General features: G+C 38.4%; 1 protein-coding gene and 1 non-coding gene across 3 annotated transcripts; one reads left to right on the top strand and one right to left on the bottom strand.

Annotated features, from left to right (window-relative positions):
- The first annotated feature begins 24,862 nt into the window (after window positions 1-24,862).
- On the top strand, window positions 24,863-30,370 carry LOC122051638 (putative disease resistance RPP13-like protein 1). 2 transcript variants are annotated; one of them, XM_042612856.1, is made up of 3 exons: window positions 24,863-25,022; window positions 26,823-29,873; window positions 29,971-30,370. In XM_042612856.1, the coding sequence occupies exons 2-3, from the start codon at window positions 26,844-26,846 to the stop codon at window positions 29,974-29,976; spliced, it is 3,036 nt and encodes a 1,011-aa protein (XP_042468790.1). In that variant the 5' UTR covers window positions 24,863-25,022; window positions 26,823-26,843; the 3' UTR covers window positions 29,977-30,370. The 2 variants fall into 2 exon arrangements, with proteins under 2 accessions (XP_042468790.1, XP_042468791.1); XM_042612857.1 differs by lacking the exon at window positions 24,863-25,022 and having other exon boundaries at window positions 26,712-29,873.
- Window positions 30,371-40,713: 10,343 nt separating this feature from the next.
- On the bottom strand, window positions 40,714-40,819 carry LOC122054430. The gene has a single exon (XR_006132742.1). It is a non-coding gene; the product is annotated as a small nucleolar RNA R71 (small nucleolar RNA).
- Between the last annotated feature and the right edge of the window lie 31,270 nt (window positions 40,820-72,089).

The raw sequence follows: 72,089 nt of genomic DNA, 5'->3' as shown, positions 1-72,089 counted from the left end.
TCTTAAGGATTAAACATTTAGACTTAAGATTTAGATTTGCTCTTAGTTCCTTAAGAACATACTAAGTGTTGGTGCAGCGGAGACCGGCAAGAGGGGGGTGAATTGTTGAAAACAAAAATAAAAACTACCCTCCTCAGATTTCAACTCAGAAATTAAATCAGCAAAATAATAGTAACTAAATTAATGAAACAGAAAAAGAAACAAGAACAGAAAAGACTCAGAGATTTAACCTGGTTACAACCAAGGAGGTTGTTAATCCAGGATAGTAGAAAAGCGCAGTAAGAAAAATCTCCTTCTCTGAAGGCGGAGAAGCCTTTTACACTTTGGAAGCTCACTTAGTTGCTTAGGAATTGCTTACAGATTGATTGCTTGAGTTGTTGTTGAATTCCTAGCTCCAGGGGCCTTTTTATAGCTCTTGGAAAGTCTATCCAGAGGGTCCAAGGCGCCTCCAACAAGGTTCAAGGCGCCTCCAGCTCGGTCAGCGGATAAAACTTTATCCGCACGCAAACGGTCAAAACTGACCTGTTGAAGGCGCCTTCAATAGGCTTGAAGGCGCCTTCAAGGGCGCCCTCCAGGGCGCCTTCAAGGGCGCCTCCAAGCTGGTAGCCTAATTTCCAGCTTGGTTTCTTTAGCTTCCGACGCTCCATTCTTTTGGGTGATTGCGGGCAACCGGAATAGTGCTCACCCGAAACCAATTCCCGGCCTTCTCCTCGAGCAGCCTTCCATCCCGGCTTAATGTCCCTCGAACGCCGCGTACGCTCTTCACACCCACCGGAGTACTCTTCCGCAGCTTTCTCGTCCTTCGGACGCACTAAGCCCGTCGGTTCCCTTTCCGTGTCGTCCTTCTCGCTAGCTGCGTCTTTCGCTCGACTTCCTGTGTTCCTAAGCTCTTGCACACTCAGACACAGGGATCAAATACAGCAGGACCTAACCAACTTGGCTGATCACATCAAAACTACCACAGGGTCCAACAATCTCCCCCTTTTTGATGTGCATCAACCCAAATTCAAGTTAGGGTTAAAATAGACATAAAAAGTAATTTAAAGAGAAATTACTAAACTAACAAGTTAAGCATAATTTTTATAATTAGTAAAATTGCAACAATTTTTTTAAAAAATTTAACTTTTAAATTTTTCTTAACTCCCCCTAAACTTGTATTTTTCTCTCCCCCTTTGATCACAGTAAAAATGGGGTCTTAAGTAAAAAATTTTCAAGTAAGCTTGAAGTTTTGAAAAGTTTTCTAAGTAAAAATGAATTTTTTTAAAAAAAATTTTCTAAGTCAATTAAAAAAATCCTAAGTAAACTTTTTAAATGTTCCAAAAAAAACAGTCTAAGTCAAATGAAGTTTTCCAGAAAAAATTTCTAACAAAAAAAATTAAGTTAGAATTATTTAAAAAAATTTCTAAGGAATTTTTTTTTATTTTAACAAATATTTGATAAACTTTCAAAGCATTATTTAATTATTGTTTAATGCTTTTTCAGAAAGTTAATTAAACATTTTCTTTCAATATTTTAGCTTCCAGGTCGTGGCGAGACACTAGGCCTTCTTGGTTATTGGAGCAACAACTACTTCCTTAGGCAAAGCTTCCATAAAGAATTTCAATGTTTAATTTTCTCACTGTAAGCTTTTAATTAAAAGAGAAATTTAAACCAGCAAAGTTTTTGGAACCCAATAAAGGTTCCTTCTTACAGGATTAGTCAAAAACTTAGGGGGTATATAATCCTTAGGAATTTTCCTAAGTTATCCTTGATGCTTCCATATATACCAATTTAATTTACCATAAATTCTAATTTTTGACTTTGGAAATTTCTTTAAGCATGCATCATTTTTCAATTATTTAATTTTTCAATTTCTAATTTTAAATTTTCGTTTTCTGATTTCAAATTTTCATTTTCTTTTTCTAATTTATCTAATTCTCTAGAAAGAGCTTTAATAAATCTAAAAGTTTGATTCGGGGTTAGGTTGCGTACCTTACTTACCTGATCTGGTGACGCTCCCCCTTTATTACAGCTTTCTTCTGACGTTCCTCCCCCTTCGTCGATGCTCATCTCTGAGTTGGACGTTTCTTCTTACTGATGGTTGGCCATCAGTGCTAGTCCCGAGAATTCTTCGACTTCCGATTCGGAGGATGACGAATCATCCCACGTAGCCTTTAGGTTCTTATGTTTGGAGGGTTCTGGCTTCTTGTATTTTGGCTTTTCCCTTTCTTTCTCCTTTCTCTTTAGCTTTGGGCAGTCATCTTTGATGTGCTCCTCTTCGTTGCAATTGTAGCAGCGAACCGTCCTCTTCTTTCAATGATGCCTCTGCGATTTAAATTTATTACTACTGAAAAACTTATTGAAGCGCCTTACCAGTAGTGCCGCTTCGAATTTGTCGACTGAGGCTTCGGAGTCAGAACTGTTCATCTTTGCCTTTAAGACAATGTTCTGACTTGTCTTCTCTGCTTCATTGGGTTCTGAAACTTGAGATTCGTGAAGTTCAAAAGTGGAAAATAATTGTTCTAAAGTACTTACCTCGAGGTCCTTAGAGATATAATACGCATCTACTAAGGAGGCCTACTTTGGAGTTCTCGGGAAGGCATTGAGCGCGTATTGGATGGAATCCCGGTTGGTTACCTCTTCTCCAAGGTTCGTTAGTTGCGTTATCAGCTCCTTGATTCTCGCTTGGAGTTGCGCTACCTTCTCGCCTTGGTTCATCCAGAGGTTCGTTAACTGGTTCCGGAGGATGTCGCGCTTCGCTAGCTTTGCTTCTGAAGTACCTTCGTGAAGCTCCAGGAATTTTTCCCAGAGATTTTTCGCGGAATCATAGCTTCCGATCCGATTTACCTCCTGCGGCGGTAGAACGCTGAGTAGGCGGAACTCAGCCTTTCCGTTGGCAACGAAATCTGCTTGTTCCTTTTTCGTCCAGGTATTTTCCTCCTTATCTTTCGGAACTGCATAGTCATATTTCATTATTAACAGAATGTCAAATTTGGTTTTTAAAAATACCTCCATTTTGTGCTTCCACGTCACGAAGTCTCCGTCGAACTTCGGGGGATGGATGTTCGCTCCGGCCATCGTCTTGATCGTAGTGCTTCAGTTGGCGGTTAGTCCTTCTGAGGCGATCAAGCTCTGATACCACTTGTTGGTGCAGCGGAGACCGGCAAGAGGGGGGTGAATTGCTGAAAACAAAAATAAAAACTACCCTCCTCGGATTTCAACTCAGAAATTAAATCAGCAAAATAATAGCAACTAAATTAATGAAACAGAAAAAGAAACAAAAATAGAAAAGACTCAGAGATTTAACCTGGTTACAACCAAGGAGGTTGTTAATTCAGGACAGTAGAAAAGCGTAGTAAGAAAAATCTCCTTCTCTGAAGGCGGAGAAGCCTTTTACACTTTGGAAGCTCACTTAGTTGCTTAGGAATTACTTACAGATTAATTGCTTGAGTTGTTGTTGAATTTCTAGCTCCAGGGGCCTTTTTATAGGTCCTGGAAAGTCTATCCCGAGGGTCCAAGACGCCTCCAACAAGGTTCAAGGTGCCTCCAGCTCGGTCAGCGGATAAAATTTTATCCGCACGTAAACGGTCAAAACTGACCTGTTGAAGGCGCCCTCAACAGGCTTGAAGGCGCCTTCAAGGGTGTTAGGACCGAAAGTAGCTAGAGGGGGGGAGGGGTGAATAGCTCGTCGCGTGCTCGGTGATCGGCATTGCTTGTTTCTTAAAAGATGCGCAGCGGAAAATACAGAAACAAATCACACAACGCTAACAAGGTTGGTTTACTTGGTATCCACCTCACAAGAGGTGACTAGTCCAAGGATCCACACCTACCCACACGCCCTCCACTAATAAAACTCTCCTTTATGGTAACTACCAAGGGTGGAGAAGCCCTACAAGACTCAATACAAGAAGAAAGGGAAACGTAATGAAATACAAGCTTACAAGCTTACAATGAGTGCAAAAACCCTAACCCTAGTTTCTTCTTCTTGCTTTGATCCGCCTCTTGACTTGGAAGAACCTCCAAGAACCTTCAAGAACTGGCGATCTCGAGCTTGAGAAGAGCTGTGGAGGAGCTAGTGAAGATCTGAAATGAATCGGTGAAGAGATGCCGAAGACAACGCTCGTCTGCGGCTCAAATACGACGCAACGGTCGGATCCCGATCGATTCGATTATTCCCAATCGATCGGGGAGGCTTTGGATCGATCCATGGATCGATCCAGAGTGCCTCTGTGCTCTGGTAAAACGCCTGGATCGATCCACGGATCGATCCAGCGCTTATCGCGCGAACCAGCAGCGTCCCAATCGATCCACTGATCGATTGGGACCTCTGGATCGATCCAGAGGCTCTTTGTTCGCTGAGAAAAGCCTGGATCGATCCACTGATCGATCTAGCTCCTGGATCGATCCACTGATCGATCCAACTCTTGGTTTTTGCCCAAAACTAAGTCACAAGCCTCTCAAACTAACATCCGGTCAACCTTGACCTGATGGTACATCATGCCTAGCATCTGGTCACTCCCTTGACCTGCCAGGACTCCCCACCAAGTGTCCGGTCAATCCCTTTGACCCATTTGGACTTTTCTCTTCGTGCCAAGTATCCGGTCACTCCCTTGACCTACTTGGACTTCCCAACACCAGATGTCCGATCATCCTTGATCCATCTGGATTTTCCCTTGCCTGGCTTCACTCACCAGGACTTTCACCTACCATCTGCCTAGCTTCACTCACTAGGACTTTTACCTGGCTTCACTTACCAGGATTTCCTTCTGCCTAGCTTCACTCACTAGGACTTTCACCTGGCTTCACTCACCAGGATTTCCTTCTGCCTAGCTTCACTCACTAGGACTTTCACCTGGCTTCACTCACCATGATTTCCTTCTGCCTAGCTTTACTCACTAGGACTTTCCATCTGCCTAACCTTCCAGTTAGGACTTCCCAGTCAGGTATCCGGTCACTCTTGACCTACTTGACTTTTCTTCATTCACACTGATCAGTCCCTGATCAGAATCTCCTCACATGAACAACTGCACCTGTATTGTCCATTGTGTCTACATGTATTGTCAAACATCGAAACTATGACCAAGACTCAAGCTTGGTCAACTCAGTCAACCTTGACCTAAGGGATATTGCACCAACAATCTCCCCCTTTTTGATGTTTGACAATACCTTTAAGTTTGGACCATTCTGAGTTAAGCTAATCCCATAGCCTTAACTCCATTCATGTCAAAGTATGAATGTTGGTTCCCTTCATTCTCCCCCTATGACCTCCCCCATAGGTAATGAAGACCTAACTTGAACCACACATTCTCTCCCTATTGGCACACATCAACCCATCTTTGAGCACACATCAACCCATGCCCCAATTTTGGGCACATATCAACAAATCCACTTGTTGAAAACTCTCCCCCTGAAGAGTTACTCATCATTGGTTACAACTTCACTCGTTGAACCTTTCCATTTGAAACTCTCCCCCTGAAGAGTTGCGCATCATTGTTCACAACTTCACTCGTTGTGATCAACACGATAATGAATGTCTCATTCCCTTCATTTTCAACCAATGTTCGCCCTGGAGCATTAACAAGGTCTAATGACCCAAATGAAGGCCTCATACCCTTCATTTATCCTTAACCCTACATTCTCCCTCAATGTAGGCAAATGCCCATCCTTGAGCATTATCCACTTGAAACCAGTGGAACGGTGAGGATATCCACTCCCCATTAAAATTCAAATGCTCAACATTGAGCATTTTCTTAACGGAAGGTTAACCACCTTCCAAGGTTCATGAAAAATAATTTTCATGCATTTAAAGAGTCCCTCCCCCTAAAGACATGGTGGTAACTTCTGTCATTGCACCAACAATGACTTGAAATCCCTAATCCTTTAGGAAACCCAAATTTAGAAGCTTTGAGGTTCAAATATTCAAAATTTGAAACAAGCCTCAACCTAAACTTCAATATAGTCTTCCTTAACCAATCCATCCTTGTTTTCAACATGAAAACTCCCTTTTTATTTATACACATGTATTTTGAGGGGTTTGGAATGATTACATTGACTAAACAAGGTTCAAAATGCTGAAATCAGGCTTTCTCAGCCAAAATCAGCATCCTGGATCGATTGGAGTTGGGTTCCAATCGATTGAACCTATCTGAATCGATCCACTGATCGATTCAGGATGTGTAGATCGATCGGCTGATCGATCCAGCGAGCTTCTGCTCGCGAGAATTGCCTTCTGAATCGATCCACTGATCTATTCAGGCACTCCAATCGATCCATGGATCGATCGGAGCTCTGATAGTTGCTGAATTTCAAATTCAGCCAACTTCAGAAACCCCTAGAAAATTCTACAAAAATCCAAAAATCATGAAATTTCGTGTAGACATTATTTAGGGCATACTTTATCATGGAAAAATAGTTTTCTATGAAAATACATAATATTTTCAAAGATTGACACAAACTTGAAAACTTACAAAAACTTTAGTGTTTTCTTCAAGTTTGTGTCTAACTATTCAATGATGATTACTATCAAAAGATAGCCTTCACCAAGGTTTTCCAAAAGCATTTTTAAAAACATTTTCCAAAACCAATATCCCACCATGTTCCTTGGGCATAATGCACATGACTTGTACATTAGCTTTCCCAATGATGGGAAAACACATAACTATGTGTTTTGATGAACTTAAAACTCAAAAGAATGCACTAAATCAACATCTTGAGTTTTGTTCATCATCCTAACATCTCACTTGTATCTAATGTGCACTAAAACATATACAAGTCATCTTATAGGCCTTTGTGAGATGTAAATTTTGATTTTGCCCTAATCTAGGGATCATGCATATCTATCTAGGCATTTTGAGTGATGAACATCCACCAAGGATGTTACTTGTTGATTCCACTTGTGTATAAATACCACTTGTTGGTATACCACTTGTTGATATACCACTTGTTGGTATAACTTGTATATAAATGCCATTTGTTTATACCACTTGTTGGTAAAAACATTTGTCCTTAATTTTAAGGAAATCAAACTAATGCATGATAATGTTATGACATACATCAAAATAAAATAGCTTTCAAAAGAAGGATCCCTATAGCTACATGATGTATGTATGACATGACATGGTATTTTTGTATTTTTCATAATAAAGGAATGAATGCAAAATACAAAACTAAATATGATGTCATGGCATATAATGGGCAAACAATCATGGCAAAGTTTAGCATAAATAAAATATACCTAGATTACCTATCTAAGTATCCTTAACCACTTAGCTAACTCAAAATATACCACTTGTTTTTAACTTAAAACGTTAAACCTAGATTGCCCTAAATGCTTCAAGAAAATGTCAAAACCTAAATTGACATTTCTAAATCCCTTGATTAATTTATGCCAATTGAAATTAAACATTTTTCTCAAATGTTGGCATATTTCATTTTTCCATAAGATTAGCACTTCAAATTAAGGCTTAAATTGCCTTTAATTTCTAAGAAAATATCAAAATTCCAACTTGGTATTTCTTATATTTTCCCAAATTTGTGCCATTTAAAATAAAATCAAGACTTCTCAAATTTGGGCACATTTTACTCTTTCCAAAGAGTAAACCATAATTCCATTTCATTTTCAAAGGTTAACAAAAACCTTCAAAATGCTCCTTGAGTGTCAATTTCCTCAAAGTTGGGTTAACTACCTTTCTAATCGGAGTTGACACTCTCTAACACATCTATGGGGTAGAGAAGATGCTCCTAGAAACCCAACACCTATTGGTGCTCCTTGGATGCTCTAGGTACTCACTAGGGATAACTTCCCTAGATACCTTCCTAGTGACCTTATTGGGCTTCTTAGAAGCCTTGGTCATATTTTCTATGTCAACTCTAGGAATAGCCTCCCTGGTGACCTTGTTAGTGACTTTCTTAGACTTCTTAGAAGTTTTAGTCACATTTATTGTAAAAATACTCTTAGGGATGACTTCCCTAGTATTCTTGACTTGACCACTAGACCTAGGATTAATTCCATAACTATATGGAACCCTATGGTAAGAGGGCACATCCTTCTTAGCCTTTGGTTTGTATCCCAAACCTCTATGGCCATTGGATGACCTTTGTGCTCCTAGACCTAGGCTATGCTCATTTTGCCCTTTTAGGATATTTTCCATCCTTTTTAGGGTCTTTTTCATTTTATCAAGCCTTGACCTCAAGACTTGATTTTCTACCATTAAATCCTTAGATTTTGATTTTCCATTAAGTGCATAAGCATTTTTGCTTCTAGGCTTGTAGCTAAAATCCTTAGAGTTCTTGCCTAGACTTTTACCTACATTCCTAGCCTTAGGTGTAGTACTTTTAGCATGAAAAGCTATATGTTTTTCCTTAACGCTATCATGCCTCCTATTTTATGGTAAATAGCATTAAAATGATATAAGTTTGACCTAGCATGTTTTTTACCATTTTGCAAGGGAACAGGCTCAATAAAAGATACATTCTTTTTTACCTTGGAGGCTCCCCCTTGAGTTGAGCTTCCTCCTTGAGCCTTGACCGTCTTCTTCTCTTTAGGGCATTGACTCCGGTAATGCCCCTTTTGATTGCAAGAGAAGCATATGATATGCTCCTTGCTCTTCTTCGTTCCGGGAATGGTCTCCTTGGGCTTCACCTTGCCCTTTTGTGCCACTTGGCCGTTCTTCTTGGCCAATTTAGGGCACTTGCTCTTGTAGTGCCCTTTTTCCCTACACTCAAAACAAATAATGTGATCTTTATTATTTATTGAAATGTTTATACCTTTATGTGTAGGGATGGCACTTGATCCTCCTTTTGATCCGGAGGTAGAAGCTTCCTCTTGATCAGACCTTGATTCTCCTCCATTTGATTTTTCTTGACTTGTGGAGGTAGAAGCTTCTTCCTCCTCTTCTTCTCTTGACCCGGATGTAGAAGGTTCTCCTTCTTCTTGATCCGGCGTCACCAAGGATTGCTCCCCCTCAATCCTAGAGGTGGAGGCTTCATCATCTTGAATATGAAATAAGGAGTATGCTCCCTCCTTGTTCCCTTCGTTGCATTCCCTTGAGGATGAAGCTTCTTAGATTTCTTCTTCGGAGGTTGAGCATCTCTCAACCTCGGAGTCCTCCTCTTGGTCTTGCTCCAAAGAGTCACCCTCTCTGGATTCTTCATGCTCTTGTACAGTGGAGGGGATCTCTTCATGAAGCTTGGCCAATTTACTCCATAATTCCTTTGCATCTTCAAATTCTCTAATTTTGCAAAGGATGGTGCTTGGCAATAAATTGACCAAAAGCTTGGTCACTTTGTCATTGGCCTCGTACCTTTGGACTTGCTCTTGGCTCCACTTGCTCCTCTTGAGAACATTGCCCTTTGAGTTTATTGGAGTCTTGAAGCCTTCCATAAGAGCAAACCATTGCTCTATCTCCATCATAAGAAAATTTTTTATTCTTGATTTCTAAGAATCGAAGCTCGTGGAAGTGTATGGTGGAGCCACCCTCGTGTCGAATCCGAGCCCATCTCGGAATTCCATTGTAGAAGTTGAGCTTTTGACTTTCTTTGACTTTGACAATTTTGCTTCAACTTCTTCACCCTCTAGCTCTTCTTATTATGCTTGACCCTTCCGGCGATGATTCCAGTGAAGAGCGACCTCGCTCTGATACCACTTGTTAGGACCGAAAGTAGCTAGAGGGGGGGGTGAATAGCTCGTCGCGTGCTCGGTGCTCGGCGTTGCTTGTTTCTTCAAAGATGCGCAGCGGAAAATACAGAAACAAATCACACAACGCTAACAATGTTGGTTTACTTGGTATCCACCTCACAAGAGGTGACTAGTCCAAGGATCCACACCTACACACACACCCTCCACTAATAAAACTCTCCTTTATGGTAACTACCAAGGGTGGAGAATGTTGGTTGCTACACGGAAAACCTAGAGGTTCCACTGTACAAAAATTTTGTACAAAGATCTGAACCTTTTCCTAGCTACCATGTGTTCTTTTAAATTAAATTTTGAATCGCCTGCGGAACTTAACACGTTTGATCCAAAACTTAATCTATTTGTTCTTTTAGGTTTTGACTTGGATCTCCTGCGGAACTTAACACGTTCGACTCAAATCACCTTAAGTTATTAATTCCATTAAATATTAATTTCCATAATTGGTTCCCAGTATTGACGTGGCGAGGCACACGACCTTCTTGGATATGGGAGCAACCACCACCGACTAGACAAAACCTTTTATAGAAATCTAATATTTAATTTCCTAAAATAACTTTAGGTTAACCGAAAAGAACAATCAAATCACAAGGAAAAGAAAAACCTAAAGAACACAATATCGAAAAACATATTCGAAATTCTAGAATGTAAGCCTCTTGTATTTGGTATTATTTCCATAAATAACTAGTATGATGCGGAAAGAAAAATTACTACTTATACCTTGTAAAAAAACCTCTTGATCTTCTATCGTATTCCTCTTCTAACCTCGGACGTTGTGTGGGCAACGATCTTCCGAGATGAGAAACCACCAACCACCTTCTCCTCCTAGCTAGGTTCGGCCACAAAGGAAAAGCTTCACCAAGGAAGAAAATCAAAACACTAACCAAGCTCCAAGAGATGCTAGCTTTCTCTCCTTCTTCTTCTTCTTCTCCGAGTAGTATCCGGCCACCACAAGAGCTCCAATGGAAGAGGGAGATTCGGCCACCACAAGAGGAAGAGAGGGAGAGGATGGCCGGCCACACCAAGGAACAAAAGAGGGAGAGAAATAATAGATGTTGTCTCTAATGAAGGCACCCTCACCCCTTCTTTTATATTCCTTGGCCTAGGCAAATTAGGAAATTTAATTACAATAAAATTTCCTCAATTTCCTTAACATGATTTAATTGAGAAAAATAAAATAAAATTTCCCCAATTAAATTCAAGTGGCCGGCCACATCAATGAAGAAAAAATTAGACAAGTTTTAATCAACAAATTAAAACTTCCTAATTTGTTTCCAGAAATTTTAAAAATAAAATTTCTCTCTAAAAATCTCTTCATGGTTGATAAAAGAAAATTTCTATAATTTTAATTTTATCAACATGTGGATAATTTTAAAGAGAAAATAAAATATTTCATCAATCTACAAATAAGGAAAGAGATCTAATCTCTTCCTTTAATCTTTTGTAAATTTTACAAGAGAGATAATTTAATTTTAATTCTCTTTAATAAATTATTTCTTCCATATAATAAAAATTAAAATTAAAATTCTTTTTAATTTATTTTGGCCGGCCCCACTAGCTTGGGTTCAAGCTAGGGCCGGCCACCCAATCTTATACCTAGGCCGGCCCTAGCTTGTTTCCCAAGCTAGCTTGGCCGGCCCCTATTGGGTGGGTATAGAAGGTGGGTATAGGTGGGTATAGAACTCTACAAATAAGAGGCTACGATAGGGCCCGAGAGGAGGAATTGGTTTTGGTCTCCCGATAAAATTAAGCATCCCGTGTTCGCCCCGAACACACAACTTAATTTTATCAATGATAATTCATTCCACTAGAGAACTATCATTGAACTATCGCACCAATCCCAAATTACATTTTTGGGCTCCTTCTTATTATGAGTGTGTTAGTCTCCCTGTGTTTAAGATATCGAATGTCCATTAATTAAGTGAGTTACTGACAACTCATTTAATTAATATCTAAGTCCAAGAGTAGTACCACTCAACCTTATTATCATGTCGGACTAAGTCCACCTGCAGGGTTTAACATGACAATCTTTATGAGCTCCTCTTGAGGACATTATCAACCTAGTATCTCTAGGACACAGTTTCCTTCTATAATCAACAACACACACTATAAGTAATATCATTTCCCAACTTATCGGGCTTATTGATTCATCGAACTAAATCTCACCCATTGATAAATTAAAGAAATAAATATCAAATATATGTGCTTGTTATTATATTAGGATTAAGAGCACACACTTCCATAATAACAGAGGTCTTTGCTCCTTTATAAAGTCAGTATAAAAGAAACGACCTCAAATGGTCCTACTCAATACACTCTAAGTGTACTAGTGTAATTATATAGTCAAGATAAACTAATACCTAATTACACTACGACCTTCTAATGGTTTGTTCCTTTCCATTTTGGTCGTGAGCTACTGTTTATAATTTATAAGGTACTGATAACATCATCTTCTGCATGTGGCACCACATACTATGTTATCTACAATATAAATTAAATGAACAACTACAAACAAATGTAGACAATTTGACCAAATGTGATTCTTTATTCATAATGAATGTTTACAAAGCTTAGGCTTTCAGTATACACTCCAACAATCTCCCACTTATACTAATGACTAAGCTGTCATATCTTCTACCATACATCTGATTCTCATTCCCTCCACATGCCGATCGAAAGCTTTTGCTGAAAGGATTTGCCAGGTTATCCGCTGATGCAATCTTGGCGATGACAACTTCTCCTCGCTTCACGATATCTCGTATCAGGTGGTACTTGCGCTCTATATGTTTACTTGCCTTATGAGCTCGTGGTTCCTTCGAGTTTGCAACTGTACCGCTATTATCACAATAAATTGTGATGATTTTGGGCAAACCAGGAATCACATCTAAGTCCATTAGAAAGTTCCTGAGCCATACTGCTTCTTTAGCTGCCTCAGAGGCTGCTACATACTCAGCTTCCATGGTTGAGTCCGAAACGCATTTCTGCTTAACACTCCTCCATGAAATGGCTCCACCTCCTAAAGTAAACACATAGCCTGATGTAGACTTCATATCCCTATCTCGATTGGAAATCAATCCGTGTAACCCATGTGAGTAAATCATCGCTGATAAACTAGCATATAATCTCTAGTCCTTCTCGGTACTTTAATATATGCTTTACCAGCCCAATGTCCTTGTCAGGTTACTCGATATTCGCTAACTATGCCGGCAAAATAGATATCGTGTCTCGTACATAGCATTGCATACATTAGGCTTCCTACACCGAAGCATAAGGCTGCTTTCATGTCCTCTATCTTTTTGATGTCTTGGAGACATCTCTTTAGATAGAGCTACTCCATGCCTAAAGGTAAGAAACCTTTCTTGGAACTGCATGCTAAAACGAGCAAGGATTGTATCTATATATGAAGCTTGGGATGACACAACATTCTTTCTTGCGATCCCTTATCACTTTGATCCCAAGAATGTGCACACTCTCCTAAGTCCTTCATATCAAATTGTTTGGATAACCATACCCTTACGTCGATAATACCTTGACATTGTTGCCAATTAACAAAATATCATCTACGATAGTACAAGAAATACCACCACGTTTACGTTACACTTCTTGTATACACAAGACTCATCCGGACAATGAATAAATCCATGACTAGATTACTTCATTAAACCGGATGTTCCAAGACCTTGAAGCTTGCTTCAGTCCATAAATGGACCGATTGAGCTTGTACACTAGATGCTCTTTGCCTTTTCAATGAACCCTTCCGTTGCTTCATATGGATGTTCTCTTCAAGACTTCCATTAAGGAAAGTCTTGACATCCATTTGCCAAATCTCATAATCCATATGAGCAAAGAATGGATAAAAGTATCCGGATAGACTTAAGCATGGCTACCGTGAAAAGTTTCCTCATAATCGATTCCCTCTTTACGAGTGTACCCTTTCGCAACAAGCCTAGCTTTGAAGGTTTCTACCTTCCCGTCCCCTCTTTTCCTTTTGTAGATCCACTTGCATCCAACGGCTTTTACACCATCGGTGGTTCTACAAGCTCCTGGACCTTATTAGAGTACATAGACTCTATAGAATTCATCGCCTTTGCCAAGATCGCATCTATATCTTGGAGTGCTTCATAATATGTGATCAGGTTCATGTTTACCGGATCAAGTCCAAGACTCTCCCAAAACATGAATCTCTAGGTTGCTTACAACCCTCCCACTACGACGAGGCACCGTCGTGGTTGTGTATCATGTGTGACACGTGTTGCGGTCTCTTGTGGTATTTCATCTGCTGGTACTAAAGTAGACGTGTCCTCTCTTAGTTCTTCTAAAACAACTTTACTTCGGGCTTGTGATCCATTATATAGTCTTTTCTAAAAGCGGGCATTGGTGCTAACAATGACCTTCGGTCTTTAGGACTATAAAATAAACCACCTTCGTTCCTTTGGGATATCCTACAAACACGCGAACTTCTGTACGGGATTCCATCTAGTTTCAGCACATGTCTGGACTACCCCAACCGAATATGTCTTAGACGGTTTTCGCCCATTCCATAATTCTATAGGAGTAGAAGAAACTGATTTAGAAGGTACTAAGTTCGGAATGTCTGCTTCTAGAGCATATCCCCAAACGAATTTGGTATGAATAACTCATCGTCGATCTAACCATCTCCATAAGAGTCCTATTCCTTCGCTCTGCTACACCATTCGTGTACCAGGTGCGGACAACTGGGATTAAATCCGGACCTCGATAAGTAATTCCTAAACTCTCCTAAGAGGTATTCGCCACCACGATCGGGTAGTGTCTTGATACTTTACCTAGTCGTTTCTCCACATCACCTTGTATTCTTTGAACTTATCAAAGCACTGACTTCGGCGCATTAGGTAAATGTATCCGTATCTTGAATAATCGTCTATAAAAGAGACAAAGTATTCAAAACCTCCTCTTGCCTGGACAGACATAGGACCACACAAATCAGAGTGAACCAATTCTAACACTTCTTTGGCTCTATACCCCTTGGCCTTGAACGACCTTTTGGTCATTTTACCTTCTAAGCATGATTCACAAGTTGTAAAATTTTCCAACTCTAATGGACTCAAAAGTCCATCGGCTATAAGCCTCTGAATCCGACTTAAGTTAATATGACTAAGCCTTAGATGCCAAAGATATGCTTGGTTCATTTCCGAAGGTTCTTTTCTCTTATTAGAATTAGAAGATGAGTTATAAATTTCCATGTTTTGCTTTGTGGAAGAAATTGGATTTAAAGTATACAAATTGCCAACTAATGCACCAGAACAGATAATCACTTTATTTCTTTTAATAATTACATCGTTACTAAAGGAAACTGAATATCCATCTAAAAACAGTTTAGAAACTGAAATTAAATTCTTTCTAAAACTGGGTACATAAAGATAATTTCTTAAAATCAAATTTCTATTTCTACTAAAAGATAAGTAGACGTCTCCCACTGCAACAGCTGCCACCTTAGTAGCATTGCCCATGTAGACGGCAATCTCTCCTTCAGATAGTCGTCGGGTTTCCTGGAACCCCTGCAGAGAATTGCAGACATGATCAGTGGCTCCCGTATCTGCACACCAGGTGCTGGTAGATAACACCGCTAAACATGTTTCAACAACTAGAGCATGAGATATACCTTTGTTTTGGTTCCTACGAGGACAGTCCGCCTTCCAATGTCCTGCCTGCTTGCAGATGAAGCATTTGCCCTTCGGCTTCTTTACTCCCGCTTTAAATCCCATACTCTGAGATTTATTCACTTTCTTTGCTGAGCCAACTTGTTTCTTCTTCTCCTTTCCTTTCGGTTTAGAAGTAGAACCATTTTCAGCAAAGTGAATTTGAGAATTGTGACGAAATAATCCTTCTGCTGCTTGAAGTTCCCCCAATGAATAAATCCTTTTATTCATATTATAGTTCAAACGGCTCAAAACTTCTAGGTAGCGTTTGGAGGATCATATCGATCTGGGTTTCCCATCAATTTCTCCTCCAAGGATCTATCTCGTTCGGATAAGCCATCATCTTTAGGATATGATCCCTCACAGAGTACCCTCGTGGTGGTCATTATCTTTCTCATGGCTTCTTGCCTAAGCCCTATCCTGATGACCAAAGAGTTCCTTTAGAGTGTTCATAATATCATGTTGGTAAATCTTGATGCTGATATTGCAATACATTTGACATTGAAGCCAAATGTAACACCGCGCCATCTCATCTGCTTACCCATTTCCTATGATATTCAATCTCCTCTTGGGTAGACTCACCATTAGGTGCTTGAGGGAACTCTTCGACAGTACAAATTTATAGCAGTAAGAACAATGTCCAGTTCCTTTTCCAATCTATGTAATTAGGTCCAATAAGTTTATTCTGTTGAAGTATGATGGACAGTGGGTTGAAAGTCATCCTAAGAATCACAAATAACTTTTGGTCAGAACTCTAAATTTAGAATAATATTGATTCCTCAAACAATACTATTTTAAATTAACCAACACCTCATAACACCGTGAATTTTGTATGTCACGTTAGTGTGGACGTATACAAATTCAACATTTGTAAAAGGAGGGTTTTAACCCATTAATTTTATTATCTTGTCAACCTAACTTTTTGACAAATAAAATTAATAGTTGGTATCATTTGGTCACACAAATAATAGCAGTGACTCCGATGGGGAGGATACTATTAGATGTGTCTAAGTGTATACCATTACTTGACACTAAGTCCATTAATAAGATTATGCCCCTTCCGTTGGGGAAGATCACACGCTCTTAATTAATTTCCTATAGTCATCCAAAAATGGAAGTCTGTTCCAGTGATTTACAAACAAGCTCATCCGTTATGGAGGAAGGCACTCAGAGCCAACGCGCAAGCTTGTTTGCATCACTTACAAACCAGTAATGGAGACCATGGGATTTACTTAAAAATCCCTCTCCCACTTAGTTATTTATAAATGAGGAATTTTAACTATGCTAGCCTACTAAAACTTGTAAACTAACATGCACACACAGCAAATATAAAAGCAATAAATGGAAAATTTAATTTTCAACTATTATGGCTTTTATCTCTAATTTTCCTCCGTGTGTTGTCATCCCAAGCTGCTGTCATATTTGGCCACCGCCACCGGGTCTAGCTGTCGCATCCATCTTGCTCCTAGTTCCGCTACGCCTCTGGTCCTTAGAAGGTTCCACGCTTTGCAAGAATCGATTCGCGACATAAATAAAATTTTACATTTTGATCCTATATTCCATAAAAGGAATGTACATGTATCTAGATCAAAAATAAAATCCTAATAAAACTAAATACAGCTCCTGCTGTATTTTAATACAATCATGCACACACAAATAAATGCCCTTGACATGTCCAAGGGTCCAATCACACACATAATAACTAAAAGCCATAATACTTGGATCCTGCATCGACAAAGTTAGCACATCCTACTATTAACCTGCCTAAATTATGTATGACATGTGCATAATTAACCTAATACCAAATACACAGAGGCAAAACCCTAGCTCTGATACCAATTGTTGGTTGTTACACGGAAAACCTAGAGGTTCCACTGTACAAAAATTTTGTACAAAGATCTGAACCTTTTCCTAGCTACCATGTGTTCTTTTAAATTAAATTTTGGATCGCCTGCAGAACTTAACACGTTTGATCCAAAACTTAATCTATTTGTCCTTTTAGGTTTTGACTTGGATCTCCTGCGGAACTTAACACGTTCGACCCAAATCACCTTAAGTTATTAATTCCATTAAATATTAATTTCCATAATTGGTTCCCAGTACTAACGTGGCGAGGCACACGGCCTTCTTGGATATGGGAGCAACCACCACCGACTAGACAAAACCTTTTATAGAAATCTAATATTTAATTTCCTAAAATAACTTTAGGTTAACCGAAAAGAACAATCAAATCACAAGGAAAAGAAAAAAAAAATAACACAATATCGAAAAACATATTCGAAATTCTAGAACGTAAGCCTCTTGTATTTGGTATTATTTCCATAAATAACTAGTATGATGCGGAAAGAAAAATTACTAGTTATACCTTGTAGAAAAACCTCTTGATCTTCTATCATATTCCTCTTCTAACCTCGGACGTTGTGTGGGCAACGATCTTCCGAGATGAGAAAACACCAACCACCTTCTCCTCCTAGCTAGGTTCGGCCACAAAGGAAAAGCTTCATCAAGGAAGAAAATCAAAACACTAACCAAGCTCCAAGAGATGCTAGCTTTCTCTCCTTCTTCTTCTTCTTCTTCTCCGAGTAGTATCCGGTCACCACAAGAGCTCCAATGGAAGAGGGAGATTCGGCCACCACAAGAGGAAGAGAGGGAGAGGATGGCCGGCCACACCAAGGAACAAAAGAGGGAAAGAAATAATAGATGTTGTCTCTAATGAAGGCACCCTCACCCCTTCTTTTATATTCCTTGGCCAAGGCAAATTAGGAAATTTAATTACAATAAAATTTCCTCAATTTCCTTGACATGATTTAATTGAGAAAAATAAAATAAAATTTCCCCAATTAAATTCAAGTGGTCGGCCACATCAATGAAGAAAAAATTAGACAAGTTTTAATCAACAAATTAAAACTTCCTAATTTGTTTCCGGAAATTTTAAAAATAAAATTTCTCTCTAAAAATCTCTTCATGGTTGATAAAAGGAAATTTCTATAATTTTAATTTTATCAACATGTGGATAATTTTAAAGAGAAAATAAAATATCCCATCAATCTACAAATATGGAAAGAGATCTAATCTCTTCCTTTAATCTTTTGTAAATTTTACAAGAGAGATAATTTAATTTTAATTCTCTTTAATAAATTATTTCTTCCACATAATAAAAATTAAAATTAAAATTCTTTTTAATTTATTTTGGCCGGCCCCACTAGCTTGGGTTCAAGCTAGGGTCGGCCACCGCTTGGCTCCCAAGCTAGCTTGGCCGGCCCCTTATTGGTGGGTATATAAAGTGGGTATAGGTGGGTATAGAACTCTACAAATAAGAGGCTACGATAAGGACCGAGAGGAGGAATTGGTTTTGGTCTCCCGATAAAATTAAGCATCCCGTGTTACACACAACTTAATTTTATCAATGATAATTCATTCCACTAGAGAACTATCATTGAACTACCGCACCAATCCCAAATTACATTTTTGGGCTCCTTCTTATTATGAGTGTGTTAGTCTCCCTGTGTTTAAGATATCGAATGTCCATTAATTAAGTGAGTTACTGACAACTCATTTAATTAATATCTAAGTCCAAGAGTAGTACCACTCAACCTTATTATCATGTCGGACTAAGTCCACCTGCAGGGTTTAACATGACAATCTTTATGAGCTCCTCTTGAGGACATTATCAACCTAGTATCTCTAGGACATAGTTTCCTTCTATAATCAACAACACACACTATAAGTAATATCATTTCCCAACTTATCGGGCTTATTGATTCATCGAACTAAATCTCACCCATTGATAAATTAAAGAAATAAATATCAAATATATGTGCTTGTTATTATATTAGGATTAAGAGCACACACTTCCATAATAACAGAGGTCTTTGTTCCTTTATAAAGTCAGTATAAAAGAAACGACCTCAAATGGTCCTACTCAATACACTCTAAGTGTACTAGTGTAATTATATAGTCAAGATAAACTAATACCTAATTACACTACGACCTTCTAATGGTTTGTTCCTTTCCATTTTGGTCGTGAGCTACTGTTTATAATTTATAAGGTACTGATAACATCATCTTCTGCATGTGACACCACATACTATGTTATCTACAATATAAATTAAATGAACAACTACAAACAAATGTAGACAATTTGACCAAATGTGATTCTTTATTCATAATGAATGTTTACAAAGCTTAGGCTTTCAGTATACACTCCAACAGAGAAGCCCTACAAGACTCAATACAAGAAGAAAGGGAAAGGTAATGAAATACAAGTTTACAAGCTTACAATGAGTGCAAAAACCCTAACCCTAGTTTCTTCTTCTTACTTTGATCCACCTCTTGACTTGGAAGAACCTCCAAGAACCTTCAAGAACTGGCGATCTCGAGCTTGAGAAGAGCTGTGGAGGAGCTGGTGAAGATCTGAAATGAATCGGTGAAGAGATGCCGAAGACAACGCTCGCCTGCGGCTCAAATACGACGCAACGATCGGATCCCGATCGATTCGATTATTCCCAATCGATCGGGGAGGCTTTGGATCGATCCACGGATCGATCCAGAGCGCCTCTGTGCTCTAGTAAAATGCCTGGATCGATCCACGGATCGATCCAGCGCTTATCGCGCGAACCAGCAGCATCCCAATCGATTCACTGATCGATTGGGACCTCTGGATTGATCCATTGATCGATCCAGAGGCTCTCTGTTCGCTGAGAAAAGCCTGGATCGATCCACTGATCGATTCAGCTCCTGGATCGATCCACTGATCGATCTATCTCTTGGTTTTTGCCCAAAACCAAGTCCCAAGCCTCTCAAACCAACATCCGGTCAACCTTGACCTTATGGTACATCATGTCTAGCATCTGGTTACTCCCTTGACTTGCCAGGACTCCCCACCAAGTGTCCGGTCAATCCCTTTGACCCACTTGGACTTTTCTCTTCGTGCCAAGTATCCGGTCACTCCCTTGACCTACTTGGACTTTTCTTTTTGTGCCAAGTATCCGGTCATTCCCTTGACCTACTTGGACTTCCCAACACCAGATGTCCGATCATCCTTGATCCATCTGGATTTTCCCTTGCCTGGCTTCACTCACCAGGACTTTCACCTACCATCTGCCTAGCTTCACTCACTAGGACTTTTACCTGCCTTCACTCACCAGGATTTCCTTCTGCCTAGCTTCACTCACTAGGACTTTCACCTGACTTCACTCACCAGGATTTCCTTCTGCCTAGCTTTACTCACTAGGACTTTCCATTTGCCTAACCTTCCAGTTAGGACTTCCCAGTCAGGTATCCGGTCACTCTTGACCTACTTGACTCTTCTTCATTCACACTGATCAGTCCCTGATCAGAATCTCCTCACATGAACAACTGCACCTGCATTGTCCATTGTGTCTACTTGTATTGTCAAACATCGAAACTATGACCAAGACTCAAGCTTGGTCAACTCAGTCAACCTTGACCTAAGGGATATTGCACCAACAAAGGGCGCCTTCCAGGGCGCCTTCCAGGGTGCCTCCAAGCTGGTAGCCTAATTTCCAGCTTGGTTTCTTCAGCTTCTGACGCTCCGTTCTTTTGGGTGATTCGGCCAACAGAAATAGGGCTCACCCGAACCCAATTCTCGGCCTTCTCCTCGAACAGCCTTCCGTCCCGGCTTAACGTCCCTCGAACGTCGTGCACGCTCTTCACGCCCACTAGAGTACTCTTCAGCAGCTTTCTCGTCCTTCGGACGCACCATGCCCGTCGGCTCCCTTCCCGTGCCGTCCTTCTCGCTAGCTGCGTCTTCCGCTCGACTTCCTGTGTTCCTAAGCTCCTGCACACTCAGACACAGGGATCAAATATAGCAGGACCTAACCAACTTGGTTGATCACATCAAAACTACCACAGGGTCCAACACTAAGATCTCAACTAGCCATTTTTAATCCTTTTCAAGTGTGCCAATTTACATGTATTTCAATTCCTTAAGATTTGACATACTTTGTTCTTCCAAAAAGTAATTACTTTGGATTAAGGTTAAAATTCTCCCTTAACCCATCAAAAGGAGACCAAGATCCCAACTTGTATTCCTTGTATTTTTAAATTTGTGTCAATTTAAGTTAAACTCAAACCCTCAAATTTTAACACAATTTTCTCTTCTTAAAGAGTACACTTAATAATCTTTTTCATTTTCAAAGGTTAACAATAACCTTGAAAATGCTTTCAAGTGTCAACTTTTATTAAGGTTGGGTTAACTACCCTTCCAATTAGAGTTGACATTCTCTAAACCCATTTAGGGTGTAGAGACTAGGCTCCTAGGAACCCAAAACCTATTGTTGCTCCTTGGATGCTCTAGGTACTCACTAGGGATGACTTCCCTAGATACCTTCCTAAGGACCTTTCTAGGCTTCTTAGCAGCCTTGGTCACTTCCACTAGGTCACTTCTAGGGCTAACTCCCCTTGTAACCTTATTTGTGACTTTGTTTAGCCTTTTTGGAGCCTTAGTCACCTTTACTAAGTCAACTCTAGGGATGACCTCCCTTGTGACCTTCTTTGTGACATTATTAGACTTCTTAGAAGTCTTAGTCACATTGGTCTTTGCAAAAGTACTCTTAGGGACACCTTCCCTTGTACTTTTAGCTTGACCACTAGTCCTAGGTTTGGTTCCATAGCTATATGGAATCCTATGAAAGGAAGTCACATCCTTCTTGGCTTTGAGTTTGTATCCCAAACCTCTATAGCCATTGGATGACTCTTGTCTAGCTTTTCCAAGGTTGTGCTCACTTTGCCCCTTAAGCAAGTTTTCCATTCTTGCTAAGGTTCTCTCTAAGTTATCAAGTTTTGACCTTAAGACTTGGTTTTCCCTTACTAAATCCATAGATTTGGATTTTTGTTGATTCCTATGAGCATTGCTAACCTTAGGCTTATATCTAAAGTCCTTAGAATTATTGCCTAAGTAGTTATCTACCTTCCTAACCTTAGGTATGGTAGATCTAGCATGAGGAGGTATATATTTATCCTTAGGTTTATCATGCATTCTATTTTCATGATAAATTGTAAAATACCCGAAAATAGAGAATAATAATAAGGGAATTTTCTGAAATTTTTAAAAAAATTTCAGGAATTTTTCGGAGCTCGTACGGACGAGTTAATGGGGATAAAAATGAGGTCCGGAAAAGTCTGTTTAGGCTACCCCATTTTAATGAGGAAAAGTTTTATTTCCTTTTCCTTTTTCTTTTCTTTTCTTTTTCTCTTATTATTCCCTCACGTGCCCGACTCCTCCCCCGCGCGCCCGACGCCTTCTCCTCCGAGCCCTAATCGCCGAAGCCTCTCGTGCCCTAACCGCACGAGCAGTTCCCTCCTCTCCCGAGCCTTTTCCCTCTCCCTCTCACGGCGTGGAGTGCCTCTCTTCTTCTCCTCTGCCGATCGTCGTTGTGCCCTAGCCGACTTCACTCTCCGCCGCGCCGATCTCCCATCGCCCGCCACATCTTCTTCTCTTCTTATCTTCTCCCAAGCACCGGCGACGCTTGCACCAGCCGTGCCCTAGATCCGCCCCCGGCCGAGCCTTCTTCCCGTACGAAACCAGCCGATCGCCGGCCTCCTCCTCTGTGCTCGTGCCTAGCTAGTCACCGGCGCCCATCACCCCTTGCCGTGGAGATCCCAGCGCCGCCGCGGCTACCACTGCCCTAGTTCTTTACTGCCGGGCAGAGCCCCCTTCTGATCTGCCCTAGATATGTCGAAGCCCTCCAAGTCATGCCTTAGACCTCTCTATCGGGTCATCCTTCTTCGTCATCAGATGCCAGCAGGAAGAAAGCTACCGACACAAGTTTAGGGTAAACATTGATTTAGTCTTATTTAGTTGAGGAATTCACTGTGAATTTAGGCATTTAAACTATACTAGGTGCCTGATTTTAGGAATGTTGATCTGTTGGGCAGCAACTTGACCTAATGTCACCACCCAGCATTTGATCGGATCTGCTGCCATCGCTGAAAAGAGGAAAATTAGGTAAAGATCCTTGTTAACTTTAATAATTGATGTGTTGATTAGGTTTATGTGTTTTTGAAATTAGGGTTTTGCCCTAATTTAGGGTTAAAGAATTTATTTAGCTATTTATAGGAATTTTAGCTAAATAAAAGTATATCTATTGGTATTACAGGACTTTGACGCGAGACGAGTATCTCGATGTCGGATTTGGACATTCCTATTGGAGGCGGGTACTTCTGACTTTATGTCGTTTGATATACATAGTAGTGATTTTAACAAATTGCAATAATTATGTTTCTCATTTGTTTCGGTTAGTCACTACCCAATACTTATTACATGCTTGGTTGATTGCTTGTTTTGCATCTCATGTATTTCTTACCTGCTTATACATGCTTATAGGGGGTAGTGGCATACCATGCTTCACCATGTTCAGGACCTAGGTTGTATACCTTATCTGATCTGTGTACCGTTGTTTGATTCATTGACTTATGGTGCACCTTATGTATGTATATGGATTAGTTCAGGATATTTTGTGGTTGTTAACATGCACCATTTGCATGATTGCATGCTGTGCGATAGTCCGCTCCATTATTGTTGAGCACATCGCCAGTTACATGGATCTGCACACACCACCACTCATGGGTTAGTGGTCGATTCAGGCAGAGTGTGTTGCAGCAGGGACTTTGTTTGGCTCCGTTGGTTCACTCATGGGTAGTGTGACGCAGCGTGGTAGCCGGCAGGGATTCCTCCCCGTCATCGTGTACCGGGAGATGAGAGCATTGCGCTCCCCTTTATGATAGGTGTACTCCGACAGCATCCCGTCCACTCGGTCACTCATCAGGAGCAGTGACGACAGAGTGCACGGTTGTCACAGCCCTACCCACTCGGCCTCACTATGGTGTGTGAGATGGTTGACTGACGTCAGGGGTGATCAGGACGCATCATTGGCATCATACGCATTGATGCATTTATTGTTTGTGTTTGTGTTTGCTACATTTATATGTTTCATATTGTTTGGATGCCTATGTTTGACATGCATACAGGATTTCTATACCTCTCGGACTGTTTGCCCTTATACCCAGGTCCTAGTTAGTACAGTTTCTCTCCTGTTTACTTCAGTTGCATTTTTATCTTTCTTATATCAGGAGACTGTACGCATGATTAGTGCTAGGTGTTATTTCCCTACTTTGTATATCAGTTGTATCTGCTGAGTGTTGGACTCACCCCGCCTCCATTGTTGTTATTTTTCAGGTTGATGCTGTCAGGAGAGAGTTCTAGTTGCTAGTCCCTGTAAAATTTAAAGATATTATTAGTCTTTTGATTTTCTTATTTAGATTATGCTAAATTGGTTCTGGTTGAACAAGTTAATTTGGTTTATTTTTTATTTTTATTATATTTTTTTAGTATTGGTGGGCTAGACGCCGTGGAGTTGATGCCATACCTACAATTGACTAATGAAGGCTGAGTTCACAAGACATCAACTTAAGATTTTTAATTAAACTCCAACTTGTTCTTTTGTTGCCCATTTAATAGGTAGACAAGGAGCAGACTTGACCTCTTAATACAGCAGCCTCCAAGAAAAGAAAGTTGTTAAAGCAAAACCGACTTAACGGCATCTCTCATATACATATCATTTTATCCGTAACTTAATTATGAGCAATTAGGAGATGATGCAGCAGCTCTATCCGTAACTTATGCTACATACGCAATCTTAAATCAGTGAGAGGTATGTTACTTCTGCTTTCTCTTCCTCTTCCTCTTCGTTTTCCTTTTACTAGATGATTGTTTACTTCTCGTCTATATGCTCAGTTCAATTTGGTATACATATACTTGGGCATGGACGGTTAATTAAGGCAAATAGTTAGCTTTGGCTAGAAAAGTAGAGATCATATGCAAACTCCGTTTTCTTTTAATTCTGAAAGAATACTAGAGCAGACTCAATACCATTTAGCTATTCTATCGACCCTATTTTCCACGGCCGGGTAGCTCTACATATTTGCCTACTGAGCTTATAGATCAAAGTGGAAAGAGGAGACAAGGAGGGGTGAATCTTTGTGAAAGAAAAATCACAATTATTGGATAGGAACAAATAAAACAGAAAATTTTGATCTATCAATTCAGTTTGGATAAAAATTAAAGCATCCTTTAATTTTTTTTTTATCACAAACTATCTTTATAAAATCTAGCAAAATAGATTGCCTAGCTATAAGGTCAAGTCATTAAAATAAATATCTAGTAGACAAAATTTAATTTAATAAATTAATATATGCTCCTGTTCATACATCTATAGTTTTTATTTAAATTTATACAAAAATAATTTATAAAATAGAATAATTCAACTAGGGAATCTCACCAAGGAAGGAGAAAGATTTAAATTTATAAAATAAAAAATCATGTCCATAAAAATTATAAATTTAAATTTATAAAAAATTATAATTTTATTTAATAAAAAATCAAAGAAAGGAAGTTAGAAACAATTTGGGCTTTTAAGATTATTTTTAGATCTATTAGAGAATTATAGTCAATAAGATTTGTTTGAGTTGAGAAATTTTCTTTTACATCTTTGTTATATATTTTATGAATTATTCAGATGCATAAATTTTATTTAAATTTATAAAAGAATAATTTTAAAGAATTATTTAATATTATAAAAATATCACATCCAGAAATTCATAAGAAAATTATTTATAATTTTTTTAAAAAATATTTAACATTATAAAGAACTAATTGCAACAATAAAGTAAAAAAAAATAATAATTTGAATTTATAGAAAATTAATTTGACAATCACCATCGATAAAATTATGAATTTATAAAATAAAATTAATCATATCCTTAAATAAATTTAAATTTCATATAATCATTTATAATTTTATTTAATTAAAAAATCTCGTGTAAACATTAAACAAATGTAAGTTAGATAAAAGTTAGATTTTTTTTAACACCCTTTAGAGATTTTTTTTTTTTTCGAAAAGAAGATACCGATTTTTGAAAATTAATTTTTGCTCATTCTAATTTATTAGAGACACTGTAAAATTGAAAATAAATAGTATACTAATTGTACTGTCAATTAGTCATTTATTCGGTCAATAATATTTAGTTAATTAATTATTGTTGTGCGAGTTTGGCTAGCCTCTCTCCCAACTCTTATTGAATGCCAAAAATATTTCTAAGATTTGAGAATTTTTCCTTTACATCTTTTGTATAGTCTTATAGGCATTTAAGATGTATCCAACATGATTTTTTTTTTCTCTCATGAAAAAGATATATTCAACATGATTTTTTTCTCATGAAAAAGATATATCCAACACAATTCCCCCCCTCTCAATTCTTCTTCTGATATTTCTTTTGCATAAAAGTCATTTAAGATGTTTAATATATCTTAACAAGTTTTTTTTTTATTTCTTGACAATTAATTTATGATAAAGAGGCGCTCTCTTTTTCTCATAATGGCAAATAGAAATTGATAAGAATGCAAATATAGGCAGTAAGTATTCCAATACAAATTTTGATATGGTCTTGTGCAGTTGATTCATCTGTCTCAAGAAATGGCAATGGTTCTAGAGTTTTTTGTTTCAAGATACCTTAAAAAATTATCTGATTTTATCGAGGGAGAGATATGTAAAATGCTAGGGGTTAAAGAAGAAATTGAGAGGCTTCATAGAAAACTATCAACAATCAGAATCTATATTCAAGATGCAGAAAGAAGAAGACATAGAGATTCTGTGATCAACAATTGGGTGAAGAAATTAAAAGACATCATATATGATGTAGAAGACATACTTGATCTTTGCATGGTTGAAGGTGGAAGATTATTGGAAGCTCAACCATCTACTTCTTCATGGGTATGCTCTCGGATCAGTTTGCTTTCATCTTACATTCACCGTTATACGTTCAACAGAAACATTTGGAATCAAATAAAAAGAGTTAATGCTAGACTTGATGAAATAAAAGAGGACAGCAGTGTTATACCCAGATTATTTGAGCACATAACTGAAGCCTTCCAAGATAACCTAGTAAAAAAGTCATCTCCTTCCTCTTTCAAACATGTGGCGACAGATATTGTAGGGAAACAAATTGCAGATGATGCCCAAAACTTAATTTCGAAGATAGATCAAAGCAAAAAATCATGTTATGTGTTGGGAATTTCTGGTATGGGTGGAATAGGCAAGACTACTTTAGCACAAAAAATATTTAACGATGAAATGGTGAAAAAACAATTTCCAAAAAGAGTGTGGTTACATGTATCCAAGGATTGCTCTCATATTAATCTACTCAAAGAGTTACTGAGAGAAGTAGGAGGAAATGATAATGGTGTTCAAAGTAGAGCAGAAATTGAAGGCAGAATTATTCCTCTTCGTCCAAAAAGTATGCTTCTTGTGCTGGATGATATTTGGAGTGCAAGTGTGTGGATGAATTTGCTCAGAAATTTTATTTGGGATGATTCTTGTAGGACTACTATCTTATTTACCACTAGGCATGAAAATGTGGCAAGAGAAATGAGAGCTGATTTTGTCCACCATGTTAAGAAAATGAAAGATGACAATGGTTGGGAATTAATTAGAAAGATTGTTTTTGGAGATGAGGAGGATATAATAATTTCTGAATTAGAAGAAGTTGGTATGGAAATTGTCAAAAAATGTGATGGTCTTCCTTTGGCAGTTAAAGTGATTGCAGGTGTTTTATTTCACAAGGAAAAGACTAAGAGGGAGTGGGAAAATGTTGCTAAAAGTGATTTATGGTTTATGAAAGAGAATGAAGACCAACTATCAAATGTTTTATACTTGAGCTATGAGGATTTACCCAGCCACCTCAAGCAGTGTTTTCTTAGCTGTGCTTTCTACCGTGGTGTATCATTGCGATCGGACATAATCCGACTGTGGGTGGATGAAGGGTTTGTGATTGAACAATCAGATAATTTCATGGAAAATATTGCAGAAGATTACTACAAAGAACTTATTGCAAGAAACCTTTTGCAAATTGATTTTAGATTCTTAGATGGTATACGATTTGTTATGCATGATGGTTTACGATCTATTGGGGAAAAACTGATGGAAGACGAAGCGATTTTCATTAATGATGCTCCATGCACAAGTACAAATTCTTTGACAAAGGTTCGTCGTTTGTCCATCTCAAACCAGGCTGATGTGTTATTGCTTCCCAACACGATTATAGAGCAGAAGTGTTTAAGAGCTCTACACTTCACTAATTGCCCTCAAATCGAGCGTATAGAGAATCATGCATTTGAAAGCTTAAAGTATCTCAGAGTCTTGAATTTGAATGATGCATCCATAGGCAGCTTCCCAGATTCTCTTATGAAATTGTTTCATCTAAAATACTTGGATCTTGATCGAACAAAGATTACAAAGCTTCCTGAATCCATTGAGTGTCTTGCAAACCTGCAAACTTTGAGTCTCTCAGGGTGTGAATCACTGCATGAACTTCCAAAGGGCATCACAAGGTTGAGCAATTTGAGGTGCCTTCGAATTGTGGATACTCCGCTCACCCATGTTCCAAAAGGAGTTGCGAAGTTGAAAAATATGAACCATCTTGAAGGATTTTTGGTTGGCCATTGTGACTCCATGAGCAGGATGGATGGAGGTTGTGACTTGGACGAGTTGCAAGACTTGTGCAACCTAATTTATCTGTTTATTGATAAATTAGAAAGGGCAACAACGAGAGGAAACAGAAACTTTGTGCTTGCGAACAAACTATTTCTTAGGAGATTGACTCTTGGATGGAGAGTGAATAATGAAAACAATGAGGAGCAAATCACTGAGGCAGAGAGGATATGCAACCAACTCAGTCCTCCACCGACTCTAGAAGTTCTTCGCATCGGCAATTTCATAGGCCGACAGTTTCCAGAGTGGATGGTGTCAACTTCTATACTTGATTCTTTGGTCGACCTAACATATTTGAGTCTTGTCATTTTTCCATCATGTACGGCGCTGCCTCCATTGGGCCAACTACCCAATCTTAAACTCCTAAACATTGAACAAGGAGAAGCAATCAAGAGTATTGGGCCTGAATTCCTCGGTTGCAGAACGCCTGTATTCCCAAAACTCGAGTATCTTGCATTCGATAACATGCGTAATTGGGAAGAATGGGTATTACGCGTGGCACAAGATGTTGTGGATCCTATCGAGGATGTTCATGCAAGCAACCTCAATTTGTTTCCTAATTTGGAAAAATGTTACTTCATTGACTGCCCAAAGCTGAAAAATAGCATCCTTCCCTCAACGAGGCTTTTGCAAATTAAACTCTGCCCAAATTTGGAATATGTGGAGAAGGTTGGCATGTTGCAGCAATTGTTTGTTATTTTCCCCCCAGAAATACAACAACTTCCACAGTGGGTGTCAAACCTAATTAATGCCACTTTGCATAGTTTGCAGACATTTGACATGGAATGCAATTCACTTCTACTAGATAGTTGTAGTAACGGGAAGCAAAATTGGCACATCATTCAACAAATTCCAAAAGTTACTATTAATAGCATTGATCGTGAAACACGCTTATTGCTCCATAAGGGCTCATACAAATACAAAATAAAGAATGAGTTTGGAAGTTTCATCACCCTTGTAAGTCCTTTGATAATCTATTTTCTTACCATAACTTATTGCATATCTTTCAATATTGTCAAAAAAAACTTGTACAACTATTTTATTCTATGGACAGGATTAATCAAGTAACAAAAGGCGAAGCGCTTGCCTCCAACACCCTCGTCAGCCTACCCGAAAATTAACACGGAGAAGATAAATCATGATGACTGAGGAGGCAAATGGATTAGATGGTGAGTTACACGGGATCCAAGACCTCACGTGACAAACAACAATCCATTTACCATCTCACCTATGGGGGCATAGAAAGGATCAACCAAGCTTCCATGGAAATTGTTTCCTCCATTATGCTCAAGGTTAGTAACAAATTAATGCTGGATTTTATAATATCATCACAAATAAAATGTATTTGTTTCTTTATTTCTACTTGAAGATCGCTTGTTGGAATTGGTATAATTTGACTAAGGCACATATTTCCACTAGATCGTATTGGTGTTTGGTGACACACGGCTTCTATCTAGGGGTGACATTCGGTTAATTCGGTCCATAAATTAACCGAATTAACCGAAAACCGATTTAGTGTTGGCTAACCGAATCAAATCAAAATTTTACTAAAACTGAATTAATTGAATTAGTTATTTCAATTAACACCAAATTAACTAAATTTGTTTAAAATAATAATAAAAATAATTTATATAAAATTAATATCAAATTAACCGAATAAACTGAATTAACCGAATGCTCACCCCTATTTCTATCTATATATAATTTATCCTTGAATTCTAGTGTTTGTAGAGACTTGCATCTCTTTTGCTTTTATTCTTTTGTCGAAAAAGATTATTTGTCTCTAAATTTTGAAAAAATATTTTGGATTGTGTATTGTAACTTGTAAGCTACTTATTTGTGTCTGCTTCCTTAGAAATGCTTTGAATGGTACATTGTAAGTCGTAAGCTATTAATTATTTGTTTCCTCCATTGTATATTGTTTGAATGATATTGCATATTGTAAATTACTATTTGTTGTAGCTCTACCTATATTGAAATATTAACATTTCATTTCTTTAAAATGATACAGAACTTCTTTTTCCATATATTTATAACATGGAAATTTGAATCTTATTGATTTTGGATTCATGATGAGTCATTATAGTTGCTTTAAATCTTGCATTTAGTTAAGCCTTTACTAAATTTGACAATCAGAAAATTTGTATGAATTCATTGACACAAAGGAAGAGAGAATGTATTCCCTTCCCTTCCCTTGTTTATTCACAAAAAATAAAAATAATAAAAAAAATAATTTTTCACAATTTATGAGGATTTTGATGGAGACATTTTGAGGTAAATTTATTGAGAAAAAAAATAAAATTATCTAACAGTGCATTCTTCGCCGTTTCTCTCTTACATTCAAAATAGACATTCGAACATGATCCTCTTAGTTATTCATTTGAATGCATTACCCCAACATCACTTCAGTGGAGGCTATTAGGTATCCAACTCGTTGAATTTCTAAAAGTGACTGGCTTAGTATTAGTATTATAGAAGTTTTTTTTATTAATCATAATGATAAATTAAAAAATATAGATAGATTATATCGGACAATCCAACATTACAGATAGTTCAAACATCCGAAGGATGCATTTGGTTGAGGATTATCTTTAATAACCTTAGTTATCCATCCAAAGTTATCAACGAAAATCCTGTTTGATTTAGGTAATCAGCGATTCTCCGAGTAATAATTCATGCTCAACAAGTCAACAAAAGAGACATGCAACCCGAAATAGGAAAAATCTCGAAAGTGAGGTTTTTCTTGGTTCCAAGTTTAACGAACATTTTTTTAGCTAAAAATATTCTCCAATATTTATACTTTGGGACAAAAATACCCCTAAAATTTTTTATAATGAAAAGGTTACGAGAAATAAAATATAACCTAATATCTTTTTGTTCAATTTTAGGAAATACAATAAAACTTATTTATTTGGAGGTTTTACTGCATAGCTTAGTTTAACAAAATAAAATAAAATAAAAATATATAATAATAATAATATTATTAATAATGGTGATATAAATAAATAAATAAATTCAAATAATAAATTAGAATTTTTTTATTATTTTGGAATTTTTTTGAGATAATTTTAATAGGCTTTAAACTATATCTATTTAGTTTATCTCAATTATAGTTAGAAGGTGATTGATTAATTGACCAAAGTTTTAATCAAAAACTAAGTTAAAAAAAAAACAACCATCCTATCCCTCATACACACGAACGTCCGCCTACCGTCGTATCTGTCACCTTAGCCAGCATTGCCCTTGCTCATGCTCGACGATCTGTGAGCCACATGCCACCTCAGGCCCCAACGGGCCTTCCGCACAAAGGAACGACAATGACGTCAAGCCGACATCGCCTTCGCTGCTCATGATCAACAACTAGTCACATTGTTGTTCACGCTCAACGATCGACAATTACTCGTGCTTGACCATCGACCAATGCTCGCGCTCAACGACCAGCCGCTACTTGTGCTTGACGACTGAACGTGGTTGGATTCCCTTTAATACTAGAATCAAGGAAAATCTCACTTTTTTGAGGGAATCGGATTCCAGATTGTATGCCCTGTTTGCTAACGTGTCAGGTATACATCATTATAGGAAATTACTCATTACTTAAATCAAACAAGATTTTTATTAATAACCTTAGATAGATAATCAAGATTATCGATAATAACCTTGAATGAAACACATCCTATGTGTAATGTGCTCTGAGTGAGTTTTAAATTCTCAGTGTCTAAAGATTCCTTCCCACTATTTACCATCGTACCATTGCACCGGAGGCATAATACATCATTCTTTTTAGCATAAGAATGGTGGTATTGTTCTGATCGAAAATTGTCAATGGATGGTTATCTTAGTAAAATCAGAAGAAAGGAAAAATATACAATAATAAACGTTGCAAGGAAATAAGCCAGGTAAAAGAAATTGACAAAGAAAGATGAAATAGCAATACTTGGCATATTATCCATCATATGATAGCAATTGTGATAACATTGTTAGATATTATTTTATATATGATAACTCGTTAGTAGGCTTACCGTAAATTCATAATTCACTATCTTGCCACTTAACTCCAAATCCATTAATATGATTTAATTGATGTGTTATTGGATTTTTTTTCTTTAGGATGTGAATATTATATGTGTAGACCCATTTACCTTAAATTCACTATCCATTATCATTAATGGATTAATGATGTAATTATCCCGTGATAATTTTAATGTGATCAATTAAGTCAAGTTAGGCTCTATTGATATTTAACCCCTATGTCTAAGTGTGCAAGAACATAGGAGCACAGCAAGTCGAGTGAAAGACGCAACTATGACGGGTTCGGTGCGTCCGAGGGACGAGGTGCTGCAGAAAAGTACACTGGCGGATGAGAAAGAGGTGTGCGTCATTTCTAAAGGACGAAAAGCCAGAGCGGAAGATTGCTGGAGAAGGCCGGAAAAGGGGTTCAGGTGAGCCATATTCTGGATGGCTGAAATCACCCAAGCGAGCGAAGGCAAAGCGGAAGATCCAGACCAATACGGACGGAACCGGAGTAGAAAACCGAGATCAAAACTCAACAAAATATTGACTTTCTTGGTCCGGGCATCCGAACCTAGTTCGGGGCGGCTAGACCTGGTCTAGGAGCTTAGACTTAGTCTGGACGCCCGGACTCCAGGCGCTCGGAACCCTTCCAGCGCCCGGACCAGGATTTTCATCCAAACGCAATGTGGCATGTTTTGTTGTGATGAGGATAAAAATTTATCCCCCCAGTCCCCTGGCACCCTTCTAGGTGCCCCGACCAAGGCTATAAATACAGTTCTGGTCCCAGTAGCTTATAATTAACATTTGTAATGACTTTCTTTAATTATTCTGCTACTGGTTGAGTGCTTTGACTACTGTAAGAGGCTTCTCTGCACGAAGGAGACATTAGTGAGCTTTCAACTTCTTTGTATTAGCAATCCCTTGATTGCAAACCAAGTAACTTCTTTTGTGCCTATTTTATTTCTTTAATTAATCAGTTTCTTTTATGTAAATGTATGATTTAATAAAGCTGTAAAGTTCGAGAAGAGATCTTGTTTGTTTTTATTGTGCAGGTTATTCACCTCCTCTAGCTAGTTGCCAAGGGATCAACAAATGGTATCAGAGCCCAATAGCTTTAGGAGGACTAACTACCAAACAAAGCACACGAGATGTCCGAACATAGCATCTACCCACCAAAGTTCGAGGGGGAATTCATGAGATGGAAGAAAAAGATGGAGGTATTCTTTAAGATAAATTTTGATTTACTTTTAATAATAAAATTTTATTTTGTAGCACCTGAAGGCAAAGAAGAATACCAATAGATGAAAAAGGAGCAGCTGACTTTGTGGCAAATGGTAAAGCAGAGTTTCATCTGCTTAGCGTTTTATCACCTCAAGAAGTTAACCAGATCGGAGCCTACGAGTCAGCCAAGGAGCTCTGGGAGAAATTTCTAGAACTACATGAAGGGACCTCAGAGGCAAAACTTGCGATATGGGATTTGCTCAAGAACCAGATCAACAACATCAAGTTAGAAGAGGGTGAAACTTTTACACACCTTCACTCAAGAATAAAGGAACTCATCACCAGACTCACGAATCTCGAGGAAAAGGTAAGCAACCGAGATTCACTAAGGTATGCGCTTAACGCATTTCCTAGGACTACAGAATGGAGATCATTAGTAGATGCTTATTATATATCTAAGGATCTAGAATCAAATAATTTAGAAAAAATGTTTTCCACTTTTGAAGTCTATGAAACGAGATGTGCAGATAGGAAGAAGGAGTCAAAGCACAATATTGCCTTAAAGGCAAAGATGAACGAATGAGATTCTGAATCTTCTCTCGATGACGATGAAATGATAATCATGGTAAGTAGATTTAAAAAATTATTTAAATATAAAAGATTTAATCAAGTGTAGGGTAAAACAAGAAAAGAAAAGTAAGATGCTACTACTGCAATGAAGAAGGGTATGTGAAAGATAATTGCCTAAAATTGAAGAGCAAGGATAAGGACAAGGAAAATAACAAGAAGTTAGCTTAAACCCAGAAAAGGAACGAAAGACCTAAAAGTGATGTGGGACGAAACTTCATCAGAATCAGAAATCGAGGCCTACGCCGGACTTGCGCTAGTGGCAAGTCACCAAGAAGCTAAAGATGAAGCAAGCTCATCCGAAATGAGCATCGAGAGCATCGATGAAGAGGGAGCAACATTAGAAGAAAACAACATTTTAGGGGGGCTTCAAATTACGGGATCGACAAGGTAAGTCAGGTACGATCTCTTCCTCTTAACAAGTTATTTCAGTTTGTTAAAATATTATCAAAAAATTGTTGTAAGTTAGAAAAAGAAAACAAAGAATTAAAATTAACTTTAGCTATATCTTGTCGATTAGAAGTTCTCAACAAAATAAAAATGGAAAATAAAATCATGCATGCTCACATATTCAAAATATTAGAAGATATAATGGATTAAATTGGTACTTTAAATATCATAAAGGTCAAATTATAAAAAATTCACAGAGATATATTCCTAAGAAATTTTGGATTAATTATGTAGGAAAGAATTTATTTTGTGTTCCAAAATCATATTTAGGTTAAATTTTTTGCATGCCATGTTTTTTTTACTTAAGACCTTGGGTTTTTAGAAAGAAAATTAAATAATTAATTTTTTAAGAGGTTTTGTCTAGAAAGTGGTTGTTGTTCCAATATCCAAGAAGGCCTAGTATCTCGCCATAGCTTGGAAGCCAATTATTGAAATAAGTATTTAATTGATTAGCTATTAAACATTTAGTTGTTATAAAAAAGGCTTTTAAATAAATTATTTTGCATAAAGTTTGTTAGAAATTAATTAAAATCATCACTTATCTATAAGTTTTTTAGACGGCTAAATTAATTACAAGTTTTGAAAAAAAATTGTCTTAGTGTGGGAAAGACCTTATTTTTGGTAAAAAATAATTTCAACTTTATATGAAATATTTTTCTGTCTTATATATGTTAAATTTATTTTCCAGATTTTTCGAAGCTTAAACTTTCATATTTTTCTAGAGTTTTTCCCTTAGACTTCCAAATAGCGTTTTTAAAGTACCCCATTTTTAATATGATCAAAAGGAGGAGTAGTGAAGATTAGGTCTAGGGAGAGGGTATTTAGTATAATTTTTTTAAAATTTTTGTACTTGCAAAAATTATAACTATTATTTGGTTGTGGTTTACCCTAACTTAACTTGAGTTTGTTCACATCAAAAAGGGTGAGATATCTCATGAAAATTTTGATGTGATCAACCAAGTCAAGTTATGTTTCATTGGTATTTAACCCCTGTGTCTAAGTGTGCAAGAACTTAGGAGTATAGGAAGTCGAGCGAAAGACGCAGCTAGTAAGAAGGACGGCACAGGAGAGAGCCGATGAGCTTGGTGCGTCCAGGGGATGAGGTGCTACGGAAGAGTATGCAAGTGGATGAGGAGGCGCGTGACGTTTCTGAGGGATGAGAAGCCGGAGCGGAAGATTGCTCGAGAAGGCCAGAAAAGGGATTCGGGTGAGCCCTATTCTGGATGGCCGAAATAACTCAAACGAGTGGAGCCAAAGCAGAAGACCGGACCAATACGAGCGGAATCGAAGCAGAAGACCAGGATCAAAAGTCAACAAAATGTTGACTTTCTTGGTCCGGACACCTAGACCTAGTCAGAGGCACCAAGACCTGGTCTAGGAGCCCAGACCTGATATATGAAGAAAAAGAAGAAATACAAATCCAAGTCGGCCGACCGGAAGCCATCACTCAGATAGTTGCCGAATTGGCTCCTGAGCTTAAAGCCAAGATGATAGAATGCTTGAGCGCAATAGTGATGTATTCGCCTGGACGCCCAAAGAAGTGATGGGTGTATCTCCCACAGTGATGGAGTATGCACTGTTGGTGCAGAAAGCATCCAATGATCAAACCTATATTTTGATTATGTCAAAGGGTTCAAAGTTAAGTTGTCTTGTTATCTGATGTATTTGAATGAGCTTTGCAGGATGAAAGTACTACGTGTACTTAGGCAAAAGTCCTAGTTGCGGTTAGGCAGGTGGAAAACCATATGGGGTGGTAACCCTAGGTCTTAGGGGGTGGTAACCTAGGCGGGAAGTCTTGGTGGGTCGAGGGCTTCAGGCAAAAGTCCTAGAGTCGAGGAATCTAGGTGGAAACTCCTGATGTCACGAACTAGGTGAAAGACTGGGCGGGTTGTGGAGCGGACGTCCAGTGGAAAGTCCTGAAGCCTCGAGCGCTGTGCAAAAGTTATTTGGTCTGAAGGATTAACTGACAACCGGTAAACTCTCCTGAGTGGAGTAGATGAGGACGCGTTTCCCGGTGAGGGAACAGTAGACGTCAGTTTGACTTAGGGTGTTCGGTCGAAAATCCGAAGTCAAAATTGGACAGTTGATGCATGTCAAATAATCATATTTATTGTGTTTAATTGTATTAATTTGTTTTGCAGGATATATTTTTGGATACTAGACTAACTTATTTTGCAGGAAGAAACCCTCTCGTAGCCAGGCGCGAGGGCACCCTCATGGAGCTTGAGGGCGCCCTGGATGCTGAGCAGAGGGCGCCCTCATGGAGCTTAAGGACGCCCTGGACACTAGCGAGAGGGCTCCCTCATAGAGCTTGAGGGCACCCTCATGGAGCTTGAGGGCACCCTGGACCTTGGTGCGAGGGCACCCTTAGGTGGATAAGCTGTGAAGTGATCAGAGCTCATCCACGCGGCGGATTTGGTGCGTATGAGGGCACCCTCCATGGTGTTGGAGGTGCCCTCCACGAGCTTTATATGCAGGATTCGACCAATAGCTTAGTAGATCATTTGAAACGCGATCCATCTTTCGCGTGCTGCTTAAAGAACATTCTGACAAAGCCGCAACTCGACTCCACCGACTAGACGCTTCAACTTCACTGTTTTCGTGTGTCGTTGGCATATTTTATTACTTTGATTTGTACTTCAAAAGTTGTAAAGATTTATGAATTGATAGTGATTGCCCACTGAAAGTGATCAATGATCGTAGGCCTTGGAGTAGGAGTCGCCGAAGGCTCCGAACAAAGTAAATCTTGGTGTTTGCATTGTTTGTTCTTATATCCATTGCGTTTACTCGTTAAGTTTTCCGAAATGAAAAGTGAGCGCTATTCACCCGCCCGTCCCTCTCTAGCGCTTTCGATCCAACATGTGCTCAAATACAGATTTATGTTAAGCTTGATTTCAGAATATTGCTAAGTTTATATACAGAATTAAGCTTAAGTGGGTATGTAGATTTTTATAAGTATAGTATGCAGATTTTTTTATAAGTATTGTATGCAGATTTTTATAAGTATTGCTTGCAGAATTTGATTAAGTTTGTAGGCAGAATGTTGATTAAGCTTATAGTGCAGAATTTTGATTAAGCCTATAGTGCAGAATTTTGATTAAGTTTGTAGGCAGATTTGATTAAGCTTATAGTGCAAAATTTTGATTAAGCCTATAGTGCAGATTTCTTAGAGCTTAAAATGCAGATTCCTTTAGAGCAGATGATGTGCGTAGATTATATACTCTTTTATGCATGTTTTTACGCACATTTACATACTTTGAGCATGCTTGATCTATGCATTTTTATACTTCCAGTTTTCCTTTTAACATATTTACTCTTTTAGTTCGGAGATCTGCTTTTTGTGCATTTTCTGTACACAGGAGTCAAAATTGGTGAAGATTATGCGTCCTCGGGCAAGCTTGGAAGGAATTGAAGGGAGAGAGCATCAGGCCGTGTACCACACACGGCCGTGTAGTTTTAACAGGAAGGGAAGAGGACATGGCCGTGTGAATCTCACACGGCCGTGTCTTGATTTGAAGAAATTAGAGTAGATGCCTTACATGGCCGTGTAGATCTACATGGCCGTGTGAGGTTTCCAGAGGCCAAGCAGGTGGTGGCTGTGTGCACCACACGACAGGAGGGTCTGGCCGTGTGAACCACACGGCAGTGCAGTTTGGCAGAGAAGGAAGCGGACATGGCCGTGTGAATCTCACACGGCCGTGTCATGGGCCGTGTGGCGCCCGATTTCCTCCTCTATTTAAACCGTCCTTCATGAATTGAAGGGATCTCTCCCCTTTGGGAGAAGGCAAGATTTGGTGGTATCCTCCCATTTCTTGGGAGGATTTCTGGGCGATCGAGGGGAGTTCTTGGAGCGAGGATTGGATCCGAAGACGAGGCTTCTTCGTAGATAAGTTTTCTCTTTCCCCATTTTCTTGGTTTCTTGGATTGGGGATTTAAGAAATGCTTGTAATCTTTATTTCTTCGGGTATTCTTCCTCGATTCATGGAGTAGATCTTGTATTCTAGGATTAAGGGAGTATTTGTATGATGGATTGATGTAATCTCTTATGGATTTGCCATTTTCTTGTTTCAATGACATTGTCTTGCTTGTATCAATTAGATCTTGAATGATTAATGGTGATTTGTGCTTAATTCTCATTCTTGATTGATTGTTTGGATTTCTTGTGGACTTTGTAAAGATAAACTCTCACTCGATCATCCGAGGGATCCATGTGACAGGTGCAAGCCCGTGTAAGGACGTTTGAGAGATAATCTTGAAGAGGAAATAGGAATATTCAAGAGAGTAGGATGGATCTTGTGATTAGTTTCTTATATCTTGATAGATTAATAAGTTGTGGGCTTCTATGTTGATATCCGAGGAAGGCATAGTAATAGGTGCGCTTCTGTGTAAGGACAACGTAGGTTCACGTCTAATTGATCATATTTAGATACATTTCTCAGTCCTTAGCCGGTTATCTATTGCAAGAGAGAATCGGCAACTTTCTACAAGTGTTTGGCAATTGAGGGATAAGAATTGGTGAACCATTTACATTCAAGAAATCTTACAAAGAAACCGAAACTCCTAGAATCTCCCCTTATCATAACCCAAAACACTAAACTCTTGTTTGTTGATCTTTAATGTTAGATTTGTTTACCTTCACTTTGCATTTGAAACAATTGGATAGTTGTTTAGCTAATTCGCATTGAGACATTTCTAGTGCTTATTTCAGTCCCTGTGGATACGATAATCTTTTATATTACTTGCGACATTTCCGTACACTTGCGGAGCGTAACAAGTTTTTTGCGCCGTTGCCGGGGACTGCGCTATAACATTAGGAATTATCAATTGAGTTAGACTAAACATAACATTTGTTTTCCTTTCATATTGCATAGTTGTAACTAATCATTAGATTTCTGTTTTTACTTTCTTGTATAACTTTCACTTCTTGTTAATTCTTTTTGTACAAATTCAATTCTACATTTTTTATTCTTTTATTTTTCTTTTTCTGTTGAATTGTCATTTGCTATCTTGTTCTTGTGTATGCGAAGATCTAACTTTGCAGGGGAATTCTTTCCTTTTGACCTTGAGATTGACAGAACTTTCCATAAAAGAAGAATTCTGCAAAGGCAAATTGAAGAACAGGAACATTTGAACAAGGCGAATAGACCACTCAAGGATTATGCAGCACCTTATGCAAGAGGTTTTCGATCTAGTATTTCAAGACCTTGGCTAATAATCACTCAAGGATTATATCTTATGCAAGAGAACCAATTTGGTGGAGGACCTCATGAAGACCCCAATCAACACTTAGAGGTCTTTTATGAAATATGTGGTACCATGAAAATGAATAGAGTTCCTTCAGAAGCAGTTAGATTATTATTATTTGGGTTTTCTTTAAGAGATAGGGCAAAGCAATGGCTGAATTCTTTGGCCCCTAATAGCATCACCACTTGGGAGCAGTGTGAGCAACAGTTTCTTGATAAATTCTATCCACCAAGCAAAACAGCTCATATGAGGAATTTAATTGCAAGCTTCAAGCAAACTAACTCAGAATCTCTTTTTGAAGCATGGGATAGATATAATAGTATGCTTAGACAATGCCCACATCATGGGTTGGAAAGATGGTTAGTGTTGCACACTTTTTATAATGGTATCAACTATCATACCAAAGTGTCCCTTGATTCAGCTACTGGAAGGGCACTTATGAATAAAAGTTTAGATGAAGCTGAAGAAATTATTGACAGTGTAGCACAAAATCATCATCAATGGGCAAATGAAAGAAGTGGTGGCTATTCTTCTGTAAACCCAACAATTAAAGCATCAGGGAAGTTTGATGTAGATGCAGTCACTCTTTTGTCTGCAAAATTGGACGCTCTTACAAAGAAATTTGAGAATATGGGGACTAGTGCTAATATGGTCAATGCTATTAGTACATCTTGTGAAGTATGTGGGAGTTCAGAGCACTCAAATGACTCATGTCCATTTGGAGCTATCACTGCACAAATCAATCAACTGGAACAATGTGATGCAATCATGAGTTACAATCAAAGGCAGAACAACCCATACTCAAATACTTATAACCTTGGATGGAAGAGCCATCCCAATTTTTCTTACAGAAATAATCAAGATCAAGGACCATCTATGGGGGCAAGACCAAATTTTCAAGCTGGGCAACAAAATTTTCAACATCTATCTTGTCAAGGCTTACCAAAGTCAAATATTGAAAAGATGCTTGAAGAAATTATCTCGAGTCAGAATGAAATGAAGCAAGATTTAGCAAAGCTCATTCAGAGAATAGATAATTCTGAAAAGCATCAAAAGATCCAGGATAGTCAAATTGCCCAACTAGCTTCCTCATCATCCAGAGCACCAGGACAACTTCCAGGAAAACCTGATGTGAATCCTATGGAGCATTGCAATAGAATTGAGCTTAGGAGCGGACGGACCTTGGGAGATTCCCAAGTGACTGCTCCAAAAGGGATACAAAAAGAAGAAGAGCTCTCTCCTCTTATACCAAATCAGATTCAAGCTAATGAGGAGAGTACCATTGAGGTTGAAGAGACTCTTCCACTGAACCATCAGAGCAAAGCTGTCCCTTTTCCTCAGAGACTTACAATGCTCAAGAAAGATGAAGAATTTGGCAAGTTTTTAGAAAAAGTTAAGGAAATTTGTGTAGAGGTACCTCTTATTGATGCTATTCTTCAAATGCCTAGATTTGCCAAATTCCTAAAGGATCTCATGTCAAACAAGAGAAGAAGAGGAGAGGTTGAGACAATTGCGCTTAGTGAGGAATGTAGTGCTATTTTGGAGAAGAACACTTCCCCAAAACTAAAGGACCCAGGGAGCTTTTATATTCCTTGCAACATAGGAAAAGATTTTTTTGAAGAAGCTTTTTGTGATTTGGGGGCAAGTGTTAGCCTCATTCCCTATTCAATTTGTAATAAATTAGGTCTCAAAAACATTAAACTTACTACTATGACACTTCAACTTGCCGATCATTCCTGCAGGTACCCTTTGGGTATTATAGAAGATGTGCCAGTAGAGATGGATGGAAATGTTATTCCCACAGATTTTGTCATGTTGGACATGGAAGAGGACCCCAGGATTCCTATCATATTAGGAAGACCTTTCCTTGCTACAGCTGGAGCTATAATTGATGTAAAAAATCATAAGCTTTCTTTGGTAATTGGTAAGGAAAGGTTAGAATATGATTTATCTAATATCTCTAACCATGTCTCGTCTCTTTTAAATGCTTGTAGCAGGACAAGCATTTATAAACTTGAGGAATGGAATTTCCATCCTCATGGAAGGCCACCAAACGAAGGAGACAATGTGGTGGAAGATGTTGGGAGAAGATCTCCCAACAAAAACGAAAAGTATATCTGTCCTCCAAGGGCGAGGAAAAGAAGTGAATGAGCAAGTTTGGTCGAGCTAAAGACCTTAAACAAGTGCTTCTTGGGAGGCAACCAAAGGGTTCTTTTAGTTAGTTTTGATTTGTATTTTAATTTCTTTTAGTTTGATGCATTCTTTTGATTTTGTTTTCAGGTTAGGTGCAAAACAGAGCCCGGCCGTGTGCTATACACGGCCAGGCAAAGGTTGCAGAGAAGGGAAGTGCTTGGGCCGTGTCATCCAGGCATGGCCATGTAGGATCTCCTGAGGAGAAAAAGGTCTAGGCCGTGTCTCAAACACGGCCGTGTAAAGAATCCCGAGGAGAAAAAGGTCTAGGCCGTGTCCCAAACACGGCCATGAAAAGAATTCCGAGAAGAAAGATGGAGAGGTCGTGCGAAGAATCCAGAGAAGGAAGAGGGGGAGGCCGTGTGGATCTGCACGGCCCGTGTAGGAGAGTTATTAAAGTCTTCTTTCTACCTTACACGGCCAGATCTTGGCCGTGTTCCGCACACCCCCAACTCTCCAAAACATCTCTTTCTCTCCCAATCTCTTAAAAACTCCTCTCTAATCTCTCAAGATCTCTTAGATCCGGATTCTCCTCCTCTCTAAGACTTGGACTTTTTGTTCTCCTAACCTAAGATCTTTGCTCTTTGAAGTTTTGTTCTTTGAGTTCCATTTTTCCAACCCTAGATAATTCTTCCCCTATCTAAACTCATCAAGATGTCCAATATTTTGAAGAAACTTCGCAAAGGAGGTGGTGGATCCAGTGGAGACAAAGAGAAGGAGCCATCAAGGGACAAAGGAAAACAACCAGTGAAGGGCAAAGGCAAAAGGACTTCACGCAACGAAGGTAATGACAATGAATTCAATATTGTGTTTAGAAATGATGATCAAGTAACTAGATTTGCAATTCTTGTCAATAGAAAGATAGTGTGTACTAGATATATGGACCCAACTGTTCTTGATATGCTTGGAATTAGGGAAGATGTAGATTTGATGATTGGGTTTTTGGATTGGAGTGATATTATGTACACACATTTGCCTACATATCCTCGTCTTGTTTTGGAATTTTTAAGTTTATTGGATGTCCATTTTACTAATGAAGATGATTATTTTGGAAAAATCTCATTTAGACTAATGAAGATGATCAGTTTAGGGAGGTACAAAATCATTTTCAGTTTACAAGGAATTTTCAAGGTCAAGTGGCTGAGTTTGTGCAGGATTATGATACTGATCAGGCTAGGATGAGAGATTTTATACAGAGCATGATGCTTACTAGCCAACAAGTAGATGCTTTATACGAGTATCATAGATCCTTGGGTGAGATTCCAGGTTTTCCTAGTTTTCCTATTGGCCAACCACGTCGTAGACCTCCTTTCCCTCGTCCACCTCCACCTCCTCCACCATATTGATTTCATCGGGACGATGAAAAGTTTAAGTCTGGGGGGGTGTCATGTACTGTTTAGTTTGGTTTTCAGTTTTTAGTTTTTGTTAGTTTTTCATGTTGGTTCTTATTTTCATTGCTTGTTGCTTTATTTTGCTTGTTTTTGAAATAATCATGGCAAAAAAAAAAAATTTTTGAGAACATCAAATCTTCACTTATATGCTTTCTTGGATTCAAGTGAAATGTTAGCACGATTATTGTCTTGATTCATGATGTTCGAATGATGCTAGTAGTAAACTTTGTGTAGTTTTTTTTTCTATCTTGGGAAGCATTAATAAGCTGAGAATCTTATGGTGATGAGTTTTAGTTTTGGTTCAACCTTAAGGATTTTATCTTCACTACACTTGTGCTTGATGCTTGAATAGTTGATGTCATTGAAATAGTCATGATTCATCTTGTTTGCTTAGTACTTGGTTTCCATGGTGATTTCTCAACTTTCATTTTAGTTACTGGATGAGACTCAAATCATTAAAGCTCATTTGGAAAAATCAAAATATCCCAACATGTGTGCTAAAAGTACATTTGTGAATAAGTTTTGCACAATGCAAACACTTATAAATAAAAATAAATTAATAAAAAATAAGGGATACAAAAAATAGTTGTCATGAGTGGAATCTAGCAAGTCACCCCTTTGAGACCGAGTTAGGTTATTGGGGAAATGACTGCTTAGCTTCCCTTGAGATTGAGCACACCTTTGAGACCTTGGGTTAGTTGAGAAATATGAACCAAGTGAATGGTGAGTAAGTGCCTATCACTGGTTACTTGTCTTTCACTGGAAACATTAGGAATTCAAATTTGATGACGACTTGACTAGGACATGGATTGAAACTTGAAGGGTGTTGAGTTACTTTTACACTGTGCACAAGATTCTTATGCTTGAACCATACGTTACTTGTTTCCATGATCACGCTTGTTAATGAAACTTTTTGATAGAGTTAGGAAAGTGCACTAGGTTTTATGAATGTGTTGTAGAACATATGAATTTAGACTGCAGCATTTTGCTTGAGGACAAGGTTTAATTTAGCTGGGTATGATGTGCGTAGATTATATACTCTTTTATGCATGTTTTTACGCACATTTACATACTTTGAGCATGCTTGATCTATGCATTTTTATACTTCCAGCTTTCCTTTTAGCATATTTACTCTTTTGGTTCGGAGATCTGCTTTTTGTGCATTTTCTGTACACAGGAGTCGAAATTGGTGAAGATTATGCGTCCTCGGGCAAGCTTGGAAGGAATTGAAGGGAGAGAGCATCAGGCCGTGTACCACACACGGCCGTGTAGTTTTAACAGGAAGGAAAGAGGACATGGCTGTGAATCTCACACGTCGTGTCTTGATATAAAGAAATTAGAGCAGATGCCTTACATGGCCGTGTAGATCTACACGGCCGTGTGAGGTTTCCAGAGGCCAAGCAGGTGGTGGCCGTGTGCACCACACGGCAGTGTAGCATTTCCAGAGAACAGAAGGGTCCTGGCCGTGTGAGTCACACGGCCGTGCAGCTTTGGCAGAGAAGGAACTAGACATGGCCGTGTGAATCTCACCCGGCCGTGTCATGTAAACCCTCCTTCATGAATTGAAAGGGGATCTCTCCCCCTTTGGGAGAAGGTAAGATTTGGTGGTATCCTCCCATTTCTTGGGAGGATTTCTGGGCGATTCGAGGGGAGTTCTTGACGATTTCGACTCCGGAGCGAGGATTGGATCCGAAGACGAGGCTTCTTCGTAGATAAGTTTTCTCTTTCCCCCTTTTCTTGGTTTCTTGGATTGGGGATTTAAGAAATGCTTGTAATCTTTATTTCTTCGGATATTCTTCCTCGATTCATGGAGTAGATCTTGTATTCTAGGATTAAGGGAGTATTTGTATGATGGATTGATGTAATCTCTTATGGATTTGCCATTTTCTTGTTTCAATGACATTGTCTTGCTTGTATCAATTAGATCTTGAATGATTAATGGTGATTTGTGCTTAATTCTCATTCTTGATTGATTGTTTGGATTTCTTGTGGACTTTGTAAAGATAAACTCTCACTCGATCATCCGAGGGATCCATGTGACAGGTGCAAGCCCGTGTAAGGACGTTTGAGAGATAATCTTGAAGAGGAAATAGGAATATTCAAGAGAGTAGGATGGATCTTGTGATTAGTTTCTTGTATCTTGATAGATTAATAAGTTGTGGGCTTCTATGTTGATATCCGAGGAAGGCATAGTAATAGGTGCGCTTCTGTGTAAGGACAACGTAGGTTCACGTCTAATTGATCATATTTAGATACATTTCTCAGTCCTTAGCCGGTTATCTATTGCAAGAGAGAACCGACAACTTTCTACAAGTGTTTGGCAATTGAGGGATAAGAATTGGTGAACCATTTACATTCAAGAAATCTTACAAAGAAACCGAAACTCCTAGAATCTCCCCTTATCATAACCCAAAACACTAAACTCTTGTTTGTTGATCTTTAATGTTAGATTTGTTTACCTTCACTTTGCATTTGAAACAATTGGATAGTTGTTTAGCTAATTCGCATTGAGACATTTCTAGTGCTTATTCCAGTCCCTGTGGATACGATAATCTTTTATATTACTTGCGACATTTCCGTACACTTGCGGAGCGTAACAGCAGATTTCTTTAAAGTTTATAGTGCAGATTTTTAAAATTGTCTAGCATTACAGTCCTTGATAGTTTAGAATTGCAATGTTTGATTTGTTTAGCATTGCAGAATTTTATTAGCATAGTATGCAGATTTTTGGTTGAAGCATTCCAATGTTAGAAGTTGTTTAAACATTTCAGTTTTTAAGGAAGCATTCTTTTATTATAAGTATTAACAAGTTTAAGCAAGATAAAGAAAAGAAAGAAAAAGGCGAAGACCTTAAGTAAATCCCAAAAGTCAAGACTTTAGGGATTTTGGCACACAAGGTGCTAAAGAAAATGCCGAGACATTATATATTAGAAGTAATAAAAGATAACAAGTATTTTACTTTATTTAAGAGGCTAGTACTTGACTTCCGAGATTGTCATTAAACAAATCCAGGTGTCCAATTCTGAGGTCTTGGCCATGGTAGACCGAGGTCTGCTCTTTTAGGATTGGTGGCTCGCTACCCCAACCTATTAGGGAACACACATAAGATGGTACTATGCCTTGGCCCAAGAAGAAAGTTGATTATTATTTTGAAGTATTAAAAGTATAAGTTTTTTTGAACAAGTAAAATAAGTTTCACATAAGTATAAAATTATAAAAGTGTAAATTTTAAACAGGTGAAATAAGCTTCACATAGGTTTAAAATTCAGCAAGTTTAGTTCTTTATACTAGCATGATTGTATAGATTTGCTTTACATGTTTAGCTTTTCAGTATGTTCTTTTACTAGTAGATGAGCATGAATAGTTTTCCTTTTGAGCATTCAGTTTTTAGATTTTAGTATATTCACATGCATATTCGAGTTTTATGAGTTAGATAGCGCTTACTAAGTAATTTTTCTTATAGTTTGCATTTCCTCTTACTGCAGATAAAGGAAGGCGATAAGGAGGTGCGGACGGTGTGTGATGCCAGGACTATGGGAGAGACTTGGGATGTTATTGAGTTTCCGTGTTTTAGTGGATAAGATTTATTGAGATTGTAAACATTTGAGATTGTATTTTATACTCCATGTCATTCGAGTTCATCCTTGTTTTAGATTGCATGCTGAGATGAGTTTTGTTTAATAAGTAGTTATTTTGGTGTTTGACACTTATTTAACTACGTGAGAGTTTGTTATATGTTCCAACCACCTGTGGCTGATATATACTATGTTTGTATCTCAGTTTATGGTCACCGGTACAGGGGAGACTCTGTCGAAATTTTTCGGTAAGGACTCCTCGTGGTTTTGATCATACCGGTTAAGTAGAGTCAGTAGTTAAGTAACGGTCACTCTTAGAGAGTAGTATAGTAAGAAGGGTGGTCGTTACAAGTTGGTATCAGAGCAGTTCCTATTCTCCAGCATCACACATCAGCACCAGCCTTGCCGTCTTCAAGTAAGAAAGTATTTAAGTTTTTCTTTTATGCTTTATTTATTATTTGCAGTATGGAGTAATTGCTTATATGTGTTTTAGTAAGATAGAAGTTTTGTTTCTCTTATATTCATATACATAAGTATGTTTAGAAAGGATAGAGAAGATATCAAGTTTTTTTTCTCTGAATAACTAGATGTCAAGAAGAGAACGTCCCCGTACGTTCGTACTGAGGACCGAGCACAGAAGAACAAGAAAGACCCAAGCAGGAAAATGTTCGGGTAGTCTGTGAGTATCTAGAAGTATTTCCAGAAGAGTTACCTGAACTACCTCCCAACAGAGAAGTGGAGTTTGAAATTGAATTGGTTCCTGACACCAGCCCAATTTCAAAAGCTCCGTACCGAATTTCTCTAGCAGAGCTAAAAGAGTTACAAGAACAATTTCAGGAGCTACTTGACAAGGGTTTCATCCGCCCTAGTCATTCACCCCGGGGAGCTCCAGAGTTGTTTGTTAAGGAGAAAGATGGATCTATGTGGATGTGCATAGATTTTAGAGCGCTGAGCAAAGTAACAGTTAAGGACAAGTACCCTCTTTCCAGAATAGATGATCTATTTGATCAGCTAAAGAGGGCAATAGTGTTCTCTAAAACATACCTGCGCTTTGGGTACCATCAGTTGGAAGTGAAAGAAAGTGATACACCCAGAATAGTTTCTAGGACCAGATATGGACACTACGAATTTGTAGTCATGCCATTTGGTGTGACTAATGCACCTATGGTCTCCGGAAACTTTATAACAGGCCTTCCAAGAACCACTAATGGGTACGATGCGATATGAATGATAGAGGACCGAGAAGTTAAGAGACTAAGGAACAAAGAGTACCATTAGTGAAAGTCATTTAGAGCCAGAAACACGAGGAAGTTACTTAGGAGCGTGAGGACAGTATGAGACAAAAATATCTGGAATTATTCTAAGTTCGAGGATGAACTTTTTATAAGGTATGGGGGATTGTAACGACCCAAATTTTCTCATTTGGAGTTCTAATAGTGGTTAAAAATATTTAGAAATATTTTAGAAATATTCTAGAGATTTTTAGAGTATTTTTATGCAATTTTTGGAGGTCGTTTGATATTTTTACTAAACGAAAGAAGTTGCAAAAAAATAAAGAAATTTAGTCGAGGTTCGAACCGGAGACCTCCGGCTAAGCAAAGCCTTTCATTGTCTCGGCTGACCAGGAGCCCAAGCAGGCGTTGCTGATTAAAAGAAGCATGAAATGTATTTAAGTAGTAGAAGTTAATAACAGGAAATAATAGGAAGAAAAAGGGTTGTAGCCGAGATTTGAACCCATGAGCCAAGCATTAAGCAATGCGCGGCTGACCAAGTGTTCACGTGGGTGGTTCTGTTTAGAAAAGGGTAGAAAATTTATTTAAGATAGCTAACAGAATATTAAGGTTATAAGAAGAGAACTTAGGGCTTAATTTTTCCCGTGACCTAATTTCTTCCTCTCCTCTCTTCGGCGTGCGACGACGATTCTCTCAGGCGAAAACGAAGCCGAGTTAGGGCTTCTCTCCGGTGGTCGGCCAAGGACTCATCCAGAGGTTTCTTTATCTCCTTGTGATCCTCTCGTCGAGGAGGAGCCGTGAGCACAAGAAGGGACCGAGAGCTCAAGTTCTCCGAAGCCCTAGGAGCCTTCCCCTTCGGCTGTAAGTCCAAGGAAGCCTAAGGTAAGTCGCTACTCACCTGCAGTAGGATAGTTCTGGATTACTATTCCTTTTGTTTTCAAATTTTTCTATGAAGATGGTTGGTTTAGGGCTTGTTGTCGTAAACCCCAAGGAGAGAAAAAGGATGAACGGTGGAAGTAAAACATATGGGTTGATTCCTTCAAGCTTTGGAATTAGCATTGTAGCTTTTGTTTTGAATGTTCTGGTTGGGACCTTGATATGCATGCTCAGTTCATGTGGAGTTTTATAGTTTCTGAATTTTGTTGTTCTTTTATAGTTTTCTTTCCTTGTTGTCGTGAATTTAGGATTTTGCATCACGTCTAGGATGACAGATGGATATGGTTGTAATGGACCACTTTGGACATACAGTTATTGACTTATCCAATTGGGTCTTGGTTGCCCTTATCCTACTGATAGGATCTTAAGTGGGTTTTTGAGGTAGGATAATTTAGTTATTTGGGAACAGCATCTTGGCATCTAAATGGTGTTTTCAACTTTCGCATGTGCCTTTGAAGCAACCCATTTAGTGTCACTTGCATGTTCCTGCTACTCATGCTAACTGTCTGTCGTTTATGTGGCGGAGACATTTTGATAGATGGGAGATGAAGAGCATCTGGCGATCAAGAGATTTTCACTGGTTGTCATGAGACCATGCATCTTAGGACATGTGCGAAGTTGTATGGTAGGAAGTGGCTTTGATGCTTTGGAAATAGATGTACCTAGCAGCTAGACCACCAATTGGGTGCCCACTAAGATTCAAAAATAAGTTAGGTTTATAGAAATATAAAGCATAAGGGAAAGGTCCACATTGTTGGTGAATATGCCATAGGTTACTTTGGTTTTAGTTTAGTTCTTAAAGTGTGTAATTTAATGTTCTGCAGATTTCTTTTGGTTAAGCTCAAATACAGATTTATGTTAAGCTTGATTTCAGAATATTGCTAAGTTTATATATAGAATTAAGCTTAAGTGGGTATGCATATTTTTATAAGTATAGTATGCAGATTTTTTTATAAGTATTGTACGCAGATTTTTATAAGTATTACTTGCAGAATTTGATTAAGTTTGTAGGCAGAATGTTGATTAAGCTTATAGTGCAGAATTTTGATTAAGCCTATAGTGCAGAATTTTGATTAAGTTTGTAGGCAGATTTGATTAAGCTTATAGTGCAAAATTTTGATTAAGCCTATAGTGCAGATTTCTTAGAGCTTAAAATACAGATTCCTTTAGAGCAGATTTCTTTAAAGTTTATAGTGCAGATTTTTAAAATTGTCTAGCATTACAGTCCTTGATAGTTTAGCATTGCAATGTTTGATTTGTTTAGCATTGCAGAATTTTATTAGCATAGTATGCAGATTTTTTGTTTAAGTATTCCGATGTTAGAAGTTGTTTAAACATTTCAGTTTTTAAGGAAGCATTCTTTTATTAGAAGTATTAACAAGTTTAAGCAAGATAAAGAAAAGAAAGAAAAAGGTCAAGGCCTTAAGTAGATCCAAAAAAGTCAAGACTTTAGGGATTTTGGCACACAAGGTGCTAAAGGAAATGCCGAGGCATTATATATTAGAAGTAATAAAAGATAACAAGTATTTTACTTTATTTAAGAGGCTAGTACCCGACTTCCGAGGTTGTCGTTAAATAAATCCAGGTGTTCAATTCCGAGGTCTTGGCCCTGGTAGACCGAGGTATGCTCTTTTAGGATTGGTGGCTCGCTACCCCAACCTATTAGGGAACACACATAAGATGGTACTATGCCTGGGCCCAAGAAAAAAGTTGATTATTATTTTGAAATATTAAAAGTATAAGTTTTTTTGAACAAGTAAAATAAGTTTCACATAAGTATAAAATTATAAAAGTATAAATTTTAGACAAGTGAAATAAGCTTCACATAGGTTTAAAATTTAGCAAGTTTATTTCTTTATGCTAGCATGATTGTATAGATTTGATTTACATGTTTAGCTTTTTAGTATGTTCTTTTACTAGTAGATGAGCATGAGTAGTTTTCCTTTTGAGCATTCAGTTTTTAGATTTTAGTATATTCACATGCATATTCGAGTTTTGTGAGTTAGATAGCGCTTACTAAATAATTTTGCTTATAGTTTGCATTTCCTATTACTGCAGATAAAGGAAGGCGACAAGGAGGTGCGGACGGTGTGTGATGCCAGGACTATGGGAGAGACTTGGGATGTTATTGAGTTTCCGTGTTTTAGTGGATAAGATTTATTGAGATTGTAAACATTTGAGATTGTATTTTATACTCCATGTCATTCGAGTTCATCCTTGTTTTAGATTGCATGTTGAGATGAGTTTTGTTTAATAAGTAGTTATTTTAGTGTTTGACACTTATTTAACTGCGCGAGAGTTTGTTATATGTTCCAGCCACCTGTGGCTGATGTATACTATGTTTGTATCTCAGTGTATGGTCACTGGTACAGGGGAGACTCTATCGAAATTTTTCGGTAAGGACTCCTCGTGGTTTCGATCATACCGGTTAAGTAGAGTCAGTAGTTAAATAACGGTCACTCTTAGAGAGTAGTGTAGTAAGAAGGGTGGTCGTTACAGTTCTGGCCCCCGGACCAGCTCCAGGTGCCTGAACTCTGAGTGCCCAAACCCCTTCCGGGCGCTTGGACTCCTTTTCTTCAACACTTTCCTCGCTACAAGAAAAGGTTAGTCCAAGCAATAGAAAAATCATTTACCCTGCAAAACAGAGTTAGCATAACATAATAAAATATGAGTAGTAATTAGATCCTCTCTCCTTATGACCAGGATCTAGTCAAGATCTTAACTTAGCTTTTCCAAATTGACCTAAGTTTGATCGACGCCTACAGTTCCCTCAACAGGGAATGCGTCCTCACTGGATCTCTCCTCCAGTTGCTTACCTTCACTTACCAACTACAGTCACTTGACTTTCCTTTGACCCACCAGGTCTTCCCACCAGTTGTTAGGTTCGTTAACCCAACTGGACTTCGACCGGTTGTCAGGTCCCGCAGACCCAATCAGACTTCCTGCCAGATATCAAGTCCTGCGGACCTATCTGGACTTCGTACTAGCTATCGGGCCCCACGGACCTAGCTGGATTTCAACCTGGTGTCAGGTCCTTCAGACTCGTCAACTACTGCACACTTGGTAGAAAGGTTAGATAAACAATATATCTAACTTTAACCTATTTATCATACATCAAAACCAGATTATTAGTGCAACCTACACCAACATAAACAGTTCCACAATAAAAGATACAGGTATATTATTTAAATTTTCTTAAAAGATCTTCGGGGAGCACCTCGAGAAGTTGTTGTTGATCTACAAAACGTAGAGAAAGATTCATTGGTAGATGACTCCCCTTCTTTAATTGTTGAATGACACCCCCAGCCACATGGTTGAGCGTTCTTGAAAACCTCTTGGCCAATTTCTCTTTGAAATTAATAGAATCTAGATAAGCTCTCCTCACTGCATCTATGCGCTCATCCTCTCCAGCTTTATAGGTAGATAATTCAGCCTGAGCGTTGTTCATTTCTTTCTTCGCCATGTTGAACTAGGCTTGTAAGGATTCTATCTAGGCTTCTCGCACCTTTAGCTCTATTTGTTGTTATAGTAGCATAAAATTCTTAGTAGACAGCTCCTGAGTCAGCTCAAGAGAACGGGATGCATGTTTGAGTTTCATCTCTTCTAGTAAAGTAGTCTTAAGAGCGAGATCTGAAAGGGCTTTCTCTTCCATTGCCCTCTCCACTTGGAGTTTGGACTCATTGCCCTACAGCTAGAGCTCTAAATTCTGCTTGTCCATTGATTGAAATTTCAATAACCACTGGCACTCTTGTAGAGTCTTTTCCATGCCTAAAATAAGCTCTGCCTGCTCCACTATTTTTCTATACAAAAGGATCTTCTCATTGTCGGGAGCAATGGGAATGGCTTGTAGCTTTACCACGCGATCCTTCAGAACTTTATTAGCCTTTTCCAATTCCATAACCAGTTGGCTCAAGTGTAATCCAAAGGCATAGAGTTGAATAAAATAATCATGAAGCTGTAATTTATAAAAAGTAACTTAAGAGAATCTAATTATAAACTTATCGCAATAGCGTTTTTGTTGTGTTCTTTAGCATATTTGGAAATGGGAGTCCCTTGTGCTTGTTTAAGTGATTTCATCCATGACTCAACTAAGGAGCCCTTTGTAACGACCCAAAATTTCCTTGTCTTAAGTTCTAAAAGTCCTTATTAATACTTAGAAATGCTATAGAAATATTCTAGAGATTTTTAGAAATTTTTAGAGTATTTTTATGCAATTTTTGGAGTTCGTTTGGTATTTTTACCAAAAAGGGAGAAGTTTCAAAAAATAAATAGGTTCGGCCGAGGTTCGAACCCGCGACCTCCGACCCAACCCGAGTCTTAAGCGAAGCATGATAGCCAAGTGACCAAGCAGGCATTGTTGATCAAATAGAGGTCAGAATTATATTTAAGCAGTAGTTAGATAACAGAATGCCCTAGTTATAAAAAGAGGACATAATTTTCCCGAGACCTAATTTCTCTCTTCCCTTCTCTCGTGTGCGCCTTTCTCTGCTCGGGCGAAAACACAAAGGAGGTTAGGGCTTCACTCCGGCGGTCGGTCGAGGGGGTTTTCTGAGAGCCATCCACACCATCGCAATCACCTCGTCGAGGAGAGCGCATAGAGGTGAGGAAGTTGCCGAGATTGCAAGTCTCTGAGAACCTAGAAACCCTTCTTCCTGGCTATGAGTTCAAGAACACAAGTAAGTTGCTACTCACCTGCAGTAGGATAGCTCCGAGGTTTATTCCTTGTTCCTCTCCTTGTTTCCGAAGCTTTGCATGAAACCTTAGAGCTTGCTTGTAGGTGAATTGATAAGGTATTGTTGTCTCACAGCATGCCTCAAGAGTCGTACTTCCTTTTTATTTCATAGCACGCCCTCAAGAGTTGTATTTATTTTGTTGCTATTCTTTTTGTCAAGCCAGGACAATCCTTATATTTAGCATACAGTTTTGGATTCCTTGTTACTGCCGTGAACATGAAATAGTCTTCATCTATAGTAGCATGCAGATTTAGGTTCTTACTTTGCCACAGTACTGAGCATGAATGGCTTATGTTTAGCCTTGCAGTTTTCTATTTATGGTTCCTTTGTGGCTTTAGTGAGCATGAACAACCCTACCATGAACGTGCAGATTTAAATAATTCCATGCTATCCAATGAGTATGAGCAGTTTTATTTTAGAGCATGCAATTACAGAATTTATGCTACTTTCATGAACCTGAACAACTTCTCATTTTGTGCATGTAGTCCTAGATTTTCTGTGCCATTTAATAAGCATGAATAGCCATGAATTTTGGTGGAGTGTTTATGTGTTCCATTAAACCCTTTTTGAGGATTATAAGTAGCTATAAGTACGAAAAGACCAAGGTCTTGACAAGATTCCTAAATTTTAAGAATTGGGATCAGCAGCACACCAAGTGCTCAAAGAAATGCCAAGGCATTTTATTATAAGAATATTAAAGACAACAAGTATTTTATTTTAAAAAGGCTAGTACCCGACTTCCAAGGTTGTCGTTAAACAAATCCAAGAGACCAATTCCAAGGTCTTGGCCCTGGTAAGACCAAGGTCTTTACCCTCATAGGACTGGTGACTAGCTACCACAGTCTCTATTAGGGAGTGCGCATTGATACTAAGCCTGGGCCCAAGAGAAAAGTTTATTATTATTTTGAAGTATTAAACTATATGTATTTGAACTAGCAAAGCAAGTGTCATAGAAGTTTAATTCAGCAAGTTAGCTTCTTTATTTCCAAGATCAGCAAGTTAGAATTGATGGTTTCTTTTAGCATTGCAAACCTTAGTTTGATTGCTACTTTCATGAAGCATTGCAGATATTAATTTGTAATTAGCAGATTTCTAGTTTTTCCTTGCTATTAAATATACATGAGCAGATTTTCTAGATTTCCTTGCTACTAGATATACATGAGCAGATTTTCTAGATTCTTTGCTATTAGAATTACATGAGTAGATTTTCTAGTTTTCCATTTGCTATTAGTTGAGCATGTGTAATTTTTCCTTGCTATTGAATATGCATGAGCATATTTATTTCCTAGTTTTGTTTGCTATGAGTTGAGCATGACCAGTTTCCTTTGCCACTAGATATGTACGGGTATACTTTTTTTAGTTTTCCTTTGCTATTAGAATAACATGAGCAGCTATATATGTTTTCTTTTAAAGCATTCAGTTTTAGATTTCTTCCAGTCACATGCATACTCGAGTTTTTGTGAGTTAGACAGTGCTTACTAAGAAATTTTGCTTATAGATTGTATTTCCTCTTACTATAGATAAAGGAAAGGAAAAGCTATGGCAAAGGAAGGCGTCAAGGAGGTGTTCAATGATGTGTGATGCCAGGACTATGGGAGAGACTTGGGGCATTATTAAGTTTCCGTGTTTTAGTGGTTAAGAAACATTTGAGATTGTACTTTATGTTCCATGACATTTGAGATTATTCTTGTTTTAGATCGCATGTTAAGATGAGTTCTGTTTAGTAAGTAGATACTTTTGTGTTTACATTGAGATATAGTTTCATATGTTTCTGCTATTATGAGTTAGATATGCATGTTCTGAATTTTGGAGTATTGTATTGTATTTTAGTCCTACTGAACAACATATACTCTGTTGAAATTTTAAGTTTTCTGGAAAAATTTAAGTACAGTTTGTTACACTAGTTAAGTAAGAGTTTATAGTAGTTATGTAACAGATACCTTTAGAGAATAGTGAGAAGGGTGGTCGTTACACCCTTCAACTTGAGTATCGCAAAAGGTAAAGGGGAAGTGGCATCCGCTTCCTATTCCGAGTGTAACCCGAGAGATTTCTTGAAAATACAAGAAGAGCTAGTTGGAGGTGTTAGCCCTGAGGGGAGAGCAAGTGGGGCCTCAGGTGATGGTAAATGGATGGGAGCCGGTTGGAGGGGTAAAGATATAAATGTTTCCCTAGCTGGCTCAAGACTTGGTGTAGGTAGGGGTTTGATAGACACTAGGTCAGTTGATCTCCTATTAGAGGTTCGCCTTGAACGGGGAGCAGTCGAAGGAATAGTTAAGGCCCATAATGAAATTGATTGAGCAAGGGGAGGAGCTGGCGCTATCTTGATCGGCTGGATAGCTGGGGGAATCGCATGATACATAGAAATAAGGAGGCATGCCCTCATCATAGCAACTGCAAAATGAGAACGACTATGTATTTGAGACCCAGGCTCTTTACCTCGATCAAAAGAAACCTCGGCCAAAGTAATGGGAGTTTGCTTGATGATAGGTGGCTCAAGTAGGTGGAGACCCAAAGCCTCTATCCGAGGCTTTTTGCGCCTGACAATGCAATGATTGTCTAATTATAAGGATTCAGAAGGAGACTCACGAGTAGGTTTGGCTGGGGGAAGTAGACCAATAGAGGAGGAAGCTTGTTCAAGTTGTCGCTCATTCAATAAATCCTCCCCTAGTTTATTTAAAACCGCTCTTGTTAGCCGAGTATTTCTATACAAAAAAGTTGGAAGAATGACCTCAGTTGTGAAAATAAGTAAGGGTTAGAAGTTTTAACAAATAATTATTTACAAGGATTTACAAGGAGGATAAAAATTATACTCACCAAAGGAAGCACTTAGTTCCAAATTGATCAGATTAAGTCCAAAAATGAATAAGATGCCCTCTATGGTTAAAGTGGGCAGGTTGAACTTTACACCTTTTAATGTCTCCATAGCAGCATGAAGAGTTGAATCTGTGGTGATATTGCCTAGGTCAGGGATAGGGGAAAGGCTTTGTTGCCAAGCTATAGGATAAGGTGGAGGAATTGGAAGACGCATGAAAAAAATATTTGTTTCTCCATTCTCCTTGGGATGAAACTCTATTAAATAGAATCGCCTTAGAGTGAGATTGGAATTTAAATGGGTCATTCTCTATTTGGCGGGGATAGAAATATTAATGAAATAGACGAGGAGATAAGGGGATATTGAGTAAACGAAAAATCATAACAACACCATTGAGGATGTTGAGGGATTGCGGGATAAGTTGGTGTAACGGGAGGTTGAAATATCTACTAATATCAACAAAGAAAGGATGTAGAGGAAATCATAGGCCTGATACAACCTGTTCCCTAAAGACGGCGATGCATTCTGGTGGGGGACGGTGAGGACGGTCTTCCGGGGTAGGAAGGACTATATAGGTAGGAATGTCGTAGTTTATATGGAGATCGTAAGCATCGTCGAGGGTGAAAGTAGACGAACACTAAGTATACCACTCGGTACTCTGCCATTCTTGAAAGAAAAGGTCACTAGAGTCGAGAAAGAAGGATCAAAGAGTCAAAGATGAAACGATAAAACCTTAGGGTTTTTGACGACCGTTTATAAGGATTCTTTGAGAAGGTTTGTTGAATAAGACCATCAGATTGTAATAGTAAAAAAAAGGAGGGATTAAGCATGAATCGTAGGATGATGGAGATAAGGTGGTGGAAAAAGATGAAATTGTACATCTATACACGTGTTACCAATGGAAAGCTTGCAGTGCTAACTAATTTGACAGGTGACCATCTCGAAGCGTTGGTGTTTATATCTAGGCGGATTTAGTTTTTTGCATAGCCCCTGTAGGTACAAATTCAAAGGATCTTTTATGACTCAAATAGAAAAATAAGAAGTTAAAACTCGGTTGAGTTTGTACAAGAGTGGTGCTTCACCCTGAGTGAATCCAATTACGGTGGGCATCAAGTATCTTTATGTGAATAAATAGTGCTTGGTCCAGTTAAGGTTCAAATCAACGTAAGCACAAGCAAAGTTAAGAACCCGAGCGAAGTTTGTTCAAATAAATAAGTTCCGCACATTCTAGTTCTCTTGGCTATAAGGATTGGGAGTAGTTTATACCAAAGGAAAGTCAGAAAAGTCTTTCTAGGAGCCATACTTGCTTTATCCCATATGATTTTTTGCTCGGGTGGGCTTATACTGTCCTTAATCCAGGACTCATAAGTTAAAGGAAAGACACAAGTTATCAAATGACGAAATATCAAAATGAAAATGTTTGCTAAATTTGACAAAAACTTAGGTAATAATATGCAGTGAAGATCAACATCCAATTTATTTTGTTTACAAACTAATGGAAAATAAGATGAATTAGGAGAGATTGGGATATAGATCAAGGGGAGCATTCTGGGTGATGCGGTCATAATCTAGGGAGCTGGCAGGAGGATCAGAAGTTAAAAAGCCACCTTCCTTTAGTTGTTCCATCGCATCTTTTGCGCCATGTATAAGTGCTCTAACAATAGAACGAGCGATGGGGGTGTTGAACTCTGGTGTTTGAAAGAGCTTGTTCTTCTTCACTTTACATCGCTCATCCTCCCCTGCCCGATAGATTTCCAGCTTCGTCCGAGCAGTCATTAATTCAGCTTGAGCGGATGTCAGATTAGTCTGGGCAGCTGTTAGATCGGCTGACAAAGAATCCCACTTAACCTTTTGTGTTGCTAGCTCACACACTTTAACATTTAGTTCAGTGGTATGGGCGACCTTCATTGTTTGTAGTTGGGCGGATAATTGTATATTCTTTGTAACTTGCTCATCTAACTTTGTCTGTATTTCTACCCGAAGATTGGTTTCTGATTATAGCTGGGCTTCAAAGGAGTTTGCTTTTTCATGCTCAGTTTCAGTTAGTTGTCAAACTTTTTGTAGCTAGGTCTCTAGGTCCTTTGTCTAGTCGGAGGCATGGGAGGAGGTGGCTGTAGAGACTTGTTGTTTCAACAACTCGTTCTCTTGAGCCATGTCATATAATTGTTGAGAGACACACATACCAGTTATCCAACTCTAAAGAAGGAACATAATTAAGGGCACTTAACATAAAAAAGGGGTAGTTAATTAAAATTATGATACCTTAGTTTGTTCTTATGAGAATGCATTTGCTAATTCCTTAGAAAGAAGTTGGCTAAGCTGATTCTGGGCATCCCTCCAGGTGTCTATCAAGCAGCCTCCTAACAATATTGAGATGGTAGGAGGAAATAGGGAGGACAGAGATAGTGGAGTTTGGGCAGAGGGTAAAGAAAAAAGAAACGATAGTTGGCTAGGCTCTCCTTATACAGGTGCAGTAGGGGATGCAGAAGAAATTGGGGGGGGGGGGGGGGGGGGGTAGAGTTGCACTGTAAAGAAATGTTCTCTTGAATTTGAATGGAGCTAAGTGTTGAGAGAGCTGGATAAAGTGTAGCTAAGTTTATTCGAGAGATTGTTCTTGTGCATCTTCCAGAGTGGATTCCTCCGGAGTAGAGAGTGCCTGCCTCTTGGGAGTAGGGGCAAGGGTGAGTTTCCTCCCCTTGCTCTTTTTCTTTAGGGTTGTTTCCTGCTCCGAAGGGACAATGTCAGATATTGATGGTGGAGTAGGTGGCAATTCTTCAGAGGAAGTGGCTTCATCTGCGTGGCTCACGGATGTCTCACTGGTAGAGACAGTAAAGGGTAGGCCTCGCTCAGTCAACAGATCTTGCTCCTTAGTGTGGAGCTCTTCCTTAGCTAAGGCAACTTCCTTAGTGATTAAGGCTTTCAAGACAGCGCCCGCTGTACAAAATTCAAAAAAAAAAAGACTCAGTTAGGGATAACATAAGAATCAAATTATTAAAACTTACAAAAGAACAGGATAACCGCTTCGGGATAGGACTCAAGCCAAATAAATATAAAAAGCCCTCTTGCAACCACCGGTGAATGTTGAAGCATTGGTGGCTCAGCTTTGGAAGATAAGAAAGGAAGATATGATCCTGTTTGAACTTTGTAGGGTCTGGAAGAGGAGAAAAAGAGAATTGCCAAGCGGTTGACCAAGTGGGAGAATTGAGCATTTCCATAAAGAAAAAAAAAAAGAGATTTCCAATTCTTGATAGAGGATGACATCTCCTTAAAGAAGACTGCTTTAGGTCGAGATTGAAAAAGGAAAATCCCAGAATCTAATTTTTTGGGGTAAGCAAATAAGTAAAGATTGTAAGGGTTAGTAGGAATCCCTTATGAATGGAACAACATGAACACACCACACATATCCCTAAATGCGTTCGGGATGAACTATTGTAAGGGAATATGAAAGTATTGACTTACTTCTGATAAAAATGGGTGGACTGGAAAACATAAACATGCTACTAGTTGGTCAGAAAAGTAGGTGACATGGTCATTAAAGGAAGATGAGGACGATCAGACAGGGATGGAATACGAATATGACAACTATGTGGAATTTCATATCGAGAATAAAGGTAGGCTCAATTGAAAACATCAAAACTTGAAGAAATAGAAGCATACCACGAAGCAAAGGACTCTTGGGTCATGACATAACAAAACCTAAGGCAAACAGTGAATAACTTACTAGGTTATCTAGGAGCTGAAAGTAGGAGGAATGTGAAAGGAAGAAAGGTCGCCGAAGAAGAGGGAATGAGAGAAGAAAGGTCGCCAAAGAGAGTAAGCCCAAGATGATGAAAATGTAAAGAACCCACGATGTACTAGGGTTTTATAAAAAGGAGTTTAATTATCACTGTTAGATTGAAACAACATGATTAAGGGGAATCATTGATTTATGACGTTGGACATGCCATCGCTGTTTACGAAGTAGAGTTGCACTGTAAAGAAATGTTCTCTTGAATTTGAATGGAGCTAAGGGTTGAGAGAGCTGGATAAAGTGTAGCTAAGTTTATTCGAGAGATTGTTCTTGTGCATCTTCCAGAGTGGATTCCTCCGGAGTAGAGAGTGCCTGCCTCTTGGGAGTAGGGGCAAGGGTGAGTTTCCTCCCCTTGCTCTTTTTCTTTAGGGTTGTTTCCTGCTCCGAAGGGACAATGTCAGATATTGATGGTGGAGTAGGTGGCAATTCTTCAGAGGAAGTGGCTTCATCTGCGTGGCTCACGGATGTCTCACTGGTAGAGACAGTAAAGGGTAGGCCTCGCTCAGTCAACAGATCTTGCTCCTTAGTGTGGAGCTCTTCCTTAGCTAAGGCAACTTCCTTAGTGATTAAGGCTTTCAAGACAGCGCCCGCTGTACAAAATTCAAAAAAAAAAAGACTCAGTTAGGGATAACATAAGAATCAAATTATTAAAACTTACAAAAGAACAGGATAACCGCTTCGGGATAGGACTCAAGCCAAATAAATATAAAAAGCCCTCTTGCAACCACCGGTGAATGTTGAAGCATTGGTGGCTCAGCTTTGGAAGATAAGAAAGGAAGATATGATCCTGTTTGAACTTTGTAGGGTCTGGAAGAGGAGAAAAAGAGAATTGCCAAGCGGTTGACCAAGTGGGAGAATTGAGCATTTCCATAAAGAAAAAAAAAAAAAAAGAGATTTCCAATTCTTGATAGAGGATGACATCTCCTTAAAGAAGACTGCTTTAGGTCGAGATTGAAAAAGGAAAATCCCAGAATCTAATTTTTTGGGGTAAGCAAATAAGTAAAGATTGTAAGGGTTAGTAGGAATCCCTTATGAATGGAACAACATGAACACACCACACATATCCCTAAATGCGTTCGGGATGAACTATTGTAAGGGAATATGAAAGTATTGACTTACTTCTGATAAAAATGGGTGGACTGGAAAACATAAACATGCTACTAGTTGGTCAGAAAAGTAGGTGACATGGTCATTAAAGGAAGATGAGGACGATCAGACAGGGATGGAATACGAATATGACAACTATGTGGAATTTCATATCGAGAATAAAGGTAGGCTCAATTGAAAACATCAAAACTTGAAGAAATAGAAGCATACCACGAAGCAAAGGACTCTTGGGTCATGACATAACAAAACCTAAGGCAAACAGTGAATAACTTACTAGGTTATCTAGGAGCTGAAAGTAGGAGGAATGTGAAAGGAAGAAAGGTCGCCGAAGAAGAGGGAATGAGAGAAGAAAGGTCGCCAAAGAGAGTAAGCCCAAGATGATGAAAATGTAAAGAACCCACGATGTACTAGGGTTTTATAAAAAGGAGTTTAATTATCACTGTTAGATTGAAACAACATGATTAAGGGGAATCATTGATTTATGACGTTGGACATGCCATCGCTGTTTACGAAGCAGAGAATGTCAAAAAAAATGATGTAGAAAGGGAGTAGTGATGTCACATGGCGTCCACCCATAAATGAGCATTTATGAAGGATGAGACGAGTGATGCCTTTTAACATCCCAAGTACTTTTTTCGTCAGCCTTTAGTACTCTGTTCTTTCTAAAATAGTCATTTATCAATGGACGGTTAAAAAATGTATTGTTGAGCAAACCTAGGCAGAAATGAAACTCGAGTCCAGTCAGTTGTCTACGTCTCTTTCGACTAGACTTGAAAGGGAGACTAGTTATACGGATTATATCGAACGAGCTTTGGAGATGAAGTGGAGGCCTGGTCAAGATGATGTAGTGGTCAAAGCCAGGATAGGGGAACACTTCCCACCTAGTTTTGTTAATCGTCCAACATCAAAGTTTTCAGGTCTTGCCTGAGTGACTTTGATGCAGGATGATCAGATAAAGGCCAAACAAATATAGGGTTTTCTGTGTATGCCCAGCCTAATAAAGACTGGATGGACTTAAGGACACCTAACCTTCTAAAGAACCTAATAGGCGCATGGTCAGATAAAGACCGAACAAATATAGGGTTTTTTGTGTACGCTCGGTTGAGTAAAGAACGGGCGAGCCTAAGCACACTTAGCTTTATAAAACATTTAACAGATACTCGGTCGGATAAAGGCTGAGTGAATATAGGGTTTTTTGTGTATGCCCAACTGAGTAAAGACCAGGTGAGCCTAAGCACACTTCACTTTATAAAACACTTAATAGACTCTTGGCCGAATAAAGGTTGAGCGAATATAGGATTTTCTGTGAATGCCTGGCCGAGTAAAGACCGGGTGAGCCAAAGCACACTTAGCTTTATAAAACACTTAATAGATGCTCGACTAGATAAAAGCCGAGTGAATATAAGACTTTCTGTGTACGCCCAGCCGAGTAAAGACCGGGTGAGCCTAAGTGCACTTATCCTCGTAGAACACTTAATAGGCACTCGATCGGATAAAAGCCGAGCGAATATAAGGCTTTCTGTGTACGCCCGACCGAGTAAAGACCGGGCAAGCCTAAGAGAACTTAGCTTTGTAGAACACTCAATAGGAGCTTGGCCAAGTAAGGGCCGAGCAAACATAAGGTACTTTGTGAACACTCGGTCGGGCAAAGGTTGGCCGGGTTTAAAATACCTAATGATATATTACTCCTGAAAGCAAGTTCTAACATACATAATTTATCATTTGATTTCTCAAAAGGATCTTCAGTGTCCTGTGTACACTATATAAGTTTCTGAATAAATCTTTGCAGTACTTAATATATGATAGAGCAGATGGACACAATGGCATAACAATATAGTTGGCCTTATGGATCGACCGATCTGTACTCAACAGACAACAGTTGAAAACACCATAATGGCTTATCAAAACATGTCGAGAAATATTCATTCAGAATCTTCTTTGAAGGCTAATATGTTTCTCATAAGCTAGTTACTCATGACGACATGTTCCTTAACCACTTCAGTAATGGAGGGAAGCATAAAGCTACAAAAGAAGGTACAACAATAGGTAGATAAAAGATTCATCGAATAGTTATTGCACGATACCCAGTTTATACTTCGTCCATCACCTAACAAGCTCTAATAAATTGGGGACCACATCAAGATCATAGAGGTTATGTGAGGTGGTATAAAAAGGGGGTTCTCTCCGCTGGCAAGGTACGTAAACGCAAACATTCTCATCTGAACTCTACTTTCTTGCAAGCACTTCCACTACTATTCTTCATCTACTTCTTGGAGATTGTACTAACTTGAGCATCGGAGGGCCTAGCCAGGGATCCCCACCCCAGTTTTAGGTCACTAATGCTTTGTTGGATCATCTATTAGTGTGCAGGATCGTTGAGGAGCTTTCTCCAGATCTCGAGAAGTCTTTTATCCTTCAACCAACTATCTACTGGAGCCACCGCGCCATCTCGCAGCTCTTAGACAGGATCAGCCACTATTATCTTAAGAGCAATAATTCTATCTACTTTTCTAACTACTCATACAACCTCATACTTTAAAGAACTATCTTCATTTCTTGTTTTACTCTTTCTAATGTACCATAACTTAAAACTTGAGTTCTCTATCAGTTTTATCTTCTCACCTACTCATTTTGTCTCTTGTACACACAAAATACTAATTCTTCTCCTAATCATTGTATCTACTACTTCCATTGATTTATCAGTGAGGGTTCCTATATTCCATATTTCAAATCTTAGATTATTAATTTTTCTATCATGTTTGTTCTTATCCAACTTATGGTGTGAGAACTCTTACCTATTTAACACTATACCCAAGTTTTCATGGAGATATAGCGGTCCTTGCTGATACATTATAGTCGGACCCTACAATGTGAACTCTTACATATTTAGCACTACACCCGAGTTTTGAAAATGTAGCGGTACTTACTGAGAATTACAGTCGGACCCTGTAATGCGTTCCTTCGAAGGAACAATCTAACATTAGCACAATAATTTAATGGATCCATTCATTGAATATTTGTCATAGTTTTAACGTTGACCAGCAACCTAATGCAACCCTCCTCCTTTATCCAGACTTGGGACCGACCATAACTAGGTCGTCACGGGCGAGGTTGTTAATTGAGCTAATATTATCAATAAATTTTTTTATATTTTTATATTGCAAGTAAAATTCTCTTAAAGTGTGTATTAACCATAATAACTATGCTGCACATTCACCCATTGTTATATATTCTACTTTAGTAGTAGATAAAGCAATACGGTGTTATTTTCTACTAAACTAGTTGACAAGTAATGGTCTAAGGAGTTGGCATCTGCCACTTGTATTTTTTTTTATCCAGTTTACAATTGGCATAATCTGAATTAGAAAATCCTATAAGTTCAAAGTTTGTTGTCCTATGGTACCACATTCCCACATTAATTATGTCTTTTAAATATCTTAAAATTCTTTTAATTGAGTTTGATTTAATTTAGGTTCTTTAGAGTTAGAGTTTTCATCAAATTTTAGATTTATTGTTTCTTCAATTCTTAGTGTACTTTTATTATAAACTCTGTAAGCTCTACTATTAAGTGAATATCTTACAAAAATTTTATTTTTAATTTTTGAGGTAAATTTTCCTAAGTGTTCTCTAGTACTTAAAATATATACTGAACATTCAAATACTTTAAAAAAATTAATGTTAGGTATTGTATTATGATAAATTTCATAAGAGGTTTTATTATGTTTTTCATTTATCGTTGTTCTATTTTGGACGTAATTGTAAGACCGTTAGATTCGATAGAGGGGGGGTGAATATCGATTCAAAAATCTTGAGTTAAAACGCAGCGGAAAAGTAAAGAAATAAAGAGATGACACTGTTGATTTTTACTTCGTTCGGAGCCTGTGACGACTCCTACTCGAAGGCCCGTACTCCTTGAGTACTTTCGTTGGGTAATTCACTAGCAATTCGGATAATTACAATTTACGTACAAATATTGCTAATGAAAAAGAAAGAAAACAAAGCTAACCGACAAACAATGAATTAATAAAGAGCCGGAGTGAGTCGTCGGAGCTTTGTGAACGTTGTTGGAGCGCAGAGCAGCAGAGTGATTTGACTCAGAGTTCTCAACAGACTTGTGTGTTGAAGCTCCTGCCTGGGGCTTCTTTTATATGCTGCTCCGGGCGCCTGGATCCCTTCCGGGCGCCTGGAATGTGACGTAACACTCCCAACCAGCATGCTCCAAGTGTCAACGTCGTCCTGGGGATAAAACTTGCCTCCGGGCGCTCGGATCCCTTCCGGGCGCCCGGAGCCATTCCGGGCGCCCGGACCCTCACTGTTCCCTACCTGCAAAACAGTGTTAGTCCGAGGCAAATAAACCCTGCAGCACAGTTAGCACATTTTTACAGATACGCTCAGTAATAAAAATTAGCATCCAGAGTATGACTTAGATTCCGTCTTTCCGAGACCGGAATCTAGTCACGATCTCGACTTAGATATCCGAAATGGATCTAAGCCGGATCGACGCCTAATGTTCCCTTCCCGGGAACGCGTCCTCGCAGTCACTCCCCTCCAGTGACTTACCTCACTTACCTGCCAGACGTCCGGTCAGCCCGTCGACCCGTCTGGACTTCTTGCCAAGCGTCCGGTCAGCCCGTCGACCCGCTTGGACTTCTCGCCAGCTATCCGGTCAGCCCGTCGACCTAGCTGGACTTCTCGCCAAGCGTCCGGTCAGCCCGTCGACCCGCTTGGACTTCTCGCCAGCTATCCGGTCAGCCCGTCGACCTAGCTGGACTTTTCCTGCACACTTGATAAAAGTGTCAGACAACAACACAACTAACTTAACCCATTTGTCATTCATCAAAACCTGGGTTAGACCGTTAGTGCTACCCGCACCAACAATCTCCCCCTTTTTGATGGAATGACAACCTGGTTAAGTTAGTGAAAGCATATGTACGAAACAACATGCATTTGTGTGGTTTTAAAGTTAGTTTGAGTTTTCAAATTGGTTTAGCTAACTTAACCACCTAACCCTCCTCCCCCTTTGGCATTCATCAAAAAAAGAACAAGGGTAAATAAGCATAGTGTTTAAGTTACCTAATGAAAAAATAACTGAGTTTGGTTCAAAATTCAAGGATAAAAGTACACTCTTTAAATCCAAGAGAAATCAATTTGACTTTGGGGGAGATAAAAAAAACTTGTCTAACGCATTTTAGCTTTTGAAAGTTTGCTAAGTGTAGATTGTCTAATTTTCAATCACAAGTGTATAAGGTCTAATGTTTCAAACCAAATTTCCAAAACAAGTTTGAGAAAATATATATATATATATATATATATATATATATATATATATATATATATATATATATTTTTTTTTTTTTGAGTTAAAGTTTTGAAAATAATTTTTAACTTAAAAGTTTAAGTTAAAATTTTGAAAAAAAATTTTTAAGTTTAAAATTTTGAAAATAATTTTTAAGTTAAAAAAAATTTAAGTTAAAATTTTGAAAATAATTTTTAAGTTAAAAATTAAGATTTTTAAGCTAAAATTTTGAAAATAATTTTTAAGTTTAAAATTTTGAAAATAATTTTTAAGCTTAAAATTTAAGTTAAAATTTTGAAAATAATTTTTAAAAAAAATTAAAATTTTTAAGTTAAAATTTTGAAAATAATTTTTAAGTTTAAAATTTTGAAAATAATTTTTAAGCTTAAAATTTAAGTTAAAATTTTGAAAATAATTTTTAAAAAAATTAAAATTTTTAAGTTAAAATTTTGAAAATAATTTTTAAGTTTAAGTTTTAAGTTAAAATTTTGAAAATACTTTTTAAGTTAAAAATTTAAGTTAAAATTTTGAAAATAATTTTTAAGTTAAAAATTAAGGTTTTTAAGTTAAGATTTTGAAAATAATTTTTAAGTTTAAAATTTTAAAAATAATTTTTAAGTTTGAAATTAATTTAAAGATTAAATTTTGAAATTAATTTAAGTTTAAAATTTAAAATTTTGAAATTAAATTAAGTTTAAAATTAAATTTTGAAATTAATTTAAGTTTTAAAATTTAAAATTTTGAAAATAATTTTTAAGTTTAAAAATAAAAATTTGAAATTAATTTAAAGATTAAATTTTGAAATTAATTTAAGTTTAAAATTAAATTTTGAAATTAATTTAATTTTAAAATTAAATTTTGAAATTAATTTAAGTTTTAAAATTTAAAATTTTGAAATTAATTTAAAGATTAAAATTAAATTTAAATAATTTTTAAGTCTTATTCATCTCACCCGATCTATATTATCAATCAGGGAAACCTATGGTTTTGTGAGATGAAATTGGTTTGATTATAGAGTTTTGGTTTAACTAGTGTTAGATTCAGACTTAGCTTTAGTTTCCACAAATTGACATTCTTCGGATAAACTTCTAAGCTTGGTGAGTCTCATGGACATCATTAGAAGTAACCAACCTTTCGAAGTTTTCCGAATAGTTCTATCCACGGAACTTAGTACTAAATCTTGGTCTAACTGGTTAGGATTCGCTTAAGGGTAGCTTCGGTCAGTTCCACTTGGCCAATTGCACCAGGTCGAAGCCATATTTTTCTAGACATGCGATGCCCAAGCTTCCCTAACGTACTATCATCCAAAAACTTCACCAGTACCATGAGTCAAGTTAAACTTGGTCTCTTTTTAACTAATCCTAATTACCCTGTCGGGTTAGTTTGTTTTGGGTTACCCTGTCGGGTATGTTAGTTTTAGAGGTGCCAGCTATTCTGGAGCCTCCCCCTGAATTATTGGCCATTAATTTAGATTTTGGGTTTGTGTCGATTCTTTTTATAGTTATAATCAACTTGGTGATAATCTAAATTTTGTTGAGTTTTGAATTTTGATTTTAAGTTAAATTTATATTTTAGTTTTTGATCTGATTTATTCAAGTTTATATAATGTATTTTATCTTTAGGTATATAGAATTGATTAAGTCCTACTTGCGTGGTTAAGCACGCTTTCGGGACCCAAGCTTGTTTAGTTGCTTTGTGTTGGGTTAATAATGATTTAAAGGTTTTGTTTGAGTTTGACTTATATCCAAGTCCAGTTTTATTATAGCATGCCTTTTGGTTATTTAGAATTAAATCTAAATTTTTAGATCTTGTTGTGAATTTTTCCAACAATTCTTTTAACTTATTAATTTCATTTTTTAATGATAAATTCTCCTCCTCAAGTGTTCGATCTTGAGTTGGATTCGAATTTTTTAATTGTTCCTTGAGGTTTTGATTTTCCTCAAGAAGCGATTTATTTTCATTTTCCAATTTAACTACTTTTTTATTTAAACACGAGATAATTCTAAAGAATTTACGATTTAAGTTTAGGTATACCTCTTCGGAACCTTCGGAAACGAGTGCGGACTCGTGGCTCGATTCGGGTTCGGATCCGTCTTCCGATTCCTCTGATTCGTCTTCCGTTTCAGCTTCGCGAGCCATCAGCGCGAGGTGACTTTGGTGCTTTTGCCTTTCTCCTTCCGATTCGTCCGAGGAGGAATCGTCCCATGTTGCTTTGAGGGCTTTTTTCTTTGTTGACTTTGGTTTGTCAAGTTTCAATCTTGGGCATTCGTTCTTGTAGTGCCCCTTTTTGTTACATCCGAAACATGTGACATTTCTTGAGTCGGCTGGCGAACTGATCTTCTGAAGATCCTGTTTGCTGAAGCTCCTCTTTTTCCTGGTGAACATTTTCCTTACCAGGTTCACCAGATGTTCTTCGTCTTCCGAGTCTTGATCGGAATCTTCTTCGGATTTGGGCTTGTTCTTCTTTTCTTTAGAGGAACCTGCAAATAGAGCTACACCTTTCTCGACCCCGGCGTTAGTTTGCTCATGAAGTTCTAATTCACAAAAGAGTTCGTCCAATTTTAATTTAGATAAATTTTTTGAGATTTTGTAGGCATCTACAATTGATGCCCACAAATTGTTTCGCGAAAAAGCATTTAATGCGTACCTGATTAAGTCTCGGTTCTCCATTTGGTGGCCTATCGCGTGGAGACCGTTGAGGATATCTTTGACCCTCGCGTGGAGCTGACTTGCCGTTTCTCCTTCCTGTATTTTTATATTAAAAATTTTATTTAACAGCAAATCTCTTTTTGTTACCTTCGCGTCGCTTGTTCCTTCGTGCAGCTCGATCAATTTATCCCAAAGCTCCTTAGCGTTTTCATGTGGTCCGACCCGGTTCAGTTCTTCTCGTGTTAGTCCGCAGTGTAGAGTATTGATGGCTTTGTTTTCAATTGATGCCTTTTTCTTCATATCATTTGTCCATTCTTCAGGGTCTACTATTTTCCCGGAGTTGTCTACTGGAATTTTGTAAGCCTTTGTGACGCTCATCCATTGGTCGTAGTCTGTCTTCATGTAGACCTCCATTCTCCTCTTCCAGTACGAAAAGTCATCCCCGTTGAATAGGGGAGGACGTACTGTGCTGAAGCCTTCTTGTTGAGACATCTTATCCTGCACACACTAAATTAACTGGAAAAAAAATCCCAAAACTTCGTCTTGGATTAGCAGTGCGGGAGAAATAGAAACTCTAAGTTGGTGTTGTACCAATTTTGATTTTAAATGCAACGAAAAAAAACTTCCAAAAAGATAATAATATCAGTTTGGAATTGAAAAAAAATGATTTCACCCCCTGTCTGATTGGTGGTTGCACCAAATCAGAGCGGTACCTGCTCTGATACCACTTGTAAGACCGTTAGATTCGATAGAGGGGGGGTGAATATCGATTCGAAAATCTTGAGTTAAAACGCAGCGGAAAAGTAAAGAAATAAAGAGATGACACTGTTGATTTTTACTTCGTTCGGAGCCTCCTACTCGAAGGCCCGTACTCCTTGAGTACTTTCGTTGGGCAATTCACTAGCAATTCGGATAATTACAATTTACGTACAAATATTGCTAATGAAAAAGAAAGAAAACAAAGCTAACCGACAAACAATGAATTAATAAAGAGCCGGAGTGAGTCGTCGGAGCTTTGTGAACGTTGTTGGAGCGCAGAGCAGCAGAGTGATTGGACTCAGAGTTCTCAGCAGACTTGTGTATTGAAGCTCCTGCCTGCGGCTTCTTTTATATGCTGCTCCGGGCGCCTGGATCCCTTCCGGGCGCCTGGAATGTGACGTAACACTCCCAACCAGCATGCTCCAAGTGTCAACGTCGTCCTGGGGATAAAACTTGCCTCCGGGCGCCCGGATCCCTTCCGGGCGCCCGGACTTCCGGGCGCCCGGAGCCATTCCGGGCGCCCGGACCTACAAAACAAAGTTAGTCCGAGGCAAATGTAAACCCTGCAAAACAGTTTGTTAGCACAGTTAAGGTTCAATAGATAATTAAACAGAGTATGACTTAGATTCCGTCTTCCGAGACCGGAATCTAGTCACGATCTCGACTTAGATATCCGAAATGGATCTAAGCCGGATCGACGCCTAATGTTCCCTTCCCGGGAACGCGTCCTCGCAGTCACTCCCCTCCAGTGACTTACCTCACTTACCTGCCAGACGTCCGGTCAGCCCGTCGACCCGTCTGGACTTCTTGCCAAGCGTCCGGTCAGCCCGTCGACCCGCTTGGACTTCTCGCCAGCTATCCGGTCAGCCCGTCGACCTAGCTGGACTTCTCGCCAAGCGTCCGGTCAGCCCGTCGACCCGCTTGGACTTCTCGCCAGCTATCCGGTCAGCCCGTCGACCTAGCTGGACTTTTCCTGCACACTTGATAAAAGTGTCAGACAACAACACAACTAACTTAACCCATTTGTCATTCATCAAAACCTGGGTTAGACCGTTAGTGCTACCCGCACCAACAGTAATAAGCTATATTAACAGCTTTAGCCCAAAAGTATTTAGGTAGTTGATATTCATTAAGCATTGTCCTAGTGGCT

The sequence above is a fragment of the Zingiber officinale genome, chromosome 3A (assembly GCF_018446385.1).
Source record: "Zingiber officinale cultivar Zhangliang chromosome 3A, Zo_v1.1, whole genome shotgun sequence".
NCBI classification, from domain to species: domain Eukaryota; kingdom Viridiplantae; phylum Streptophyta; class Magnoliopsida; order Zingiberales; family Zingiberaceae; genus Zingiber; species Zingiber officinale.
The sequence above is the reverse complement of the archived record's forward strand: the minus strand, read 5'-3'. Positions and strand labels throughout refer to the sequence as shown.

What these genes read in the sequence shown, in the direction of transcription:
- LOC122051638 (XM_042612856.1), top strand. Translation starts at nt 26,844, where the DNA reads ATGGCAATGGTTCTAGAGTTTTTTGTTTCAAGATACCTTAAAAAATTA.